The 62,867-nt window shown below is 40.7% G+C and overlaps 1 protein-coding gene across 1 annotated transcript; it reads right to left on the bottom strand.

Moving 5' to 3' along the window:
• Positions 1-2,183: 2,183 nt before the first annotated feature.
• LOC145410139 (uncharacterized) lies at positions 2,184-45,057 on the bottom strand. Its single transcript, XM_080280337.1, has 5 exons — positions 44,951-45,057; positions 4,334-4,687; positions 3,738-3,871; positions 2,841-3,136; positions 2,184-2,277 (listed from the first exon to the last, which is right to left on the bottom strand). The coding sequence occupies exons 1-5, from the start codon at positions 45,009-45,011 to the stop codon at positions 2,184-2,186; spliced, it is 939 nt and encodes a 312-aa protein (XP_080136463.1). The 5' UTR covers positions 45,012-45,057.
• Between the last annotated feature and the right edge of the window lie 17,810 nt (positions 45,058-62,867).

Genomic DNA, 62,867 nt, shown 5'->3' with positions numbered 1-62,867 from the left:
TTTAATAACTAACTTATAATAACTATTGTAACTGGCCCACAATGACAAGTTGATATATTGGGTGGAAAAGGAATACAAACCTTAAGTTCTGTTTCCTGCTTTCTCGTTCACCCATTTCCAAGCATTAATAATATCTCAGTCACACTTCCGAGTAACTGAACCCGAACCCAGCAAGTGACAGGTCATGACGTTACCAAAACCACGTGGGTAGTGTCCGCGTCAAAAATTTATAGTTTATCTCACTGTCTATTTCATACATAACCCACGTCCATCACTTTCCTCCCTGATACATCTTATCAAAAGAGAATCAGGTGTGGCCAGAACAGCTTAGGAGTACTTTGCCTTTCAGTTTAGGAGTATTAGCCAGCAGGGAAAAGTTGAAAGCAGAAGAGTGAAATATTAGATGAGCTTTCTTTCCTGAGTGCAAGGTGGAAAAATAGAAATTTTATAATATAAATTTTATAATAGAAGGAAATTGGACAAGTGTTCTCCCTGTTGTATGTCTCTCATCATGGTGTTGGTTGCTTTAAACTTGTGATTTGTAAAACTAAGGTACACGGACGTCCCGGTAATGGCAAAGATCAATTGTCCACACGAGACATACGAGTTAGGGTAACAATGATTGCAGCCGCTCAGCATGTGACTGAAGCATCACAATGGAAAAAGTCAGCTCAATCTTTACTTATGTTTTAGGGTTTCTCATCCAGAAGCATTCTTAACGTATCGCAAGATAGACTTGGATTCGGTTCCTGGGAGATATATATATATATATATATATATATATATATATATATATATATATATATATATATATATATATATATATATATATATATATATATATATATATAAAGAGCGAAGTCAATATTTCAGCTATTTCAGGTCGGGTGCGGGTAAGGGGATGAGTCTGTTATGATGTGGCAGGGGTAAACCAGCTCTACTGTCGGGCTCTGCTGCGGATGTCACTGATTGCATTGCGCAGTTGACCCTTGTGCGGTGTGGCGCTGTGAGGATCTGTCCGTTCTCCCCTTTGGGGATAAGATGCGAATGAATGTGTTTGAATGGATGAGTAAATGGGGAGTGTGTCGTCCTGTCTCGGCTACCTCCCTTTCCTTGGGGGAAGCAGCCTAGGTATATATATATAAAGAGCGAAGTCAGTAGGTGAAATACTTTGCTCAGACCTATTTAAAAAAGCTACATTCTGTCACCGTGTATGTGTGGACAAGTCAAAAGTACGTGAATTAAGTATCTCTAAAAACCTATGTAAAAAGAATGAGGAATTATTCATAACATTTGTAATGGAAAATATACATCTTATTTACATTTTATTTACATTTATATATATTATCAGTGCAGATGATTATATTGTCGGGAAGGAGGGCACAACATGGAAATATGATTACATGAAACATCATTTCAGCACGGAAACATCGTTTGTATTATGCTCTTCACATTGTTATATTCCTAAAAGGGGAGACATCACACAATAAATAAATTACAAGCAATTTCTATTAGCCTCCTAGGTACTACGTCATCTTTATCTTACTCTTTAGACGATTTTATTTAGAGTAAGGGGAGACCTCTCTTTGTGAAGAGGTTACCTCTATTGCCCAGTAATGAACAGAGTGTGTATAATCCAGAATCAAAGAAAGGAAAGAACAGAGGTAGGAGAACTGTCAACAAAATGCCCCGTGAAATGAACCACAAAGCCAGTCAGTGCATGGATGGTTGGCTTCTGCAGGGAACTCTGATGACAGTTCTGGTTTTGTCTTTTCCTCCTATTTCTTGATCCCATCTACGCCATTTACAATAGTGTGAAATAAATGAATGAATAAATGAATGAATGAATGAATGAATGATGATGATGATGATGATGGTGATTGATGATGATGGTGATTGATGATGATGATGATGATGATGATAAGTAAAGGAAGGTCAAAGTCATTTTATCTTTTTACTCGGTGTAAATATAGGCTAGCCTGCACTCACTCTAATTAGTGCCTTGAACTTCAAGTAAGTGCGGGCCTGGAAAGTGGCCAGAAGGTCCTACCCAGCTACTTTAAACAACTTCAGTTGGTGCTTCAATTACCCGCAAAGATGGTGGGCAATTTCATGAATTTTGATTTGCGTGGCTAGAGTACATACATGTCCTTGCATATCTTGATATCGACCAGCCATATAAGTCACTGAAGTTCAGGCGCCTCAGTGGGGAAGTTGTTCAATCTCTGTTCACTCTCCGGTCCTTTGTTCTGCTGAGTGTAGTGCCAGGTATACGATCTGACTCTCGAACATATAATCAGTTAGCTGTTATGAACATGGTTTATTTTTGTAAAACACTGAACGCAAGGGTGAGTGCGAATCAATTTTCTAGAGGCCAATGAACTCGTGAAACAGCTTTTTTAGTGAGCAGTGAGGGGGGCTAGTGGAGAAGGTGCAGCAGAAACCAACCCACTACCATCCCTCTGGTCAGTACCCAGGAGGTTAAGTCCACACAACCTGCCGAACAAGAAAAAAACAATGAACTTTTGCACACGGCTAAGAATGTTCAGTTAAAATCCTCCACATGATGACGTGGATGCCACCACTAATCTCCCTTGTTGATCCTTCACCTAACAATGTGACTCAGAGCCAAGAACAGTGGCCTGATGTTTCAGCCAATAAATTCTTTATATTTTGTGGCTCTGAACTCATAAAGGGAGATTTTAATCCATTTGATTATTCTTCCTTATTTCATCAAGATCTCGCTAGGGCAATTGATCCTTTATATTGTGAACAAGTGGAGATGTTCAGCATTTGCTGAAACAGAAAACTAAAACTGTTTCAACCATAGGAGATCTAACGATTGTGACATAGCTTCGAGACAATGTAAATGAACTTCTGACAGCAGCTGTGCCCAACCTGTTGCATGCGACGCGTGTCCGCCCATGACCGAGGCGTGGTGCGGGACGTCACTGTGGACGGCGGCCACGCTGCTTTCCCAGTATCGGTCCAGGATGGTGGCGGTGCATTTGATGATGGCGGGACCTCGCCGCAGCAGCCGCGGCCGCAGAGGGAACACCAGACCCAACACAGCCGTCTCCAGCCCACTATTACCCTCCTCCAGGGGCGGGTACCACCGCAGCCACGATGGGTCAGCCTACGTTGTGGAGGGGGTTAGGTCACAACATATTCATGATAAAGCACTAGTTTATTACTCTGAGTACCATCATGGGTTTATTCAGGGAACAGATTAATGAAGACGGATATACAATGGATAAAAAAATGTACAGAGCTTAAGCTCTGTGAATTTACTTCTGCAAGCGATATTGTTAGCTAGTTTATTGATAGAGCATTCATCCCCAAGGATCCTGTAGTTGTAGTTAGTTACTGATGAAAGAAAAGAAATAACACTACAGACTCTGCAGACTATCAGATCAACAGTTCAGTACCCGAGGTCTGCCTCCCGAAGCATGTGTTATGGCTGCGTGTAGGCTGACTGGGATGTTGTTGAGAGAAAAGTCGAGTGCCGTAAAGCTGAATTTAGCCTCCAGAATATCGTTGAAAAAGAAGGCTAATGCTGAATAAGTGAGTGAATCCTAACAGGGATAATGCTTGCACAGTAAGAGAGCTGAGTGTGTAAAACCGGGATATCGCTGATACAGAAGACAAGTGTTGACTGTGCTGTAGATTTGAGTGCGTACTAACCGAGATATCGCTGGCACAGAAGGTTAGTGTTGTAAAACCGGGTGCATACTAACCGGGATATCGTTGATGTAAAAGGTTAGTGTTGCGGGCGGCTGTGATCGCGGTGAGGAGCAGTTGACGCTGACATCCTCTTGAAGCTGGTACCTGGCCTGCACACCAGTCAGCACAGGACGCTCGTCGGGGAGATCTGGCGGGATGGGGGTGGTTGGAAGAGTAACGTCGTTTTAGTCTGTCTTAATTTATGGTATGGTAATTAGTCATGATGTCAGCAGTCAGAGTATATTAACAGTCACGGAATCAGCACTCACCAAGAATACGTAGCCATGGTGTCAGCACTCACCCACAACACTCAGTCATGGTGTCAACACTCACCCACAACGCTCAGTCATGGTGTCAGCACTCACCCACAACACTCAGTCATGGTGTCAACACTCACCCACAACACTCAGTCATGGTGTCAGCACTCACCCACAACACTCAGTCATGGTGTCAGCACTCACCCACAATACTCACTCAAGGTGTCAGCATTCATTCACAACACTTAGTCATGGTGGCAACACACCCACAACACTCAATCACAGTGGCAGCACTCAGTCATGATGATAACATACACTCATCCACAACACTCATTCACAGCGTCAGCACTCACCCACGACCGTCATAGTGGCCACGGCTGACTCAGTGTGGAAGGACGGTGCCTCTGCTGATACCTCGCAGCGGAAGACGCCGGTGGCCCCAAGGGTGACGTCAAGGATCCTGACGCGGCCGCGGCGGGAGGCGGCCACGTCCACCACCAGGGGGCGGCCCCGCACCGGGAACGTCTTCACCGAGGGAGTCTCAGCCGGCGTCCACCGGTAGAACTCCTCCAGACCCAAGTACCACTTGAGGGCGTACACGCGCTCCCGCTGCTGCTCCACGAAGTCGCACTCCAGCCATCCTGCCTCACCCACCACCACAGGGGAGGGAACCACAATGTTGCTGATGAGGAGGCCTCTAACATCATCTGTTGTAGGAAACAATTTCGTAATCATCAATATCAACAGCATTTCTATCATCCTCATCCTTATCATAATCATCATCAACACCCGCCACAGAAGACGGCACCACATGTTGCAGATAATGAGGCCACACGCACCGGCTGTGACATGAGAGTATCAACATCTGATAATAAGTATGCCTTTGCCAAGTTAATTTCGTGCTCCTCTGTGAAAGTTCAGTGACCCAGCACATAAACAATCCCTGCAGTGTTCACATAAGTTATATTATCCCAACTTTAAAAGCTTAAATGATTTTCTTAATCCCTGAGGCTGGGAACGCCATTTAAATCTATTCTTGCTGTCATTAGGTGAATATACTCAGCTTTGGAGAGTTTCCCAAGCAGTCAAAACGTTAATTACAGCTATATAATACCCATCCATTTTGAAAGTTGTCTCCCAGACTATATATAGCTGTCCGTAATTACCCAAAAGGAAAAAAGTCAGAGTAGACAAGATATAAATACATGAACTGAATACACACACACACACACACACACACACACACACACACACACACACACACACACACATAATATATATTGTATACATACAGTATATATATATATATATATAATATATATAGATAGATAGATAGATAGATATTTAATGGCTGGCTAATCTATCAGTTTCTTTAACTCACTGGAGCCCAGTGTCCACAGTATTGGACAGAACTGGGAATTTTCAAACCTTAATAAAGTAGAGAACCCCCGGGTAGGGACCTATGAGCTTCGCGACTATGAGCCGATAGGCGGAGGGCTGTACGCTTAGGACCCTCCCGGAACAGTGCCTCGCCCAGCGGCTCTGGGATCCAATGGGATACATATATATATATATATATATATATATATATATATATATATATATATATATATATATATATATAATTGACTATACTACAGTATTTCTTCCATGTTATGAACAGGAGAAGCGCTGGGTGTAAAACTCAGAAGCTTCCACCCCGCTGTGTACCTAGCCTGTTTGCACGCAGGCTTGTTATCACAGAACTTGTGGAGGCTGGGGAAGGAGCCTGGCAAAAAAAAAATGCACACACACACACACACACACACACACACACACACACACACACACACACACACACACACACACACACACACACAAAGCATAAAGAATGATATCTGCCAGAGACTAAGTTAATAAAGGCTGTATATTACCTCTCCAATTAGGAAAATCTCTCTAACCGAATCAAATCGTTTGTTCACACACACACACACACACACACACACACACACACACACACACACACACACACACACACACACACACACACACACACACACACACACACACACACACACACACACACACACACACACACACACACACACACACACACACACACACACACACACACACACACACACACACACACACACACACACACACACACACACACACACACACACAAGGAAAAATAAACGAGATTCCAATTCAAGATATGATGAGGAAAAGGTGCCTGGGTGTCTTGTATTAATTAAACGAGAGAAAGGAAGGAAAAGAAAGCTGGAAGCTGTATAAGAGAGATAAACTATTTGTTAGTGAAAATCATCTGACCAAAGCAAGAACGAAATCTGGAAGAGGTTGTATTCGGAGGGTTTAATGAATTTGGTCAAGAAATCGTCTGACGGCATGAAGAAGATGACGAGGTAAAAGACAGCATTATTTCAGCTGAATGGATTAAACCGCCTGCCGAAGAATGTAACAAATATATAAGTAACTAAACGTATACAATAAGTAAATAAATAAATAAATAAGCAAATACAACATAAATGGTAACAGGAAAATGTCGCACCATTGGTTTGAGATATATATTTTTTTCAAGTCACAGTAACGACCTCATTGTGTCTTGATCTACAAATTCTGATACCCCCCATATGGAAATTGTGCTTAGTGGGAAGAAACAACAGCTTAGGCCCGACTTATACCTTCTCCAGATACGAGATTCAAGATTCTCCGAAATTGTTCCATCATTATCATTTTTTTTTTTTTTCGCACCTACGGATAAGGGTGAGGCGGAATTCAGAAAACAGTGAAGCAGCAAGTATGAAAACAGAACTATCAGTGGCATTCAAGACACCGAAAACTTGACCCCACCTTACAGGCCTGACCGTTTGCACATATATTTTTTGTTGTTATGATACTATTATTATTATTATTATTATTATTATTATTATTATTATTATTATTATTATTACATAATTATCATTATCATTATAATTATTGATCACCACTTATTACCATGGGTAGAAATTTTTGTTTCCCTTATTATTATTATTATTATTATTATTGTTATTATTATTAATATTCCGACACCTTTTGTCTCCGACTTCCATACCTGTTGACGCTACACAGCACCGTGACCATATTACACTGACCCGGTTTCGGTGGTTTTGACCTTTTCAAGGTCACAGGGCCAGAAATGTCCAAAAATCAGAGTTTTAAACCTCAGTTTACCCCAAATCTGTTATAGATACATGAACATGGAAGGTAATCCAGTGACAAAATTATTTTCCAAACATTTGTATGGATACGGTCATTCATGCCTGATATTGGGCTATTTCAGACACTCCACTTTTCAGCAGTTTTCAATTGCAGTTTCATACAGGAAAAACCAACGCACTTATGAGGCACTTCTTGGCCCTAGAATTTTTGTATGGTGCTGGACCACGTCTACAGTATATGTCTACAGTATATGCTTTTGGGTGGCAGTTTGACCAACGGTTTGAGTTATTACAAAAAACGTAACTTCAGCAATATTCTCATAAGTGATGATCAGTAACTGGCCCTGACAGCTACAGTCTTCTAGTTTATTATTATTATTTATATCATTATTATAATTATTTTTATTATTATTATGATGAGAAACGAGATATCGTTGTTAGAACCTCGTCCTATATCATTACGTGAGATTCAGCCTCTGTGTGTGTGTGTGTGTGTGTGTGTGTGTGTGTGTGTGTGTGTGTGTGTGTGTGTGTGTGTGTGTGTGTGTGTGTGTGTGTGTGTGTGTGTGTGTGTGTGTGTGTGTGTGTTACTCCTCCTTTGATGGACTGGAAAGAAACTTCCCGGGTGAGCTCATCTGGTTAATGGGATGGTGGTCTTCCACCGTTTATACTTTTCCGGCCATGATATTTTGGTGGGTCAGCCCCCCACCAAATTAAAAATAAACAAAAGTAGTGAAAGGAGGACACATAAGGCTTAGATATCTTAGTACATGTCGTACAATCAACTCTCATCCGTAATGCGGTATTTGGGAAGAGTGACTCTCTATGTGATTCTTGGAGGAGGGGGAGGGTCAGCTCAAACAATCAGAAATAGGGGGAAGTAAGCACATAGATCTTAATGAAATCGGCATATGTATAGCAGGAATGGGTATGCGGTTTCCATGCTTTATACAGGAAGGAGCTAAATGTTTGCTTTATTATTGTTATTGTTATAATAATAATAATAATAATAATAATAATAATAATAATAACAACAACAACAACAATAATAATAATAATAACAATAATAATAATAATAATAATAATAATAGTAACAATAATAACAATAATAATAATAATAATAATAATAATGATAATAACAATAATAATAATAATAATAATAATAATAATAATAATAATGATAATAATAATATTAATTATTATTATTATTTATTATTATTATTATTATTATTATTATTGTATATCTCACATATGCACTGTACAATCAAAGACAAATGTCGTGCAGCTGTTTTGTCAGAAGATTAAGTGAAACACGTGAATCATTATGAGAGCTCTACCAGTTACATATTCGTAGTTGCCCATGTGAGTCCTCAAGCTTCATATCTGCTGCTGATGGGATGCAGGTGTGAATGAACCAAGGAAATTCCGAAGCCTTAACATCGACTCACGAAAATTGCTGGGTCATAGGGACGAAAAGTGAACCATGTACGGTAAGGTGTTGTTAGTCTGCTGTTATCTATTATTACATCTTGCCACAAAACGTCGGATGAAGACCTAGTATATATCGTGCTCTGGGGAGGGAAAGCAACATCCAACTACTTGGGAGATGAGAGAGGGCAAGAGCTACCTTCGTTTAGAGGAAGGGAAAGACAAACAAATGGTGCATACATTTGGCGTAAGCGGAACCGTAGAAGTGTGGATTAGGCACAACGGTAAACGGTTAACATTCAGGTCGCCTCGTGTTAACACAGGAAATATCACAACGATGGAAGGCAGCACCTGCAACCAGTGTATAAGCCATAAGAGACGAATTGAACCGAGAATGAACTAACGAACAGCTGCGCATAAGCTTTTGTCTTCTGGGTTATGTGTTCAAGCATCAGCCTATGGGAATACTTTCGCCACTTATAACTAAACATCCGATTATCATTAAACTCTTGCCGTGAATATATCCTCATATGTAAAAGAGTCTGGACAATTTTGTTTCTTAACACTATCAGATAATGACATTCACAGCTCATGATTATCAACTTGAGCTACGAAGAAGTTAAATGCATAAAGGACGACTAATTTTAAGACAGTTCTTTAGCTGATTGAATTGCAGTGTTGCTGACATGACAGTAAAAGGAGAGAGAGAGAGATGAGAAATGGTTCACATATATCAGTTAAAAGCAGCACTCGGAAAAGCACAATATACGAGTATAGAAATGTTTCGCTTCGTTACATGTGTTCCACAAATTCGTCAGCTGGAGCAAATGGCATCTCCTGTCAGTGCTACCAATCGTCCGCATGTCACAAAACAGACAGCACCAAACCTTGAGCCTTTCAGCAGATATTTTCTCCAAAGTCCACGACACTAGCCTACTTTTGCCTTTGTTCATATATCAGTAGTGGTATCGTGTAGCCACCATCTTCCACTCACTTGATGTAGAGCTGCCTACATCTATAGGTGACTCTACTTTGAGTGACAAGCCTTATGGTTTCCTGTAACCCATGAGACCATTTACAGGGCTGGGTAGTAACCATACATCCAAATAACAGGGTGATGTGGATCTTACTTACTATGGCGTCCTTGTTAACTGGGAGGAGAAACGAAAATGTGGTGCCCATCCAGAGACCAAACCTCTAAACTCTTCCTCGCCCCTCGCTGTGGCGGTGCTCTGTCCACCGCAGGGGTTCATCGCTTCACTGTAAGGGGCAGCCCTGCGGGGGCAATAATTGTTTGTCTGCATTTGATGGGTCTTCTCTGCCAGACAGACTGGGATTACTCTGCTACTACATAGGTTTGTCAGTCTATCCGGTTATCAAAAAAAAAAAAAAAAAAAAAAAAAGGGTTACGCAGCACTTATGATGTCTTCTCAATCAAGGTAAAGAGAAGAGTATACTGAGAGGTAAGTACAGCACCCCCGAGCCGCGCAGATTCTGTGACGTCAAAGTTAATAAGAGAGAGAGAGAGAGAGAGAGAGAGAGAGAGAGAGAGGTGGGGGTGGTGGAAGAAAACGGGAGCTTGACAGAAAACCATCTGTATGTATGGTATGCTTTTGTATTATGAATGTTCATACAAGTCGCTACTCAACACACTCACACAGGAATGGAACTTACTTGTTAAACTCGGTAGTTGAAGAGTAGGCACTGCTCCTTTCTTGAATTTCCTTTGTCCAGGAGGCACTGGTAAACCAAGCAATTCATACTTAAGGTTGCGTTCAAAGGCAGTACTCTCAAAATGACCGCTGCATACAAAACCAGATGACCGATTTTTCTTTGTGTCACATAATTCAATCCATTTTTTTCTAAGTTCTTCATCTTTCGGCAGTGCATGAAAATGTATTCTATTGTCACCTTTCACATGAATGGATTTGCATCCACGAACTATACAAATTGTTGGCATGTTCACAAAATTATCTGTATTGCCATAGCCACCCCTAAAAACAGAAAACGGAGTACCTATTCACTGGCAGGTGTGTGTGTGACTGGCGTGTGTTGAGCAGGATGAGCTGCAGTCTGTATTAACTATGACGTCATGCGCAGACCGAGACGTATTTTAGCTCCCCCTCACCCCCCCATGAAACTACCTTTCATTCTTTTTACCTTGTTCTCAATAAACCCGTTTTCCTGGACTCGGCCAGTGAGCAATATACACATTTTGAAGAGGCTATAAAAAACATCCGAGCACAGGGTTCCAGGAATAATTAGACGTCAGAGTGATTTTTACCTGGAGCTTAAATACGGGGAATCTGCGACCACTCAAGTTCAGCTTTAATTGATCCACGATGACAGACTGAAATTATGATACATCATATTAAAATATTAATTGAGATGCTCTCTCTCTCTCTCTCTCTGCCACGTGTAATCCTAGTGGTTGTTTCCGATATACCAATAAGCCGTTGTGTTGTCCGACTTTTTCTCTTCCCTTGCATTTTACTCCTATTATCCCAGTGTTTATGAAGTTTCGTTAGAGAGAAGGCCTAAATCATCGTTACGGTCAGGAATTATTCATTTTTCTTTCAACTAAAAATTTTTCCAGGAGAAGCCGATTGCACGAAACTATTATTCATGCAATCACTAACGTACCCAATGATCTAGCGTAGGAAAATCAACTGGTAATAAAGAGATTAATAAAGGAAATATCTAACCTTTTTGGTACACAAGGTCTCTCACAAACTAAATAACATCGTCTAAAGATAGCAAGAATAAAACAAAAGCAACGTCTCTTTGATGATGTGGTTAAGCATTTCAACCTGAGGGCGTCATTGTTTCCAGTCTCTCCCGGCGATAGCGCTCGAGTTAGGGAAGAACTCTTGTACTGAATGGGTTAGTAGAAGCCATACCTAATTCCTTTGGCTTGACAAGTCTCCCAAGACCTAAGTATACTCGTCTGGAGATATAAGCATGAATGTTATAATAGTAATAAGAGTAATAATAATAATAATAATAATAATAATAGTTATAATAATAATAATAATAATAATAATAATAAAAGATGTCTTCGTAATAAAAGTATCCTTCTTCCATTCTTCCCACCCTCCAGAGAAAGATCTCTCGTACAGTGGAAGGGTGAGGAATAAACTCATTTCATTCCTTCAGCACAATGACGTCTCTCTCTCTCTCTCTCTCTCTCTCTCTCTCTCTCTCTCTCTCTCTCTCTTCAATTTATTGGATACTTCTCCTATGAAGCTGTTACAGAAGACTCCAAAGGTCGCATTCTCGTTAGTTTTCAAGGTTTTCTAGCAACACATACTTAGTGATTTATTTCGTCTTAAACACACCAGTATTACAAGGTATGTTTTTTGTCTTTGTATTGTCTGAAAAAACACTTTGAATTCAATTACTTTATTTTTGCCGTCTCCAGGTGTAATCAGAATAGGGGAGAATTTTCAAACTAGGGAGGTTATTTTATCGCCATCTTTTACCCTTCTACAACCCCAGGTTTTTCTAGAGCTAAATAAATTATCTGAGGGTAGCAGAAGCAAGTAAATATAACACGTTATAGGACTGAAGAGACTAACTCGCTATATGCTGAGGTTATCTGGTGAAAAGAAGGTGCTGCAAACCCCCCTGCCTAACAATACTGTGGTTCCAAATTTTTTTTTTTTTTTTTTTTTTTTTTTTTTTTATGTGTCCGACTCTAAATGCACAACTACTACTGTTTTAACACGACGCATAAGATTTGGGGTGGATTATATTATTCACTTTTCTGGTGGTAGGTGGTGGCGACCATTATCCATTCACTTGATGTAGTGGTGCCTACTTCATCCTTATCATTCTGTGTCAGCCCTCCTCTCTTCCCACTTTTCCCTTTCCCTCCTGTCATTTATTTATTACTCTGCTTTCCACTTCAGGTGACTCGGCACTGAATGACAAGTCTAATGGTTTTCTGTTACCCACAAAACCATTTTTAACCATGGGTGGTAACCATATAGCCAGATCACTGGATGATATGGAGCCTGCTATGGTGACCCAGTTAACTGGGTAGAGAGACTACTATACTATACTACTATATACCTAGGCTGCTTCCCCCAAGGAGAGGGAGGTACCCGAGACAGGACGACACACTCCTCATTTACTCATCCATTCAAACACATTCATTCGCATCTTAGCCCCAAAGGGGAGAACGGACAGATCCTCACCGCACCACACCGCACAAGGGTCAACTGCTCAATGCAATCAGTGACATCCGCAGCAGGGCCCGACAGCAGAACTGGTTTACCCCTGCCACATCATAACAGACCCAACCCCTTACCCGCACAAATATGATATCCACTAGGGAACCAAGCCTCCACAATTTTCCCGGGCCTCGCTGTGGCAAGGCGCTGTCAACCGCAGAGGGACATCAGATCACTGCACAGGACGGCCCTGCAGGTGTAGTTGCTTGCCTGTGGTTGATGGGGCTGCTCAGCCAGACAGACTGGGGTTAATCAACAACAACGTCAATAACTCAGTTCATTGGGTAATAACGTACAACGTTTTTCCACTGATGGTTAATGTATCTTTTACTGCAGTTATCAGTTGAATCTTTGAGGCAGGATATAATTTTGAATACTTGTACAAAAGTGCATTTTTCTACTGTTTCTGCTCTTTTTGAGTCTTCTGGAAATATAAAAAAAAAAAATGGTAACCTTTGCTAAAGTTTGACATGGTACTCGAGAAGAATGTCACGATACATGTTTCAGTTTTTCTTAGGCCTAGTCCAAAACTAGTCCCCTCCATCGTGAGATACATGAAATTAGCTGCAAAAGGGCGAAATTTTGGATTAAATGTGAACGAACTATAGGGGAGTAGGCTGGTTATCATACCAGTAAGCCCTCTACTTCGATGATGACTTTTGTCTCATATGCTTGCTGTCACCGGAGAATTTTAGTCTCTCACTGAAGGAAGCAGAAGCGATGTCCATTAACTTCTATAGCATGATGACGAATTATCTGTTTCAGTAACCATCTAACCAAACCATGCGTGCCCCCTACGTGTCAACAAGTGGGTTGGTGAAGGGTTAGTGCCCCTCCCTGTAAAACAAATAACTCAGAGTCAAATGGCCACCCCTTACGGGATTATGGCGTCTGGCAATAGATAGATAGATAGATTATAATTAGTTTAGGGAAGACGCCTCGTAATGATGGGGTTAAGTGCTCTGAGCTACGGTACCCCACCCTCACTCGCCTACATCTCTGAAGGGGTAAATATGGAGTTGGCAGTTTATTTCGTTGCTAAATTGCACTGCTGTTCTGTTCTTGTCCCTTTAATTTATTGCTTCTACACACGGACGATTTTAATTAAGAATATATGAGACATCGTAGTGTGGGGATTAGAAACAAATTACTTTATTCCTTCCACATCCCTAAGGTGAATCTGGTGGTAGCATGAAAAAAAAAAAAAAATCATGATGGTAAACATATTAAGCCTAGTGGTTCATGTCTTGTGTGGATGTCTGGAAATATGGCGAAGAAAGATTCACTCAACCATGGTCTTGCTTCCTAAAAAAAAAAGAAAAGAAAAAAAAATCAACATTGTTCACTTCTGCTTCTCTTCACTCGACGTCTTTCCCTGTTATCAGCATTCTCAGGCAGCGGCAGACACGGAGAGAGAAGAGAGAAGAGAGAGAGAGAGAGAGAGAGAGAGAGAGAGAGAGAGAGAGAGAGAGAGAGAGAGAGAGAGAGAGAGAGAGAGAGGAGCGCAGCATTTTTCTATCAATAACTTCGACATCTCTGGTTCAAAAGCCGGTGATTCGCCTTTCAATTTCTTGAAAGGAAATTCTGCAAGAGTGGATGTGAGGCGAATCCAGCTAAGAATTTAACCCCTTCAACACGGTTACTTTTAATTCCTTCACCTGCTAGACAGTTTTACTTGCTTTACGGAGAGAACTCGTAGAAAAGAAAACAGAAGTAGTATCGATATATAAAGGTAAAAAATTGGAAGTCATCTCGATAAAAATGAGCTCTACCTTGACTCCTACAGTACGATGTTGATTTTTTTCCTTACACTGATAAATGGTACTTGCCTTTTGGGAGAAGTGTTCTGTCAATGTTTTCTATATTATTGCACTGCTGCATCTGTATGAGGGAGTCTGCATGCCCGTCTGTCTTTCACTAATGATTTCCGGACGCGAGATGGCTCACTGCTGTAGACTTTAGCGAAGCCACACCTCACCGGACCACACCACACCACACCACACCACGCCACAAATCATGCATTTCTCTCACGCCATATCATGTAAAATTGCACTTCCATACAACTCCACACCAAGGGCATTAGCTGATGGGCCCTGAAACTTCTGCATCTAGTACTTTTTACTTGCTTATATTACTCTTGCTATTCCCAAACGATATTATTAAAGTAAAGAGAGGGAATGGGTTAAAGTCACTCTCCATAAATAAACTGGAAATATATTAAGGAGATTTTTACTGATTAATTTTTTTTTTTCATCTACCTGATTAATTTATACAGGTACGTACGAGGCATCTTGATGTGATGGAGATGGAAACATTCTTCAGTGGGCACTTTCCATCAACCTTTTCAGTATGATGACGTCCTTTTTGTATTATCGTTGCTACCATCAGATGCATAGATTCAGTTTAGAGGTAACTTCTCATAATGATTAAGCAGTCAATAAAAATGTGTTTAAGCAGTTTCCATCGGCGTCTTCAGGACAATAGCATTTTATTCAGTTGCATTTCTACTACTCTACGACTTTTTTATCCCTACCTTTGTAAGCCCACGCTGGGATAGAGTTGGAGACAAATTTCAGTATACACACGTTTCATTATTATTATTATTACAGTATTATTATTTTTCATGATGTCCTTTATATTCTATACTTGTTACCATCAGAAGCCTTTGCTTAGCACAGGAAAAAACCTGACTTAGTAATGGGGTTAGAAACACCTTCCAGGAACCCTTTCAGTGCAATGGCGTCATTTATTTTGCTTGATGTCCCACTATGATTTTACTTAGCTGACAGGGAGGGGTTAACCTCTTCCCGACGATGCCGTCTTTTGGTTCTAATTCGTACTACCTACAAACGAATGTATTCAGCTTAGGACAAATTTTTCTAACTGGATAGCTACATACGGAATTCATTAACTCCTTTCATACGCCAGACTTTTCCCAAGTTGAATCAAACTGCATGGACGTAGCAAAAGTAACGCAGTATTGAAATCCTTGGGTTGAATAGGTTACGGAAGAGAAAAGGGCGATTGTCATTTAACTGGGGCTCTCAGTGATACAGTCGGAGTCCCCTGCCTTCTCTTATCTCTCGAACTGGACTGACTCGTCCCATTATTTTCTTACTTTTAAGATCCTTTGTATTTTTCTTCTGTCCAGAGGCTTCTCTGGCAACCGTCGTCTTTCTTAACTCCTGTCTGCATGATTATTGTCTTCTTATTCTATTGTCTTTCACATTGCTTTTTTTTTTTTTTTTTTTTTTTTCCCACACATTCCCCCCCCCCTTTTTTTTTTCGTGCTTCTTCGTCAGACTTCTTCCCTGGCAAAATCCCTCTCTCATTAAGGGCTGAAGGTACTCAGTTAGCCGACTGCTATGAATGATTAAGAAGTGCAGCTGTCTGCTGCTTTGTATTCTTTAATAATGATTCCCGGAAAAGTAGTTTAACAATTCATCAGAATACTATCAGAAGACTATTGAAGAAGGAAATAAAATCTTGTTTTCAATCTGTATTTATATATATATATATATATATATATATATATATATATATATATATATATATATATATATATATTGTTACATAGCCTATGATTTCATCATCCTTTGTGTAATTTTTAACGCACAGTGTGCTGCATGTTTGATCACGAGCGTGTTCTGCCTCAGTCCCCCCCTTCTACCGTTATAGTAGAGTAAGTCGTTCTCTCTGTTATACTTTGCGGGATTTTCATCTCTTTGTCCCCGTGGCTTCATTTGCGCGTCCTTCTTACAAGTTGTATCAGGCTCTGCTGGCCCCTATATAATGAGCTCAATCTCTGCATCATTGCCACTTAGATCTGCTCCTCATTTTGTTCACATCTCTGTCCTCCCCTGTACAGATATTATTATTGTGAGTGCTCAAGAAATCTCCAAACATCTAGCAGCTGTGTGTAATTTGAGTATAACTGTTGCATTTTGTTCTTGTACTGTATAGCATAAGTTTAATTTGTAGGCCTAATGAAGTTTTTGTAATTTGTGTAGGGTTCTTTGTCAGACATTTTTGATAATAGTTTGTATCTGTAATAATTTATCTGGCATTCACTGAGTATTATCTGGTATCTCATTTTATCAGGGCTGACTTAGATAAATTTACTCTTGCTAATTTCGTGTTAATAGAGGCTATTGCAGTTAACCATATATTTAACCTGTTTATTTGCCATTACATTATCCTTATGAGTCCTGAATGTTTTGTTGTTAGTTTAAGCATTAAACTTTAACTTGTAATTTTACCTAACTCTTTTGTTTTGAACCTGGAACTTTACGGGACAGTAGTGACTCTTCGTATTCTCACTTAAAGTGTACATTATCTTTCTCTGTTCCGTAACATAAATTTGGCGACCTCATATCAGGATATTCAGGATATTATCATAAGGATATTGTTTGATATTTTGTGACTGTGATATATTCATGATGGCTACTATTTCTACACTTGATGAAGCCAAAGATTTTTTGTCAAATGTGCAAACAGTGTGTGATATAGAAAACAGAACAAAGAATGAACTTAAGCTTGTTGCTCAACAATTGGGAATTGCTGTTCGCTCTCATCATTCTAAAGATCAAATTGTTGACATGATTAATGAAAGCTTGTTTAATGTAACTCCTCCAAATGAGCAAACGCAGATTGAATTAGCTAAGTTACAGCTAGCCCTGCAGGAGGCCCGTGCTAGGGAGGCTGAGGCACAAGTTGAAATTGCTAGGATTCAGGCAGACCATGAGTATCGCATGAAACAAGGTGGAACTGGATCATCTAGTTCTGATGATTTTGATGTGGCTAAAAATGTTAAACTTGTCCCTCCTTTTAATGAATTTGATTTAACAAAGTATTTTCAGTTGTTTGAGAGGGTAGCTACAGGTTTTAATTGGCCTAAGGAGTATTGGACAGTACTCCTTCAAACTGTTCTCACCGGTAAAGCTCAAGTAACTTATGCATCTTTGCCTCAGGATCAGTCTGATAATTATGATGTAGTTATGAGCTTGATTCTTAAGGCCTATGAGCTTGTTCCTGAAGCTTATAGAGTAAAATTTAGGACAACTTACAAGCAAGATAAGCAATCCCATGTTGAGTATGCAAAAATCAAAGAAGATTTGTTAGAGCAGTGGTTAAATTCTAAGAATGTGGATTCTGATTTTGGTAAATTTAAGCAGATGATTTTGCTGGAGGACTTCAAAAGGTGTATTAGTAAAGATGTAAGCCTATATCTTGATGAGAAAAGAATAGATAATTTGTCTGATGCTGCAGTTTTAGCTGATGAATATGTTCTCACTCACAAGAGATATTCTAAAGAAAAAGGGAAAGCTGAGAGTAAGTACGTTGCCTCTACTCAGAGTACAGGTAACAGGAAAGAGAACAAAGATGATGTTTCTCAGGAAGTAAATACCAGCTTCACCTCTAGATTTCAGAAAAGTAAATGTACTTATTGTAGTAAGCTTGGTCATACTACGGAGAGATGTTTCAGGAGACAGCGTGATGTGAACAAAAAGGAGTCTTTAAATATTCAGTCAATTGGTCTAGTGTCCACTTGAGAGTTCCCAGAATTCTTTAACTGAGTTAGCTGAACCTGCTTTGAGGGGTAACTTAAATTCTCATGATGGAGCTCCTCTTTGAGCAGTAACGTGGGTGACACTCTCAAGAGTTCATGTGCTAATTTCCTGTCTGATGGTTTTGTCAGTCCTCTGGACAGTAATGACAGGAAATCAGTTAAAATATATCGTGATACAGGTGCTTGCCAATCCCTTATGCTGACCAGTGTTCTAGGCTCTAATGTTAATTCCTCTGATGAAACTGTAATCTTACAAGGTGTAGGGAATAATTACTTTCTCTGTCCCTCTGTGCAGAGTGAATTTAGAGTCTGGTTTTGTTAATGGTTCCGTTATGGTTGGGTTGGTTGAGACACTCCCAATGTCAGGTGTAACTTTCTTACTTGGAAATGATATTGGTGGAAGTCAAGTGTGTCCAGCTCCTCAGTTGTCTAGTGAGCCAGTGGCTGTGTCCCAGGATTGTGATGTCCCTGATGTGTTCCCTGCATGTGCTGTCACTAGGGCTAAGTCTAAAGTTACTGGTGATTTAGAGGATAATGATGATGATGATGTTATCCTAGCTGACACTTTTCTTGCTAATTTGGACCACTCACCAGATGAGGCAGTACCCCGTAGTGTTGATAATTTGTCTCGTCAAGAGTTGGTTGAGTTGCAGGTTGCTGACCCTGAGTTGAAAGGTCTAGCTAACTCTGCTTACAGTGAAGAAGAGTCAGCCGGTGCTTCTACTTGTTATTATGTAAAGTCAGGAGTACTTATGAGGAAGTGGAGACCCCAACAGCATCAGCCGACTGTGAATGGGAGGTTGTACATCAAGTTGTCATCCCTCGTGTTTGTAGGCAGGATATCATTCGAGTGGCTCATGATTCCAGTTTGGCAGGACACCTTGGAGTGAGGAAGACTGTGGCACGCATTTTGAAACACTTCTACTGGCCAGGTATCTTCAGGGATGTTTCCTGGTATTGTAAGTCTTGTCACACCTGTCAAGTTGTGGGGAAGTGTAATCAGACCGAAAAGGTTGCACCTCTAGTTCCCATTCCTCCTTTTGAGGCGCCTTTCACCCGTGTGTTGGTGGATATTGTGGGCCCTCTTCCTAAGACTTCTTCAGGATTTTCTTATGTGTTGACCCTGATTGATATGGCTACTCGTTATCCTGAAGCCATTCCACTTAGAAATATCTCAGCAAAGAACGTGGTTAAGGAAATGCTAGGGTTCTTCACAAAGTTTGGTCTGCCCAAGGAGGTACAGTCAGACCGGGGAAGTAATTTCATGTCGAATGTTTTCAAGCAGTCTCTGAAAGAGTTGGGCATCACCCAGATCACGTCTTCAGCTTACCATCCCCAGACCCAAGGAGCGTTGGAGAGATATCATCAAACACTCAAATCGATGCTCAAGAAATACTGTTTGGAACATCAGAAAGACTGGGATAAAGGTCTTCCATTCGTTGTGTTTGCCGCAAGAGAATCTCCAAATGAATCACTGGGCTTCTCACCTTTTGAACTACTGTTTGGCCATGAAGTAAGAGGACCCCATAAGTTACTCAAGGAATGCTGGCTGTCGGAGGAAGATGACGTCAACCTGCTGGAGTATGTGATGAAGTTCAAAGAACGGCTGTCCACTGCTTTACAGCTGGCGAGAGAGAATTTAGGAGCTGCTCAGGAGAAGATGAAGACTTGGTATGATAAGAAGTCCAGGTTACGCCACTTTCAGCCAGGAGATCAGGTTTTGATTCTGCTACCAGTTCATGGGCAACCTCTTCAAGCCAAGTTTAGTGGTCCTTATTTCGTGGAGAAGAAACTCAGTGATGTCAACTATGTCATCGCCACACCAGATCGTAGAAAGAGCAAGCAACTATGTCACATCAACATGCTAAAGTTATATCACAGGCGGGACGAAAATAATCCAGTCTGCACTGTAGCTGTTCCACCTGAGTCTGCAAGTGAAGCTCTCCCATGCAGTATGAGCCTGAGTGATAGTTTGGGGAAGAATCCTGATATCATGAATGATCTCCAGACTAAGCTTTCTCATCTACCTCCCAAGGAAAGGCAGGAGTTTTCGGCATTACTGCAGGAGTACCCGCAAGTGTTCCGTGCCACTCCAGGAAGAACCACTGTGTTGATGCATGATGTCGATGTTGGAGACGCAAAGCCAATTAAATTGCCTCCTTACCTTGTGAACCCAGTGAAAGTTCCTCTCATCCAGAAGGAGCTTGGCTACCTGTTGGACCACAAGATGATTGAGCCCTGTCAGAGCGAGTGGAGTTCTCCTGTCACTCTAGTCCCTAAGCCAGGTGGGTCACAGAGGCTTTGCATTGACTACAGACGTGTTAATCAGATAACCAAAACAGACACTTACCCTCTCCCTCGTGTGGAAGATTGCATAGACAAGATCGGAAAGGCTAGGTACATAAGTAAGTTTGATTTGTTAAAGGGATACTGGCAAGTACCTATGACTGAACGTGCTAGGGAGATCTCATGTTTTGTAACATTAGGAAAGACATTTGCATGTTCTGTAATGCCATGTACAGATTGTTTTAGAGTAATAAGAAATTTCCTTTGTAAATTTCTTTTTTCTTTGTGGGGAGGTGTTACATAGCCTATGATTTCATCATCCTTTGTGTAATTTTTAACGCACAGTGTGCTGCATGTTTGATCACGAGCGTGTTCTGCCTCAGTCCCCCCCTTCTACCGTTATAGTAGAGTAAATCGTTCTCTCTGTTATACTTTGCGGGATTTTCATCTCTTTGTCCCCGTGGCTTCATTTGCGTGTCCTTCTTACAAGTTGTATCAGGCTCTGCTGGCCCCTATATAATGAGCTCAATCTCTGCATCATTGCCACTTAGATCTGCTCCTCATTTTGTTCACATCTCTGTCCTCCCCTGTACAGATATTATTATTGTGAGTGCTCAAGAAATCTCCAAACATCTAGCAGCTGTGTGTAATTTGAGTATAACTGTTGCATTTTGTTCTTGTACTGTATAGCATAAGTTTAATTTGTAGGCCTAATGAAGTTTTTGTAATTTGTGTAGGGTTCTTTGTCAGACATTTTTGATAATAGTTTGTATCTGTAATAATTTATCTGGCATTCACTGAGTATTATCTGGTATCTCATTTTATCAGGGCTGACTTAGATAAATTTACTCTTGCTAATTTCGTGTTAATAGAGGCTATTGCAGTTAACCATATATTTAACCTGTTTATTTGCCATTACATTATCCTTATGAGTCCTGAATGTTTTGTTGTTAGTTTAAGCATTAAACTTTAACTTGTAATTTTACCTAACTCTTTTGTTTTGAACCTGGAACTTTACGGGACAGTAGTGACTCTTCGTATTCTCACTTAAAGTGTACATTATCTTTCTCTGTTCCGTAACAATATATATATATATATATATATATATATATATATATATATAGAGAGAGAGAGAGAGAGAGAGAGAGAGAGAGAGAGAGAGAGACGCAGTTTCCTTCATAAAAATTACATACCTTGCAAGAAATAAGAAATACTGTATATAAAATAGTAAAAAAAATCCTCAAAAAATCAACATACAATGCCAAACATCAGGTAATTGCCAGAGGGTGCCGCAGTCATTTCGCGTGATTTCTTTAAAGCATTTTTAAAATTCCGAGTTTTTCCTGGTCTGTACCTCCATGAAGCCCTTTAGCTGTAATACTCATCATTTCGCTCTCTATTTTTATCACCGTACCCTTCAGCTCTTTCTTCATTTCCATAATTTGTTATTTCCTCCTGATTTTTGTTCCTCGATTTTCTTTTTAACGCTCCTTGCAGTACCGGTTTTCACAAGTTTTTTTTTTTTCAAATTTTCGCTTTCTCACTTTTCTTCTTCTTTGACTCCCTTTTTCTTTCAAAGCCTCCTTCCTCTCACTTCCATCCTAGGTATACTTCTTCCCTGTTTCAAGTCTTACCCTCAATAGCTTTCTTCTTTATTTTCGTTTTTATCTTTTCTGACCTTTTTTTTTTTTGCCGCCGCGGCCTTCTTCGATTTAATCCTTTCCATGACATCGTTGCCTTCGTTTAGCTCTTATCTTCATTTTTTTTCTTCACATTCGCTTATTGTAATTTATTTTGTTTTTATCGTGTTTTTTTTACCTCTCTTCTTACAATTTTCTTTTCACTTTCTAAACTAGCACTTTCATTTTTTTTCTCTTTACCCCCACCACTAGCCTCTTTCTTTCAACCCCTCACCTTTCACTCACTCTGACCTGCATGTTTTTCTTTACGTCACTTCCTCAGTATTTTTCTTTCTTTGCTTCTCCACTCTCTCTCTCTCTCTCTCTCTCTCTCTCTCTCTCTCTCTCTCTCGTCACTGTCCTCATCTCACCACTCTCTCGCTTTCCTCTCATAAACTTTGTCCCTTCTCAAATTGATTACCCCATCCAAACCACACACCTCACCTCTCTCTCTCTCTCTCTCTCTCTCTCTCTCACACACACACACACACACACACACACACACACACACACACACACACACACACACACACACACACACACACACACTTGCACGCACGCACGCACGCACGCGCGCTTCTCACCCCCTGCACATCTCCACTCCATCTTTGCAAAGCCACGAGCACTTCCCACCCTCTCCTCCTGAGTACAAACCAGTTCAGAGGGATCAAAAATTGTCACAAGCCATGCCCTCTCCAAGATGCCTGTTTTACTGGAGTCAGTAATAGATATGCTATACTGGGTCGACTTAGTTACGGAATACCAAGCAGAAGAAAGTAACAGTGAGGGTTAACTACAGGAAATGCAAACGTTCAAAATAGGAAAGTTCGTGGTTTGAAATCTAGAGACCTCCTTCCCAAAAGACAAACGAAGCAAGAGATGTGTTCTTGTTCATCCTGAAGCTAGACTAGACGAAATCCCTGGACTTGTTAGCGATATGGAGGCGAAACGAAAATTCTTGTATTATAACCAGTGCAGGTCGAAATTATGATTGTACAAGAAGAACAGAGTCAGAACAAATACCTAGGACAGAAGATCTCACTGCACAGGACGCTAAAAGTGAAAGAGGTTTTGTGAGTGGTGTCCTTCCCTGGCATAATGCAGGTCTTTTAGAACTATCTCGTGCAGCTGGTATCGACGACAAAGTAAAATGTATGGGTAAGAATGAGAATATCACTTATGCAGAAACTTGGGAAGCATTGTGAGAATGTTGTGTGCAGACTTTATATAAACTAGAAGGGGCATACACAGAATACAACACCCACTTCTACCAACCATCTGGCCTAAGGTCCGAATGTTTGTCATCACCCTGTGATTTGACCTTCGACAGATTACTATCAGAATCGAATTCATTCTTGCCTAACCGTTAACCCTTCCTCCAAGTTTGGTTTAAATAAAAAACAAAATTGAACTAATTTTGCCCATTGACCCTGACAATTGACATTCCATTGAGACCTACACCTTTGAAGTAGTTTTCTCAAAACCGAATCTCTTTATCCTTGTTTTAACCCGAACATTTCCACAAAGTTTAGTTTAGTTTTAGCGGTAAGGAACTGTCCCTTCTCCCTTTGGGGGTTAAGATGCGAATGAATGTGTTTGAGCGGATAAGTAAACTGGGAGTGTGTCGTCCTGTCTCAGCTACCTCCCTTTCCTTGGGGGAAGCAGCCTAGGTATATAGACAGATAGATTAGTTTACATCAAATAAAATCTGTTCAAGATGACCTTGCCATGTGACCTTGATCTTAACCAATGTTCTAAAAAACAACAGGTCAACCTTTTGGGTGAAAGTAAACTAATGCACCAAGTTTGGTCCAAATCTGATCAAAATTGTTTTAGTTATTTAGCTTACACACTGGCACAGGGTTACCTTGTCCTAGAACCTTGACCTTTAACTTATTGTTCACAAAATTTTAATCCCATTGTTCTTGCCTGACCCTTAACCATTTCACTAACTTGGTTCATATGAGATAAGAACTGTTTGAGTTGAACATGCCTTGTAACCTTGGCCTCTGACCTTTCCCTGTGATGACTTTTGACTGATCTGTCTTAAAACAGAATCTTATTATTCTTGTCTTATCCATAACTATTCCACAATGTTTGTTCTAAACTAAATAAAAAACTTTGTAGGCCGACTTGCCCTGTGACTTTGACCTGTTGTTAAAAAGAAATAAAAGTGGGTTTACTCCTTGACTGAACCTCACCCATTCCATCATGTTTGTTTGATATCAGTCTAAAACTTCTTGAGCCATTTTGTTGACAATCACACACATGGATAGAATTTTGACCTTGCCCTTCGACCTTGACCTTAGACTGTTCTCAAAATTAAATCACTTCATTCTTGCCATACCTTAAACCCTTCCCCCAGGAGTGGCCAAACTTGGATCAAAACTGTTTAGGCTGATTTTGCTACATCACTGTTTGACCTAGCCCTGTGACCTTGACCTTTGACCTATCATGCTAAAAAAAAAAAGAAGTTTCTACAGTAACCGTCCCTCCACTCTTCCACCAAGTTTCGTCAAGACGGATAAAATTTTTTGCGTTAGTTAGCTAGCATACAGAGAGACTGAGAGAGAGAGAGACTCTCTCTCTCTCTCTCTCTCTCCAACAGCCAGAAGCCCTCAAACAGGAGTCGCAGGAGATGGTTTTATCTTCTTAAAGTAACTCCACATCAAGTTCTCAGAAAGTAATATTAGACGGCTTGGAAGATGGGGATGGAAGAGATGATGGAAGGGAAGTAGGGAGGATGGGAAGGGAGAAGTTGGAAAGGAAGACGACGAGGACAGAAGACAGGAAGGAGAGAAAAGGGAAGAGAAAGTAGTTAGGGGAGGGATGGAAAGGAAAATGGAATGGATAATGAGGATTGGAGAGATACAGGTGGGGAGAGGAGTGGATGCTGAGGACTCATGGGAAAGGAAAAAGAACTAGAGATGAAATGGAGGGAAGAAGAAGGAGTCTGGCAGGAAGAGACGAAAAGAAGTTTCTGAGGAAGTTGAAGAGAGGAGAAAAGAAGAGGCAGGAAGAGAACCTTAGAAGTATGAAAGGGGAACGAATAGCTGGTGTGGGAGAGGAGGAAAAAGAAGGAAGCTCGGGAGGGAAGGGAAGGGAAGTTGAGGAGAGGGGAGAGGAGGGATAGAACAGGGTAGGGAAGGTGAGGAGGAAGAGTAAAAAGGATGAGTTGGAGAGAAAGAGTAGGGAAGGAAATATGGAGATGATTTCGTGGATGGGGCAAAAGAAAGAGAGTAGCTTAGAGAGAAGTAGGAAGTGGAGAAAAACGTAATGCATTGATAATCAGAGAAGAGGAGTTGATAAGGAGGAGGAATGAAGAGAACGAAGCTCAGGAGAAATATAAAGGAAGAGAAAAAAGTAAGGAGATAAGACGACAGGAAAGAAGTTGTGGAGGAAGATGATGAGATGGGATATGAAAGAGTATAACAGATGAGAAAAGCTAAGAGGGAAGTAGTAAGGAATTAGGGAAGAGAAAGGAGGAAAAGGAGATGGATGGAAAGAGGAGAAAAGATGTGGGGGGAAAACGAATGAAAAAAAGTGGCGGGAAGAAAAGAAAAAAAAAACAGTGAAGGAAAAGGACAAAGGAAAAAGAGAATGGGGATTGTAAAAGGGAAGAGAAACTGGAGAGAAGAGGAAGGATAAAAAATAATGGACAACTACGAGATGTGAAAGTCTGTACGAGAGGAACTTAGGAGGTAATTACAGAAAGAAGTAACACGAAAGAGGAAATTAGAGAGGACGGAAAGACGGAAGCTGGAAAATATCGACACTAAGGGGCTGGAAAAACACGATGCTGAGGAAAGAGACGAGAAACAAAAGCAATAGATGAAGGGACTTGGGGAAAAAAATGTAGGATAGTTTCGAAGGACAATCAGAAAGAGTTGAGAGAAAGAGGGCAAATAATGAAAAAAATAATAATAAAAAGAAACGAACAGGAAAAAAGGATTAGGGACGACAAGGAAAGTTGAGATATTTTGGACATAAAAGAAGGGATGAGGATGAAAGAGTTGAGGAAATTACAGCAATATCAGAAGTAACGTGCACAGAGAGAGAGAGAGAGAGAGAAGGAGAGAGAGAGGGGGTGGGGGCTGTACTTGCATGCGTAGGCGCTGGAGGGATGTAGCTTTGTGTGTGAGATGGTAAGGGGTGTGGCTCTGTGTGTGAGGGAGACGGGTGTGGGCGTGTGTGAGAGGGAGGGGGTGTGGCTATGTGTGAGAGAGAGAGTTGTGTGCCTTTGTGTGAGAGGATGCGGGGGTGCAGCTGTGAGTGAGGGGGACAGAGGTGTGAGTGTGTGTAAAAGGGAGAGGGGTGTCAGTATGTGTGAGAGGGTGAGGGGTGTAGGTGTGTTGGTGCTCGTGTGACAGTGGGAGGGGTATGAATGTGTGTGAAAGGGAGAAGGTTGTGGGTGTGGGTGTGCGTGTGGAAGGGTGACTGTGTGTGAGAGGAGGAGGAGGGATGTTGTTGTGCATGAGGAGTGAGAGAGGTTGAGTGTGTGAGGGGTTAGTGAAGGGTGAGAGATGATGAGATTGTGTCAGGGAATAGTGAAGAGTGAGAGAAGGAATGAGACTGTATGAGGGGTTAGTGAGGAGTGAGAGAGGATGAGATTGCGTGAGGGGTTAGTGAAGAGTGAGAGATGATGAAATTGTGTGAGGGAATAATTAAGAGTGAGAGAAGGAATGAGATTGTGTGAGGTGTTAGTGAGGAGTAAGAGATAGAGATTGTGTGGGGGTTGGATATCAAAGTTATGAGTGAATGCCGGGAAATATATATATATATATATATATATATATATATATATATATATATATATATATATATACATCATCCAATCCTATGTTGCCCCGAGGAGCGTGGGAGCCCGGGGCTAGGCAAGTTGGTCTTGACATTTAAGACCAGCCTCACTCATCCCTGAGTGGCATTACGTGAGCAATAAACCCCGACCACCCCTTGGATATAAACCTTCACCCACTCAGTCCGATTGGAGCGCCGCAATTACCCACTAAACCTCCAGGAGCCATAATATATACTGTATATAATATATATATATATATATATATATATATATATATATATATATATATATATATATATATATATATATATATATATATATATATATATATATACAAAATTGTGTGTGTGTGTGTGTGAGTCGATGTTTTTCTTCCTTTCAACTGATGCTCCTCTAAAGGCAAAATTTCTAATAGCCTTAAAATATTACTGTGACTTAGAGTAATATGTGTGTTTCTTACGTGTCTATTTTCCATCCTGTTTTTCGATCTCACCCACTCCATGTTTATAGCTACAGAGACGGTAAGCGCAATGTGGATAATGATAATAATGACAGTGATAATGATGGTGATGATAATGATGATGATGGTGGTGATGATGATGATGATGATGATGATGTTTTTGCACATTCTGCCGTTATTCAGTGACACTTCTAGCCCTGTTTACTAAGGTCAGAGTCAGCAGGTCCTCATTTACACCTTGCTGCTCACGAGAATTCTGCCAGAGTGAGAATGTCGAACCATTCTGTGCGTCCCCAGCCTCATGAGGTAATAATCTCACACGCTTGCTGCAAATGAGAGAGAGAGAGAGAGAGAGAGAGAGAGAGGTGGGGGAGTTGAACTTGGTGCAGCATTGTCCCTCGAATGCTGTGACGTCTTCGTTAGCTTATTACTGTTGCTATCGATGATTTTATGCAAATTAGGTAAGCCACTTGGTAATGAAGGGATTAATGAAGGTTCTTTCTTACCCATCCAGTTCGATAAGTCTCTCCTAAGGTAAGCCGTATAGCCTGTAAATAGCAAGAATAAGACCAAGCTGACGTCCTCGTGATCTTGGGGTTAACATTTTCACCAGTACATTTCTGCTATCTCTACATGCTTCATTCAGCTCCGGAGAGTATTATTGAAAGGTGTGAGGTCGATATAGCCTTCGTCAACAGCTTCAACTAGAGCAGGATCTCCTAAGCTCAGTAAATCATTCTGACATTACCTGGAACAATGAAAATTACGTTTTCGGGCTGAAGGGGTTGAATCTCCTTGTACTTAATCACTTCAAGGAGATGGGTCGCCCGAGAGCTGAATAAAATAATTTTGCAATGGCTTGAACAGAATAAGAAAGACATCACGGTTTAGAAAAAGTTAATATATTGTTTTTTCAATTTTTTTTTTTTCTATGCCTCTACTACGAGGTCTTATTAAAGGTGAATATAATTACCTGGCGGTAGCAAGAAACTAAACTCTAAAAAAAAAAAAAAAATGCGCATATTATCAAGCTAAAACAAGAAGAGCCTGCCTTCATAGACCTGCGGCGAAACTACTGCAGCTAATTTTTAAAAGTTTCTGTCTTTGAAACTCATGGACTATGTGAAATTGTTTTGTTAAAATGTCTCCTTACGGCCAAAACTGAAAACTGCTAACTAATCAGCTGGTGCATCAGCTGATCCAACAGTTGACATGTCATATCAACTCAGATTTCAAGCTGAACAACTCTGTATTTTCATAAGGAAGTCACTAAACTGCCTCTTTAAAGCCGCAAGTGAGAATCGCCTAATAGTCAGCTGATGCGTCAAATGACGCAACAGCTGCCGAAGCAACAAGTGACATGTTAGATCAGCTCAAAATTTCAAGCTGAGGAACTTTATATTTCATAAGAGAAATCACTCATAGCTTTCCAAAAGCAGATATTCGAAGCTTTCTTGAAGGAGGAAAAAAAAAAAAAAAAAAAAGTGTACCAATTATAAACCGGCTGTCTTCGCCGCAGGTAACAAAGTTGGTCTGACTGAAGAGGGTCCTAGTCGAGTCAGAGCTATTGAATCTTGATAATAAACGCGTTCTTCAGGATGTGAGTAAATTCTACCATTTGAACAATTTTTCCTGCACTTTGAAATGAAAGCGCAAAATTTCAAATGACAGAACGCCTACGAGCATTAAAGAATTATTCCAGTTCTGATATAACCCTTCTTCCGACTGCAACAACCTGAATAACACTAATAAATGTATACATAGCATTGCATGAGAGTGCTGTGAAAATATCATCGCTGAAAGTGTCAAATACTCGTATTATTTATCCAGATCGGCTATGGTCCTTTTACTTTATCTGGAACCAGATTCTCATTCATTTGTAGCTTATTCTATTTAGGTCAGTGGCAAAAAAACGAGAACAATACGGCTCTATTTCCTTTCCATAGCACTTTTTCGCGACTAGCATCATAGTATAGTGTTAATATGTTGCTACACTTCAGCATTCAAGATGGAGAGCTGACAGTTTTCAGTCAAATTAGAGTAAATCGTCTATAACATTTCTTAACTCTTTCATTCCGACGAAATCCTCTTCGTTTTGTTCTTGCTACATCCAGAATGTTTCTATTTTAAGGGATCCATCTTACAGAAGGGGTTAGAAACAGTCTTATTAAACCCATGAGTACGATGACGTCTTCTTGATCTGATTCCTCTTGTATCCAGATTTTTTTTTTTTTTTTTCAACCAAGGGAAGATTACTCGTAGTGAAGGGAGGTTAATACTCTCAGGCTCCTGTGATTGACTCGTATACGAATGAAGTCGGCTGGCGTTATCAGGATTAGAATATATGAGTTCTCTCCATCTTGAGACGGTGTGGCATCACTATTTATACTCCAAGTTTCCGTTGATTCACTCTTAGCTGAATAAAACTGCTTGTCCTTACCTAGAAAATATTAGAGAAAGGTCAACATGAGACGGTAAATGAACTCTTTTCTCCTCCTGCGACTGTCACAGTTTGGAGAGAAATGTAATATTAACCCCTTCAGTTCAAGTATCTCACTTTTATCATATTCTTACTGCCTTCAAACTATTTTACTGAGCTTTGACTTGATTCTTCGAACTGGAGGGGTTAGATATAGTCCTCTTTAATGTCTTTCTTAGGCTGATTATTATCATCTGTACGTAGCAAATACATGATATAAAAAACATCATTGTAATAAAATTGCACTGGAACAACAAATTCTCAATTTACACTACTACAAATACTCTATCTGTCTGTCTACTGTCTGATACAGTGTTCTGAAAGAGCTGGCCCAGACAAGAAGAACTCAAGGAATTTCTGTTCATACTCAATAACGACCCCCGTTCCTACGACACATCATCCTTCTTGACATAATGTGTATCTCGGGCCCAATTCTCTACAGCTTGGAAGACTATCTGGTGCCACTTCCTTAGCATTGTGTTTTGCCTATTGTTACCGTTTTGTACAGGTGCGAACAAAAGTATCAGAGACCCTGCCTTAGCGCTAACGCACACGACTAGGGTTCGTATTCTCGTCAGGAAAGGAGGCTTCCTAGTGCCTCTTCTTTAGCGATTTATTTTCCAAACTACTTTTTTTTTTTTTAAATAACACAACAGAGGAAGGAAAAACAAATGAATAAAACAAATAATCCATACACCAGATTACTGGTGTCCTCTGTTCATAAAATATCTGTAACAGACTTGAACAGTTGTGGGTTAATATTTGGAGGGAAACAACTCTGTGGAAGCGAGTTCCAGAGAGATGCAGTTCGGGGAATGAAAGAATGTTGATAGGCAGAAGTCCTGCAATATGGCTGAGTGACATTCCAGTCATGAGCGCTACCAGATGCCCGTGTAGCACGAGGGAAGGCATGAAGAGGTGGCACCATGGACGCAACTTCGTCTGAGCATTTGCCATAAAAATATCCGTAAAATAATGCAAGGGAGGCAACATTCCTTCTTACTTGTAGGGGAGGTAGTTTATTTGTAATGGCAGGGTTGTTAATAATTCTAACAGCTTTGTTCTGAATTTTCTCTAGTTGTTTTAATGCAACCTCTCCACGTCCATTCCACAAGGGTGAGCAATATTCTAGCTGAGAGTGCACATGACTCTTATAAAGTACAGCTAACTGCTCAACAGCGAAGAAGTTACGGACTCTGTACGATAATCCAAGTTTTTTTGAGGCGGTTTTAGCAAGTGATCTAACATGAGGGGTCCAGCTGAGGGCATTGTTAAGTGAAACGCCGAGAATTTCAATACTTTTGGAGATGGGAATATTAGTAGTACTGAAGGTAATATACGAATCTGGCAATATCTGTATATTAGTAAATTGTATATATTTAGTTTTACTAGCATTAAATGATACAAGGTTGTTTTGTCCCAATTCACTGATCGTAGATAGGTCTTGATTTATGGAGATGGCCGTACTGAGTAGAAAGGTAGAGATATTAGACTTTGTAAATGGGTGTCTGAGCGTGAATGAACTATGTAGTGTTGAGTCATCTGCGTATGAATGGATGGGATTGTGGGTGACAGATAAGAGATCATTAATATGAACCAGGAATAGGGTTGGCACCAGAACTGATCCCTGCGGCACGCCGGTGTTAATTGAGTGAAAATTGGAATAAACATCATCTACTTTAACTCTTATATTCCTGTCACTAAGATATGAAGAAATCAAAGGAACAAAAGACGTTAGTCCATAGCAAGGGAGTTTGGACAGCAGGGAACGGTGCCATACTCTGTCAAAAGCTTTAGGAATATCAACGGCTACTGCATGAGTTTCTCCATGTAGGTCAATTGATTGATGGATAGTATTAATATCCTCTTTTTTGTCTTTTATAATATAAAATTATCTCCTTAATGTCGACATATTTTTCATGAATATCAAAACAAGATTATAATAACAGGGCAGATACTGGAATAAATCGGTAAGGAAGAGGTGTTAGTAAGCTTCCTAATCGCATGAGAATACCGTCCTGGGTCATTTCTGGCTGACGAGGTACAGAGGGGAAAGTGTGGGAATAGCATCAGGCAGGGGTACGTGAGGGGAAGGTGCGGCCACTTTCCCACCCACCCCAGCGTAACTCATCAGCTAGAAATGACCCAGTCCTTGTACGCCCAGACTTAATCCGAGTCTGTGTTTCTTTGGTCCTCACCTGTACGTTATTGTAATTTAATCTTTCCTCTACGGACATAGATAACATAGACATCATATAAGTACATTTTAACGAATCAGACATAGAAATAAACTGATATAGAGAAGGGGTGTAAGAGAGCCTTCCTAATCGATTAGAATATACACTCTTATTTCTCTGAGTGTAGTTGTTCCCTAGGCAGTCTGGCCAAGCAGCCCCGTCTCTGGTGTTCTAAATATTGCTAAGAGGCTTCGTGACGTATTCATGCCCAAGGCCACGTGTTGAGCAGAACTTATCTATTTCCAATTGAAATCAGCAAAATAAGAATTATATGTAGTCACCAAAATCCGCAGTCACCATCATCAATGTCATCATCATTATCCTTGCCCAGTTTCTCACTGTTTACACTCAGGTTACTATACTCCCTCTCATATATTAGTTAGAGTAGGCCTACTTGAGTTAATCAGAGCAGGAAAGGGTTTAAAGCTGATGATATTAAAACTCTCCAATTCTTTCGACTTAATTTCAGCTGAATAACATCGTTGATTCAGGTAAGGAGATGCTGAGTAGAATACTGGAGTTATCCCGACCAGAAGAGGGTTAAAAATTTTGTGGGTTAAAAAAAAAAATCAAGAAGTGAAAAATATTGAAGCAGGAGAACCTTTCTTCGAAATGCCCATTGGAATATGTTATATAGCCGTGAATTTGTCACTTAGACCTTCGGCATTGTCTGCGTCATTCCACACAATGAATTTTTTTACTCCAGTGAGAGTCTTTGTTTCATTCTTGATACAAATCATTTCATTTCGTTTAGAACCTTTACGTTGGAAGGGTTAGATACAGCCTCCATCAGTAAAAACTAACTTTTCTAAGTTCTCTACTTTTGTCAATAGCCAGACACCCTAATCCCGTAAGGAATGGCCGCTTGTCTTTGGGTTGGTTGTTTTATGGGGAGGGGCGCTGTCCCTCTGCCAACCCACTTGTTGACACGTAAGGAACATGTATGGGTTGGTTACATGGTTACGATCCAGTGCTGTAAATGGTTTCCTGGCCTACAAGAAACCATTAGACTTGTCACTCAATGTAAAGCCACCTGAAAACGAAAGAAGAGTAATAAAAAGTGACAGGAAAGATGGGAGAAATAGGAAGAGAGTAGGGCAAACTCAGAAAAGAATGATAAAGGTGAAGGGTGAAGTAGGTAACACCACATCATGTGAGTGATTGATGGTCGCCACTAAGCTGACCTATATAATAATAATCACCTACGACTGAATTATTACTTTTTCATTATTACTAACGCTTAGCAATTATATCAGCCGAGTTAGGAGAGGCAGTTCGTAGTAATTATCTTCATGTACCCATTAATGGATGAAATATTTCTCAGCTGAAATATCTTAGTATTACCTCGATCAACCCTTCCAGTTCGATGATATCTTCTGGAGTGTATTATTGATGTCTTAGGATGATTTTAGTAATCTTGGGAAAGCTTCGGGGAAATAATGAAGGTTACCTGTATGTGTGACCACTCCAAATCGAGAAGCCTCTCTTTTCCTGAATCGTGTGGAGATAGCAAAAAATAAATAAATAAATAAATAAATAAATGTTCTTTGGGTGAAGTGCTTAATTCTCTCAGGCTTATATTATACATTCTTTTATTCATAAAATAGTCAGCCGTAAACAGAAATAGAGTACTAAAATTGTCCCGACCATGACAGGGTTAATGGTGGCAGTATTAACATTCCCTTCCTCCCATGACTAACCCTAAGCTGAATACAATCACCTGGTGTTAGCTGGAATGAAATATTCGAGCTGCCCTGACCACGAAAAGGGCAAAATATCCAGGTGTGTTTACAGCAGCGAAAGGGTTAACACTACTCGTACAAAAGGCTTACATCTGTGTATTCTGAACAATGGAAACAATAGTCAATTAGAGGGTTTCACGGCCACCTAACAAAATCATGGAAAATCAGTTGGACAGGACGAAACAAAAGAAAACAATGGCTCTTTGAACTTGGCTGTCCTCTTCCTTACCAGAAAACAATGGCCCTAAAAATCAATTACCGTTTTTATTTGTTTTCTCTGCGTTACACGAAATAGGGGAAAATGGGGTAATGGAGTGAATATGGGATGGTGGCATAGAGCGGGCGGAGGAAGCAATGAATTATTTATTAATGTATCCACCTTTGAATATAAACTATGCGGTCCGTTTACTGAGGATCAAATGTTTTTTCAGCTCACCAGCAAGAAACTGCACACACATCCTCACATGTCACTGTTTGGGCACTCATACCGATTCGACTATTCTGAAACATGTTATTTCTGTTACATTCAGATTTTGTGTGATGATATGAGTGGAGATGTTTTTACCACACATTAGTGAATATTACTGAGGAATGAAGGAGAATGCTTCAACTCTCTGGCAGCTGTGAATAAATATGAGCTGAGTAAAGTGATCCATAGTAATCTAGAATAAAAAAAACAAAGCTCAGTATTGCCAACCAAAGCATTCATGATGATCGCTTTAACATTTTTACTGCTCTAGGTTTCACTCTAGTATTGGGAAATTGCCTAACGTCACCCGAAATAAAAATGCAAAGTAGGCAATTCGCAGCTAAAGGGTTAATGAAATTCACTCCCTCAAACTTTTCCCTGCCTCAGCCGGGATAGATTTTGAGATTTTTACGAAGTGTTTTTTTTTTTTTTTTTTTTTTTTTTTTTAACAACATGGAATATCTCCTTGTCTATTACCAAATGTCACATATAGTTTCTAATGAAATATGGATATTAACTCATTCTAGTTTTATATTGGCAACAGTACAATGATAGTGAGCGAAATTCGTTTGGGGCTGTGAAGTAACAAGTGCACTTACTCTATTATTATCAGAGAAATAAATCGCACACAACAGCATAAAATCCTAATTAATAGAGTTAATGCTCATATGTTGATAAATATTGTACAGACCTTGCATATCAGTTCCTGCATTTCTATAGGTCCGTACTGTTTCCATTGCAGGACTGGATCTTCTCGAGGGGAGAGTAATAGCTAGAATTAATTCTTCCTTTTGCTGGCGAAATACGAATTGGGAATGGGTGTCTGTATGAAGTGGTTCTTACGAAGATGGAAGTTCTATATTTGCTATGTTTATGATGATTTTGTATATGTCATTGGAAAAACCGACAGGGAGCGGCCTTTGCAAGCGCATGAAAGGACATACTACCAGCACTTACTCTCTCGGAATAGGTTTGAACCCTAGACTCAGGACACACGCATCATATGATGAGTACATTACCACCGAACCACTGCAACTCCAGCTATACAGACTACATACATTCCTACTCTGTGACTTATAAGCAACGACACTCATCTAGACTAACGAATTCTATATCAACCTTCATAATATATTTCCTGTCTGGTTCCTGTGCCTCTCACCCTTCCCAGCCCCTGCCACTTACCCTGTAGCTAAGCCATCTGCCCTCTCTTTACCCACTCCCCCACCTCATAAACCCGTATTGCGTTTGCACCCCATCCCACCCGCCTGCGCTTCAACCCCTGTATTCCCCTTGCCCTTCATACACCCTTCCCACTCCTACCCGTCAGGAAATGTATCACTCATCCCTTACACCCTCAACAACTGCTCAGCATCTCTCTCACACGTCCCTTACACTAACCCTTTTCACTCTTGCTTTGATCCAGTGGCAATTACCCTCCATATACGGCACTCCTTGTTCCACCCCACTACCTACTACGTCACCCCTCACGTACCCTATCACCCACTAAATCACCCCTCATTCCAATTCACTGTTCACTACAACCCCCTTCACATTCATCAATCTGCCAGCTTCAACACAGCCTGAAGCCTCACACTCATATTTTATCCTTCACACTACCCCATCTCTCTCACCCATACCTCACCTCTCACACTTCCCCACTCCTCACAAGCTTTTGTCACTCATATCTACTCTATATCCATCCCCCTACTCTACCTAACACTTCACACTGTCTTGCAATTCACACTGTCTTACACATCACTGGCCCTTTCACACACTGTTACTGATTCCTCAAGCTACGCCATCCTTCACAGAATTTCACTTCTCACACCCATCCTACTGACTCTTACCCCAACCTCCTCGTCCAGCCATACCTCACCCTTCAAACAAGCTCTCACCTCCCACCCCCTTTATGTTCTTACTCCAGGTCTGTCTGTCTCTGTCTGTCTGTCCTGTCTGTCTGTCTGTCTGCCTCCCCCTCCCACACATTTTTCCTCCAGTCTCCTCACAAACCAGTGCAATAGACATTACTCACGCCACACAAACTCAATATCACTCACTTCATATATACATCCTTCACCTCTCACGCCCATACTTCACCCTTCGCCCATCTTACTCTCACCTCACATTTTGCGCTCACACCTCAGCTCACATTCCTGTCTTACCCCTCACGCAAACTCGCACTCATCCTTCACACTCGCCCTTCACTCTCACAAATCCCTCATCCTTCTCATCCCTACTTCACCCCTCACATTCATAGCTCATCCCTCATGTCAGGCCTTCCTACTTATACCCTAATTCTCTTCTCTTCAAATTCATACCTCACTCCGCACTGTGTATTACCCTTTCTCACCCTACACACAACCTCATTCAACCTCACCTTTCATCCATACTTCATCCCTCAAATATTAAATGTCCCACACCACCGATCACTCTTTACACATTCCTAACCCCTTACATCCACATCTCATTCGTCACATAATCTCACCCCCACTCACACTTCACCTTTCATCTCTCAATGCAGCATTCACTCATCACACTAATATCCAAATCCTACTCAATCTCATTCTCTCACTCCTCACTAACCCTCTCACAATCTCATCCCCTCTCACTCCTCACTAACCGTCACACAATCTCATCCTCTCTCTCTCTCTCTCTCTCTCTCTCTCTCTCTCTCTCTCTCTCTCTCTCCTCACAAACCCCTCACACACAATCTCATCCTCTTTTACGCCTCACTAACCCCTCACACAATCTCATCCTCACTGACACCTCACACTGCCTCACCCGTTATATAATCTTACCCTCCTTCACCCCTTACCCCCATACCTCATCCCTCACTCAATCACACTCTTCACAGTCTCACCCTCACTCATTTCTCCCTCACTCTTCACCCTTCTAATCCTGCCTCCCTCACACACACAGTTTATCCCTTCCATTCACATCCCACCCCTCACACAACCCCACCCTCACACTGTCTCTCATCCTTACTCCCCTCTCATTCTCAACACCCTCAAACATCATCTCTCCCCTCACATCATATCTCGTCCTTTACACACCCCCTCACCCGCAATCCTTACCCCTCACACAATTTTGTTGTCACTCACCCCCTACATAATCTCTCTCCATATACCCAACCTCACACATCACCTCGCCATGCACATCATGTTACATCGCTTACACACACCCATATCCCTCACACCCTGTTACATCCCTTACACTTCCACTCATAGTGTCACTCCAGTCTCACACACCACCTCCCCACCCACACCCTGTTACATGCCTTACATACCGCCTCACATCCTACCTCACCCTCACGCAATCTCACCCTCACTCAACCGTCACACAACCTCACTCAACTCTCCCCTCACCCCTCAGCCTGATCCCTCACGTCTCTGCGTTATTATTCATTACTGCCTCTCACCCCTCATTCACTTTCCTGAAATGTTCTCTCACGCTTCCCTTTCTCAGTCCCCCTTATTTCTCTTTTCCTCTCTCTCAGTTTCATTATATTTTCCACCCACTGATTCTTGCATCCCCTCTTATATCAGTCGATTCTTTCTTTCTCTCTTTACATCAGCTGATTCTTACATCCTCCCGTATACTTACTGATTCTTACGCCCGCTGACTCTTGCACGTAATTTTACACTACATGATTCTTACACACAACTGCTCTTACACGCAGTGATTCTTATACTCACTCATACACCCACTGATTCTCACACTTGTTGATTTATACACGGTGATTCATACACTTATCGACTCAGCTACGCACTGACTCTTACACACACACACACACACACACACACACACACACACACACACACACACACACACACACACACACACACACACACACGAACTCTTACAGTCATCGATGCTTCCACTCACTGACTCTTACTTTTACACCGACTGATTTTTTTACACTTACTGGCTCGTACACCCACTGACTCTTACACTTAAAACCTCTGAGTCATACTCCTACACCCACTGACTTTTACACCCACTGACGCATACACCCTCTGATTTACACTGATGCCCACTGATTCTTACACTAGTTGACTCGTACACATTACACCCATTAAGTGTTACACATACTGACTCATACACCCAGTGACTTTTACACCCAGTGACTCTTACACCCACTGACTCTTACATACACTGACTCTTACACTTCCACTTCTACCTCCTCCTTCAACCACTGATTCTAACACTCATCGATTCTTACACCCAGTGATTCTTACACACTCATTATACAAACTGACTTTACACCTACACCCACAGACTTATTTTTCATACACAATGATCCCTACACCCACTGCTCTTACAGCATATCCATGCCCCTAAAACCATGCCCCCCAGTTTCAACTCTCATACATATTAGAGAGAAAACTTACCAGTAACGATAAGGCGAGGGGGTGGTGGGGGGTGCTGGGGGAGCGAGGGAGGGGGAGGGGATAAGCGTCGGGGGGAGACTGAGGAAGAGAGGAGGGGAGAGAATTTGGGGGACGAGGATGGGAGAGGTTAGGGACAAAGTTGGTAGGGGGTTGGGGGAATAAAAGTGACTGTGGAGGGGGAGGAGGGAGAAGTATATACAATGGAGAGAAGGCTAAGGAGAAAACAGTTTTAGAGAGACTTTACTTCACACACACACACACACACACACACACACACACACACACACACACACACAATGAAAGAGGAGACGAAATGAATGTATATATTCGTGTTTTAACTTTGCAGTGTCTTGAGAGGTTAAAGTGAAAGAATCTCGCCTACAAAAATTGCCTGTATTGTTAAGCTTAGTAATGGTTTCAGGAACAGATTTAGCTTCGGCCTCATTTTGTTTTGCTTTAAGTTGACTATGCAGATTCTATAATTTGTCTTTTTCCCATAATTATCTAATTGCAGTAATATTTATGCCCTCATCTCGCAGGCCAAGGGAGATCATTATGTTTTTTTTTTTTCCCCCTCGGGGAGCGCGCGAGCGTGTATTATGTACGTATGTGTGTATGTGCGTATGTATTTATGTGTGTGTGTGTGTGTGTGTGTGTGTGTGTGTGTGTGTGTGTGTGTGTGTGTGTGTGTGTGTGTGTGTGTGTGTGAGCAAAACAATTCAGTTTTTAATTGATTTTAAGCAAACGTGGAAAAAGTGTGGGATGATAGCGCATATAAAAACCTATTGTGTGTTAGAACAATAGTTCAAAGGTCTACAGGGCGAGGTCAAACATTGACCTAGCAAAATGAACTTACTTTTTTTTTTTTTTTTTACCCAGTTTCAACCAAACTTTGAGAAATAATTGAAGGTAACGGAATAATGAAGTGAATCAGATTTGGGAATATTCAAAGGTTAAGGTCGAAGGGCAAGGTCAAATTTCAACCCGTGTGTGTTTAACAAAATACCGTAACTCAATAGCTTTGCATCGGATTTTAGTCAGACTTAGTGGAATGGTCCAGGATCGACCACGTAGTACAACTCTTGCCTTTTAGAACAATAGGTCAAAGGTCAAGGTCAAAGATGAGTCAACTTAAAGTATTAACCCGATTTACATCAAATTTTGGATAATGGTTAAATATCAGGGAAAGACAAAAAGAATTCATTTTTGGTGAAAATCAGTCACGGGCAGGGCTGGATTTAGGCCTAAGCTAAACAAGCTACAGCTCTGGGCCTCACAATCTGAAGGGGCCTCTCAAAATCTGATTTTTTTTCTCTTTCGTTTGTTACAGTCTTATTATAACTTATATTTAAGTAATGATTTAACTGAATTAACCCACTCTGCACGGATTTGCTATGCATATTGGCGACATTCTTGTCAAATTCAGTTACTACACACCCTTATTCTTTGTTAACAATTGCCATACAGAGCCATTACAGCTTCCCAGAGCTAAGGGCCTCACCATATGTAAATCCGACCCTGATCACACTGCAAGAGCAAGTTCGAACCGTGTGTCTGTGAGTGAATAAAATAACTAGGCTAAAGAAGTTTTGATGTGATTTGGATTAAACTTTGTGGATGAATTGAGGATCATCCAAGAATGTGACCTTTCATTCTTGAGAGGTCTGCTGAATGTTATTATATCATGAAGGCTAAAGTTTATGGATGATTACAGGTTGAAGTAAAAAAAAAAAAAAAAAGATCGATTTTGAGAATAATCGGTCGAAAGAGAAGGTCACAGGGAAAGCTCAAAGTTCAGGGTCCCTGGATAAAACCAACTCAAACAATTGGGATCTAATTTGAAAAAAAGAAAGTTGGTTAACAGTTAGGTAAGAATTATGTAGTTTATTCAGTTTTGAGAGAAATATGTAGATGGTCGCTCTTACAGGGGAAAATCAACTACTCATCCAGTGTATCAGTTGGTGGACGCTGTTATTTCACTTTAAGCGTTCCTTCTTGTTTTTTCTTTTTTTCCCATGAGTGAGGGCAGTGTTTTTTTCGTAACTGAAGTGACTGTATCCTCGCAATGGACGCCATGTCAGTTTCTGGGTCGATGTCTTCCAAAATTACTTGCTAGTGTTTATAGTGCCCTCCCTCCATCACAGTTCATTATTGTTGCTTCATTGCCTGTGTTTAAGAACGACTATTTTTTACCTGATTATTCCTTCTTCTTCTTCTTTTTTTTTTTTCGTTCTAAGCTTAGTGCTCGTTAGCATGTATGAATTTCTCAGTCCCTCTCTCTCTCTCTTTCTTTCTCTCTCCCCATCCATACTTATACTTAAAATAGATAGATCAATAGGTAGTTTGACAGATAGACTGATAGATAAAGGTTGGATAGATAGGTAGTAGGTGAGTAGACAAATATGTATTCCTCTACCTAGACACCCTTAGCTACATTTTTACCAGTGACAGTAACATTTCCATTTACGTATCATTCTCGCATTTTCGTTCAAAGAGGAGGGGGTCTGAAACAAGTAACATTTTAATATATAGATGAAAAAAAAAACGAAATACGATTATATATATGGTAATAATGTATAATGGTCGTGTATATGTATGCAGAAAGTTGAATATGTAAAGTCTTGGGTTAGGTACGTTTCATGGAGGGTCAAAAAAAACAAGAATATTGCAAAGGTTCAGCTATTCTAAAATATTCATGGAGTGAGAGTGACATGAAATAAATTTTTGTTCATGACGAGAGAGAGAGAGAGAGAGAGAGAGAGAGAGAGAGAGAGAGAGAGAGAGAGAGAGAGAGAGAGAAGTTGCATTTGATCGAGGACTAATCTAAATATGGTCCGCATCGTTTTGCTAAAGACCCTTCATTAAAACAACGTCTTTTCTCTGTTATTCCCGCCATCTTCAGACGATTATATTAAACGTATAAGAGTCTTTTGAAAACGAAGGGATTAGATTTAACTTTCATTAACCCCGCACCTTTCATATGACATCATACACCGTTGTTTTGTGTCCAGGAATCACGCACTTTGTCATATGTGGGGATGGTGTACAGTCGGAATTGTAAGTCCTGTCGCCCCTCATGCTTTTCACTCCATGGACTTTGAAAATCAGTGTGGTGAATCCGCAGCAACTGACACTGAGGACTTTATTCAGCCACAGATCAGTGTATTCAGTGTTAGTTGATGCGGATTCACCATTTTTTTTTCTTTTTTTTAACGGGGGGAAAACAAGAGAGGCGAGAGAATTTTTGACACTGACTATCTTTTTTTTTTTTTTTTTGCATGACCTAATAATGTTTTTATATATCATGAGCATTTTTGTGACTGCCAGAATCATGCATTGTTTTATTTATGCCTGGATCATGGACTGCCTTCTTGTATGTCTGAATCATTCATACTCTGTGTGTGTGCGTGTGTGTGTGTGTGTGTGTGTGTGTGTGTGTGTGTGTGTGTCGGAATTATGAACTGTTTTTTGTGCGTGTGTGTTTCGGAATCATGGAGTTGTGTGTGTGTGTGTGTGTGTGTGTGTGTGTGTGTGTGTGTGTGTGTGTGTGATCACACTCTATACTCTTATTATTATGAACGCTGTAATTATGTCTATTTTTATTTTGCACTGTACAATTTTTTATATGTGTCTGAATCTTTTTAACGGGATTTTCCAGCTACAGCGAAGTTTTCCCTCAGTCTTTACAATTATATAATACACTTTTCGTGCAAGGGTACCCCTTCTCACACACACACTTCTATAAATCTAAAACAGTAACGCCGACATCATTAACACAGCTTGATCAATATACATAACCATTTCTGTCACTTGTTAGTAGTTTAACCTTCTGTGAGTCAGTCAGCTGAATAAAATCGTCTGCCGGTAACTGGAATAGGATACTTGAGTTGTTCGGACACTGAAAGGTGATTAGTGACAGTATTGACATTTTCGGCCTTGTATGGTTCGTTTAGCTCTATAGGCTTAATTGGTCTATTGTTAGGTGGAATATCATACAAGAGTTGTCCTGACCATGAAAGAGTTATTGATGACAGTAATTACTCTCAGACTCCATTGATTCACCTTTAATTGAACGAAATCGTCTGGTGTTAACTGAAATGGAATACTAGAGTTGTCCCCACCACGAGAGGGCTATTAGTGACAGTATTAACTATTAGGCTCGTATGCTTCGCTCTCCACTAGAAGTAATCGTCTGGTGTTAACTGAAGAGGGTTAATTCTCTACCACACTGCCAGACGCCTCATGCTCATCCTTTGTGTATGGAACAGTAAACGCTGCCACGCCTCTATCAATGTTCTTTCCCAACATTCCACGTCACCTTAAACTTACTCGTCTAAATATAATGGAGAGTTGCTTCTATCTGTCTTTCTGTCTATCTATACCAAGAAACTTTAATCCTGTGGGGGTGGCCACGAACAAATAACCACTCCGTCGCCAATTTCTTCGCGTATCTGCATCCCACACCACTCTCTCTGATATCCCTGAAATCCGTCCCTCTACTTAAATGTCGGTCTTCTCGTCTCTCTATCCCATTCCATCTTACTCATTTACATTCTCCTAGTCAATCTTTTGCTCTCCATTCGCTCCAGGTGGCCAGACCAGCTCAGGATACTCCTTTCAACATTCTGCAGCTCATCCACATCAACACGGAACTCACCTGTACATCCACAGTTGTCCCACTGTCTCTCCAGGTAACTCCACCTGCACTTTAGATCATTCATTTATACTGTTTTCTTCTCATCCACGTAACTCCACATGCTCTTCTTAGATCATTCATTTACAGATTCATCTCAGTGCATAGTTGGTATTATTACGTGTAACTCTAGACATTCAGGTTAGTTCAGGGAGTTCGGTTGCACTGGAAGGATACACACCGTTGATTCTATGTAGGAGTTATTTGACGAGAATTGCCGAGTACCGTATCAAGAACCAGAGAGTTATTAACACTTGGAGGTCGGGAATCGACTCTTTAGCTGATAAAATATCATCTTCCTAATGCTAGATGAAAGTAATTATCACATATCACGTCTGTAATTGGATTGTGGAGACTTTCACTCCTCGGTCAAAAGATGTCTATTATATTTATTACATTCTGGCAACCGCAAGATGATTATATTCAGCTTGGGAGAGACCTTTCAAGCTAAATGGGATTAGAAACAAATCCACCAACACATTCAGTCAAATGGAGTTTTGCCAAATATATTCTGACTATCCAAGAGGATACTTTTCAGTGTAGGAGATACCACTCTACCCTAGACACATTAAACGATGGGAGACTATTCTTGTACAAAAGAAAATCGTCTGCCAGTTGTCGGAATTAATAATACCCGTCTAAATGTGTTCAAGCCTTCTCTCAAATCTTGGCTGTTCGGCAGCGTCAGGAACATTCAGGAAGCAAGTCTAATCTTATAGTCTTATAATTAAAAATGAGTCAGCGAAGGTGTTGGCTAGCCCCTAATTCATGATGGCCAGGTTTAAATACCTGCGATTACAAGACATGTTATACTGCGCTGCCCATCGTAAAACCTAATCATAGTTTTTTAGTAATGATGTAAAAAAACTTGGGGGCCCGGGGGGCTAGGTTCTCTGCTGGGCCCCCCCGCAAAGAACCTAACCCCCATAATTCTCAAAACTTATCTAATATCTCAGCCGGGATTGTCGGGATGATAACTATATATATTTTTAAATATTAATAAAAAAGCTTATAAATTTTTAAGGCTTTTGGGGCCCCCCCTCAGGTACGCCACTGCGGGTTTGCCTTCACCCTTGCTATCTCAGGTCTAATAATATGACGCCTAGTGGTTCTGTGGGCTAAGGTGCTCCAACCTGACGTGGCCCATAATGGATGGTTGTAGTTTGCTGGTTACATAACGTCACCCATGTAAAAAAGACTGATCACTCTCGCCTTGAAAGTCTGGAATGAGTGGCCTAGCTCCGGGTCCCTGTTCTCCTAATAGGTCAGTAAAGGATGAATTGATAGACAAGAGAGACTCTTACCATATCTGTGAGTGAGGACGAGCAGTGCCAGCGTAATCCTAGCCACACACATTCCATTCATGGTTTAGAGGAGCCAGGTCACAGGTGTGTTGGTCTGGGCAGCTGCTGTTCCATTAGACACTTTTCGTAGTTGCAGTCATCTCGTTCACCCGCAGTAAACCCTTTCTCTACGATGACGCGTTGCTGTAGTCTGTGTAGGTGCTGTTCCTCTTAAGCGCTTGTCGGAGATGCAGACATTTCACACACATTTATCCCCTTCAGTACGATGTGGACTATTCAGAGACTGTTCCTTTTATATAGCTTTCGGAGTCATAATTCTCTCGGACATCCCCTGTTAACACTGTCTCTAAGATGTCTCTCTGGTGTAGTCTGTGTAGGTCCTGTTCTCGTTAGACTCTTTTGAGGTTCATGGTTATCTCGTTCGCCATTATGTACTGTGAAGTTTTAATTATATTATTCTTACTGCGCCTGATGATTTTATTAAACTTAAAGAAGACCCTTTGTAGTGAAGGGCTTGGAAACTATCTCCATTTTTTCTCATTGAGATTCTTTTTTTCTTTTTCTTTTTTTTTTTTTTTTTTTTACTTCTCTTCCGTCAGGCGCTTTTACTCAGCACAGGGAAGACCTCTTGTGCTAAAGGTGCTGGGTCATGATTCTTACGTCACCACAGTAACAGTCTCATTTAAGCTGAGACTAAATATTCTGATGAAGTTACCTAATGAAAAAATAAATAATGCTCAGACAAATGTTCCTAGCACAGCAGGGCAGGACAGACAAACACTTAATGAGGACTTAGTAAATGTTGTTAGTTAAGGTGAACTTCGTAAAGCACTAAACAGAGATCCCAACACACCACAGACAAGGAGGACTGATCGAGCCATGCGCATCTAAAGTTGCTAATGAGGTTAACTACGTTGTTGAGATTAGCTAACGTGAACCATAAAAAAGTTCCCAACACAACACAGAATGGAGGACGGACCGAGCCACACAACCTTCCCTCACCACGTCGCGTCGGTCACTAAATGGACTTGGGATCTGTGGTGGTGGCTCCCTTGGCGGTTGTGCGTCTGTGCCTGCCAGTCTCTTTGTCTCTTTCTCTCTATAGTGCCATTCTGGGGGAGACGGAGAATAGGAGGTCTGAGTCACAACAACGTAGCTCCTACACAAAGATAATTTTTTCTTCTTCTTGCTCTCTCCAGACGACCTTACTCATTCGCTGAAACTCTCTCTCACTGTTTGACAAGTCTCTCCTGAGCCAAATAAAGTCGTCTGGAGATAGCTAGAGTGAAATATAAGAAGGTCCTTTGGTTCAAGGGGTTATGGGGATACCTTAAAGTTCAGTGTCATTGTTCTGGCGCCTTGTGTGAATCTGTTAAGCAAAGACGACATTGGAGTGAGATAAAAGCAGATTTAATCAGGTTATACGCGGGGTAGCAGAAAAATAGTACTGACTGTAAATTAGATCCATGCCAATTTATCATCATTTGAAAAACTTTAATTTTTTTGTAAATATTCAGAATCTAGTTATATAAAAACTGAGTCGGTTAAAAAGAATGAGAACAAAAGCTACATTGCCTTTGGCTTAAAAACGTCCGACGTCAGGGAAAGGAGAGATATAGACAGACAGACAGACAGACAGACAGATAGATAGACACAGATAGTTGGATGGATAGGCAGATTGAAAGCTATACAGAGAGAGAGAGAGAGAGAGAGAGAGAGAGAGAGAGGGGTGGAGTGAGGGAATGGGGAGGCAGAAAAAGAGGGACAGTGGGGGGGGGAAAGGAAGAGGGAGAGGTTGCCATGGAGACACACGTGCTGAGGGACGCCAAGATCTCCGTGATTCCCGTTTCCCTGGGTTCACCGTAGCCTAGAGAAAGACTACTAATTGACTGTCCTCCTTTAACCTTCGTATAGTCGATAGGTATGATTTTGAAGCTTTATTTTTCTCACGGGGTTATAGTATTCAGAATGAAGTTGACCTTTTTCAGTTTGATGATATGCTTTACTGGTTTATTCTCGCTACAGTCAGACGATATTAATTAACTTAAGAGAGACTTTTCCTAATGGAGAAGTTAAGTTCAGCCATCATTAACTTCTTATCAATTAAAGGCCATTCTTACCTCGAGCAATATCAACTGGTAATAGCCTGATTATTATGCAAAAATACTGCCTCCTTGTACAGTGGATTAAAATTGGCCTGGCACCATTTCTATCACCTGACCTCATCTGTCCTTCTCCAAAATATTTTAAAAAGTTGCAAGAAAAGGATAATCGATAATAATGTTGATTCTTTGGACTACCGCCGTATTTCTTAGCTGGATAACGTTATTTGTTGTTATCCTTCTAAAATACACATGTGATGGAAAGGGTTAATCGATACTATTTTTAACTCACTACCTGCTCCCATCTCGCTCACCTGAACTAACTCATCCCGTGTTAACCAAAATTTAATACGTAGATGGATGAACAAAGTCTCATACGCTAATGTGGACACAAACATAATCTTCACAAAGTTCTTCTGCAGCGAACAGTACATTCTAAGTCCTCTGTTTCATATCTCAACTTTCATGAAAAAATCCGAACAAAGGAATACTGTAGTACTACATAAAGAAATTCCAACCGGTAAGATGTTGGTAGGTCGTCTAAACCCATGACAAGAGTACCATAAGAGGATAGATGTGAACAGAGGAAGTTGTAACAGTTATGGTTGAAATAAATTAGGTAATACTGTTAAGGTAATGATGGTTGTACTTAAAACAGTGGCAATATACCGTATGGAATGGTAATACTGAGTGATAGAAAATGAAGAATGATTGGTGCTCTCTCTCTCTCTCTCTCAAACGCCTCCTGACAGTTTTCATTTACCCCACGATCAGTCTGTCACGTCCAAAATGAAATTGCGTTGCCATTTGACAGGGAACCACTAGTGTATTAACTCCGATGGACTGCGCTCTATCGGAAAACTTTTTGAAATTTTTGCGCTTAATCAGTGGATGGCATTTTATTCCTATGACTTTGTTGTATTCATGGTTTTGTGTGTGTGTGTGTGTGTGTGTGTGTGTGTGTGTGTACCAATAGCAATCTTTTCAGTTGATAATCGTGAAATACTAGAGGTAACACCAGACGAAGTAAACATTTCTCTTAAAAATATGAAAAGAGTGAAGGCTCCGGAAGAAGATGGAATAGTAGCAGATTTACCGTTGGATGCAGTAGCAGAAGTACAAGACAGGCTAGTCCACTTATTTACTCTATATATAAAAATGAAGAAGATTCCCCAAACATGGTATAATGCAATTGTTATGTTACTTTACAAAAAAGGCGACTCAAAAGATCTTAGTAACTATCGACCCATCAGCCTATTATCAGTCACTTACAAACTCATCATTAAAGCCTTACGAACAGAACAACAACAAACATGGAAGAAAACTAACCTCGTGAACAGGCAGGATTCCGAAGCGGGTATTCGACTACTGATCATCTATATACAGTGAATCAGCTAATTGAGAAAAACTACGGAATATAATAAACCATTGTGTTTAGGGTTTGTTGATTACTTAAGGGATTTTGACTCGGTGGAGCACAAAGCAATTATAAATTTATTGCGAGAATAAGGAGTGAATGAGAACATTGTAAAACTGCTCAAAAACATATATAAAGAGGGAACTGCTACAGTTAAATTACACAAGGACTCGGAAAAAATTTAGATTGAGAAGGGCGTGCGTCAGGGAGATGCAATTTCACCAAATTATTTACAGCATGCCTAGAAAGTATTTTCAGAAAGCTAGACTGGGAAAACAAACGAGTGAACATAGATGGAGAAAAGCTAAACCATTTACGATTTGCAGATGACATTGTCCTAATCTCAGAAATAGCAGAGACTTTGCAAGAAATGTTAAATGACCTGATCAGAGAAAGTCTCAAAGTAGGGCTAAAGATGAACCGGAGTAAAACTAAAATAATGTTTAATCCTCAAATACCAAAGAGCGTCATAAGAATAAGTGGAGAAATTCTTGAAGAAGTCGAGCAATACAATTACTTGGGGCAAATACGAAAACTAACGAAAGACCATGAGAGCGAAATAGAAAGAAGAATTACAATTTAATGGAAAGCTTTTGGTAAACATAGAGACATCTGTAACTTACCAATATGTATGAAACGAAAAGCATATAACGATTTTTTTTTAATATAAATAACAGAACGGAGGAAGGAAAAACAAATGAGTAAAAAAACAAAAAATAATAATCCATACACCCGATTACTGGTGTCCTCTGTTCATAAAATATCTGTAACAGTTAGACTTGGACAGCTGTGGGTTGAAATTTGGAGGGAAAGAACTCTGGGGAAGCGAGTTCCAGAGAGATGCAGTTCGGGGAATGAAAGAATTCTGATAGGCAGAAGTCCTACAATATGGCTGAGTGACATTCCAGTCATGAGTGCTACCAGATGTTCGTGTAGCACGAGGGAAGGCATGGAGAGGTGGCACCATGGACGCAACTTCGTCTGAGCATTTGCCATGAAAATACCATTTTGGAGAGTTCGATCTTTTAGTGAACTGTTGACTTGATATGAATAAATCCATACCAGCTAGTATTAAGTCGCAAATGTGGGACTGGGTAGAACTGGGATCACTAGAGAAAAAAGACTGCCATGGAACATCAGCAAGATAATTTCTAAATCCATCCCAGTCTGCCCTATCAAAGTGCCATCGGGTCACCCTGACAGGTTCAGAACGGGGAGGCGTGGGGGTGTTAACTAATGAGGCTTTGATGAGATTGTGGTCAGAGGACCCAAATGGTGACAGTACCTCTATCCTGTATTGATCTGGATTATTTGTAAGAATAAATCCAAGAGATGGGCATTATGGTCAGGATTATCAGGTATTCTGGTTGGTTGCTTTACCAGCTGGGTGAGATTAAACGATTCCGCAAACAGCTCGCACTCTTGACCAGCGTCGTCAAGTCCGGGCAGAATGCAATAACCATTCAACATTGTGTATGTTAAAATCACCCAAAATGGTAATTTCGCTGCCAAGGGCCTAATTCCAGCTATGACGTAAGATTGCGAGACCTGGAAACTAACAAAATCGATGGAAAATAAACTAATTCGTTCTCAGGGAGCAATGGAAATTTCAGTGTTGGCAATATCCTTAAGAGACAGGAAAAGCTCTACTTGGGTGAGAGAGCAGACTAAAGTCAAAGACATTATAGAAGTTATACAAGAACAGAAATAGTGGTAAGCAGGCCATGTAGCAAGAATAATGGAATCGATGGAGCAAGAGGCTGACTGACAGGATACCAAGAGATTGTAAGCGTAGCAGAAAAAGGCTAGGCAGGGGGTGGAGAGATGAGATAGGAAAAATGGCAGAGAGTGGCTCAGTCAAGGAATTTGTGGAAAAGGTTGGGGGAGACCTTAGTTCAGCAATGGACTTGTAATGGTTGATGGTGATAATAATATATCTAATTATCTATCTATCTATCTATCTATCTATCTATCTATCTATCTATATATATATATATAAATATATATATATATATATATATATTTTTATTTATATATTTATTTATTTATATATATATATATTTATATATATATATATATTCCATTGGAGCCCAGTGTCCGGAATACTGGACAGAACTGGGATTTTTCGAGTCTTCATGAAGTAGGGAACCCCTGGTACGGACCTTTGAGCTTCGCGACTATGAGCCGATAGGCGGAGGGCGGTACGCTTAGTACACGCCCAGTGCCATGCCCCGCCCAGCACCCCTGGGATCCAATGGGTTATATATATATATATATATATATATATATATATATATATATATATATATATATATATATATATATATATATATATATATATATATATATATATATAATGTGCTTGTGTGTGTGTGTGTGTGTGTGAAAGAGAGAGAGAGAGAGAGAGAGAGAGAGAGAGCGAGAGAGAGAGGGAGAGAGAGAGAGAGCAAACCCTTCCAAGTAGTCATTTTTTCCCTAAGTTCTGTTTGGTTTGTGGAAGGACTTGTGTGTAGGCCTGTAACTAGTTCAGGGGAGGCCTACAGTCAGTTTCCTAATTGCATGCATAATTAATCTGTGTCCTGAATAACGCCCATATTTCTTTCATTCTGCACTAAGTCAATAGGGAATTGTTTAAAATGCCTTCCTCTCGTTTCGTTTATTCATTCTCTCATTTATGTACTCGTTCCCTGGTTCGTTCGTTTGTTGGTTTGTTCATTCGTTTTTTCGTCCGCGTCTGCATCGATTCGTTTGCTTGGTCCTTCATTTGTTCATTGTGACTATCGTTAATTTATTCGCTCATTCATATGGTCATTAATTCATTCGTTCATTTATTTGTTGACTAATTCATTCGATCATTCTTACATTCATTAATTCATTCGTTTATTTTTTTGCGGTTACTGATTCATTCTTTCATTAATATGTTCACTGTTTCATTCGTTTCTATATATCGTTACTGATTTGTTCATGCATACCTCCACTAATTCATTTGTTTATCAGGTTATTTGTTTGCTGGTTCATTCACTCATTCATTGGTTCATTCGCCTGTTCTCTCTACACTTCCTCCCCACAGACTCCTCTCCCTGTAGCGTGCTTTCAATTCCTCCTCCACTCTCCTTTCTATCCCCTTTACTCCTCAGTCCCTTGTTCCTCCTTCGCTACGCCTCTTGTCTTTCACCTTTCTCTCTCTATATCCCTTCTCCCTTCCCACTCCTCCCCTTGCTCCTTCCCTCTATCCATCTTCCCCATCCACTCCCCCCTCTCCCATCCCTACCCCTCCTCCCTACCCACTCTCCCTTTCTCTCCACTCTCTACACCTCTCTTATTGTTTCTCTTGATCCCAATTTTCTTTCTCCACATACCCCTCTCTTCCTCATGCTCTCTTCTTCCTGACTCCTCTCATTTGCTTTCACTCCCTACCCTCTTCCCTTTACCCCTCCTACTCACCCACACCCCCCCTCTCCCTTCTGTAACCCTTCTCCCACCTTCTCTCCGCACCTCCTCCGTTGTCTCTAGCCCTCCTTTCGACTCACCCTCCCTGTCTCTCCACCATCTCCCCACCCTCTCCACTGCACCGCTCTTCTTAGTTCCAGCCACTCCTACCTCCCCCTTCTGCCCTATCTCTACCGATCCTCCTCGCTCACTTCCCCTCCTGCTTACTTTTTACATCTCCCCACATCCTATCTCTCCTCCTCACTCCCTCCTCTACTGTCTTTGCACCTCATTCACACCCATTCCTCTACTCCATTCCCCCATCCACAGCTCCATGCTTTCCTCTTTCTGCCTCTTCTCCCTTCTGCCCTAACCTCCACTCACTTCCCTTCCTCCCCACCCACTACCCTCTCCTTTCTTTTCTCTGTTCTTCATATCCAGTCCCTCCCTTCTTCCTCCTTGACTCCTCTTTTTTACTACTCAGTCTCAGTGCATCTTTTCTCCACCCCCTTTACTCCTCTCCTCCCCAGTCCCTCACATCCCTATTTCTCCATTAGTTTCTCTCACTCTCTCATGACCTCTCTCTACCTTCCTCCTCCCGACCAACCAGCCAGCCCCACTCCCCCCCTCAGCATCTAATCCAGGAGCGAGTCACACAACCCCGCGATCCATCACACTCCCGTCCCGGCCAATAATGGTAGGAGGCCAACATTTCTATTTCAGTGTCCAGGGTTCGCCTCGGGTTTGCCACTGGGAGTTGTTTTTCTCCTGTCTGGCCTTAACTGCTTGGGAAAACTAGTGTGCTAATTACTGGTCGACTATTTGCTTCGACGGTACACCTACAGCACACAACGGTACTGTCGTGGTTTGCACAAAATGAAGGATGATGTAACCTAAAATTGTGCTTAGCCCCTTCAGTACGGTGACGTGGTTTTGTATTTTTTTTTTTTAAATCGGCAGTTGGGATAACTCTTGTAGTGAGGCAATACACAAAACCTCTCCAGGTCAAAGTTTTCTCCAAATCTTAATAAAATGGTACAGATATGGAGAGAATGACTTTACAAACTAGTAATCATATTGAGGGGGTTAATGTACGGATGCAACAGCTTCGCAGCGGCTTGGAACCTCTTCATCGATCAAGTCGGGACAACTGTGGCATCATGTCAGTAGACGCAATATAAGTATGAGATTATACTGTACGTTTTCTAATAGTCCACTGCATTTTAGCTGGACAGTCAACAACCGATGCTGTCAAGTCACTAGCTATACAATATTATTCTCTTACCGTTATAATTACTCGGAGAAATCATTGAAAAGTTTGTTAATTAATCACTTAACTGGAAGAATTGTTCCGGTGTTGTATGAACAAAGAGTATACCGAATCCGTCAATAGATATAATGCCCACAAAGGGGAACATTTCAATATCGAAGGTTAAGCTATGGACTGGGTGGTCTGTCTGGGATTATCATTCTCATGTCTGGTCTCACTTACTGGGGATAATCAATGAGAACTGTATTAATGACTAATGGATGGTAGTTGCCAAATTACGAACCCCACGTATTTGCAGGAAATAATTATTGTTAAGGCCAGTTTACATAATCAGCTGATATGGTGCTGGAGTACTGGAATGGATAATGCGTGGAAAATGATAGTGTGGACGTAATGAACTGAAGCCCCATCCCTGCTGTTGATCCACTGTTTATAGCGTGTTTCGTCACAATAGGTCGAAACTGATGAGTAGCTTGCTTATACACTACGGATGCCCACCGACAGTGCAGAAGGGCCTTTAGGATAATGTTACGAGGAGTTATCCCTTATTTCATACAGTACGTTTTCTTTTGTGTATCATGAATGTAATGAATATTATGTTTATCATTGTATAATGTGATTGTATATTGTGTTGGAGTTTATCTTTGGAGAATGTAGAAATGAATTAATATTTGTGAAGTTGTTAAGGGTTAACATGTAAGGTTATGTTGTTGTATTGTGATCCCGTTAGTGAGAGATATGTTATGTATGCACGAGGAGAGAGTGCGTGGCTTCTCTCTCTCTTGGTGGCTGACGGCGTGTGAGGAGCTGATCTGGGTTTCTGCTCGGGTGGGCGTGTTGGAGGAGACACGTGGTGATTTTGGGAGAGCAGCGTGGTCACACAGTGTGAGGTGTTATATAAGGGAAGTGGTGAGATAATTATGTGAATATATTGATGAGTATTACTTGTGGGAGGAGAATATACAGGTGATGGAGAGAGAGCGTGGTGTGGGTGGCCACAAGAACTATGGTGCACGTGGTGGTGTACTTGTGATAGTGGAGATTATTATTGTGTGAACCATTGTGGAGCATTTGTGTGGTTAATATTATAGAGTAACATGTGAGGGAGAATGGTTAATTATTTTGAGATTATGGTTATTATTGAGTGTCATTTGGTGTTGAGATCATTGTGGGGATATAGCATAAGTGATCTAAGCATATTCTTTATTTTGAGTATCAGAGTGTTTATTTGTAAATATATGTAAATAGTGTAGTAGACTATTTCATTATCATTGATGGTGTGATGGATGATACAGTATTTGTGGTGGAGATATTTCATGTTGCTATCCAGCTGGCCCGGGAATGAGGAGTTGCAGGCCGAACGAATTTCTTGCTGTACCTAACTATTGCAGCGTGCTTGAGGAGTGAGGACAGCTGGGGACGTAACAGAAAATTGGGGGCCCGTCCGGGATCTCTTTGTGATTGTGTGCCACTTGTCCATGAGCCCAGTGTGTGTGACCAGGAGAATCTGCCTTCCTTGCCAGCCCTCCCCTCTGGACCACTGTGTTGTGGTGAGCCTTGAAATTATTTGTAATCATGGCAGAGAGTAATGTGCAAAACTTTGTGAGCAGTAGGGATGTACATTTTCTATACCAGTGCACAAGAGAAGAGCTGAGGGAGTTAGCATGCATTTATGGCATTGAGTTAAAAACTAATCTTAAGGAGGATATGCAGAGAGAACTGATAAAGGGTTTGATGGAATCTGGCATTTTGGGTAGAGAGCAGAGTGAGTGTGAAGAAGAAAGTATGGAAAAGGATGAAAAGTATGCAGAAAGAAACAAAGAAATGACTGGTAGTGAGATGATGGAATGGAAAGTGAAGTTAATGGAGATGGAGATAATGTTACAGAGGGAAAAGAATCAAGAGGCTTTGATGAAAGAGGCTTTGATGAAAACAGAAGTTGAGAAGGAGAGAATCAAGGCTCAGGTGGAGATAAAAAGGTTGGAAGTAGAAAAAGGGGAATACAGAGGATATTCAGCAGATATAAAGATGAAACTTATGCCAGAATTTGTAGAGGAAGAGGCTGAGGATTTCTTTATACAATTTGAGAAAATTGCTGAATTGAGAAGTTGGCCAAAGGAAGAGTGGGCTTTGTTGGTGCAAGCTAGATTAAAGGGCAAGGCAAGAGAGGCTTATGCTGGTTTGGGTATTGATGAGTGCAGTGATTATGATGTTGTTAAAGAGGCAATTTTACAGACCGTGAAGGTGGATCCAGAAATTTATAGACAGCGTTTCAGAGACGTTGGAAAGACACATAGTAACACCTATTTGGAAGTTGCCAGAGAGATTGTGCTGAAGTGTGGTAAATGGTTGAAATCTGAGGATGTGACAAGCAAGGAAGATGTGATACAGTTATTGATGTTAGAACATTTTAGAAATACTTTAAAACCAGCACTGAGGTATGAAATAATGAAACTAGACATTAGAAATGTGATTGAGGCTGGACGTAAAGCGGATCAGCTTGCTGTTGCGTATGAGATGAGCAAAGGTGCTGGTAAGGGTAAATTTAACCAGAGCTGGGTTAACAAGTCCACCAACTCTTGGGGTGGTAAACAAGGTACAGCTAACCAAAACAGTTTCAAGAACTCAAATAATTTTCTGAAATCTAATGTTGGACATGTTCAAAGTCAGGCTGTAGAGTCACCTTTGTTTAGGAGTGATAAGGTCATTAATGCTTCACATCAAAATAAGTCAGGAATCAAATGTTATAAGTGTGGTGATTTTGGACACTCAAGTATAAAGTTGTAAGAAAAATCAGGTGCAACCCAAGTGTCTGCATTGTGGTAAAGTAGGTCACAGGAAGTATCAATGTTATAGTTTGAAGAATTCCAAGGAAGCTGGATTGACTGTAACTGGGAAGGAACATGTAGAACAATTGTTAGCAAATGTATGTACAGGATCCAAGGTGTTACCTGCGGTAGAGTTTAAGCCATTTATCACCAAAGGTCGGATGAAGGTGGGTGAGGGACAAGGAAAGGAGATTGTGATACTGAGAGACACAGGAGCTAACCTGAGTCTTGTACGTAAAGGTATTGCAGAGTGGAGTGATGAGTCCTTTACTGGTGAAAATGTTGTTGTTAGGGGTCTGAGTTCTTCAGAGCTTGAAGTACCAGTACATTGTATGCGGCTTGAGAGTGGATTTGTCAAAGGAAATGTGAAAGTTGGAGTAAGTGAAGGATTGCCTGTGTCAGGAGTGGACATGCTATTAGGGAATGATTTGGCAGGCAATAAAGTTGTCCCTGAGCCTGAAATTGTGGAGAATCCTGAGGTTGACCAGGAAAGTGAAACCGTAAACCCAGAAGTATGTGAGGATGGTGAGAGACTTGAGGAGAGTATGATTTATCCAGCATGTGTAATGACAAGGGCTAGTGCTAAAAGAGCGGAGGAAGATGAGGAGTGTGAGTTAGACCTAAGCTCATCCTGGCTTTGTGAACCTGGAGATGAAGCAGAGCAGGTGAAAGGGAAGGAAGTAGAGACTTTGCCAGACTTTGTTGTGAAAAAGGACTTAATTGATGCACAAAGGAATGATGAAAGTCTGAAGGCGTTGTGGAGTGAGGCTGAGAGAGGAATTCTTGATGGAGATGTGGGATATTATGTGCAAGACCAAATTTTAATGAGGAAATGGAGACCTGCTGATAGCCCAGTATCTGATCATTGGATGATGAAGACCCAAATTGTTGTCCCTAAGAAGTACAGAAGTAAGATTTTGGAATTGGCTCATGAAGATAGTTGGTCAGGACATTTTGGTGTAAGAAAGACTTTGAGTAGAGTGACAGCACATTTTTATTGGCCAGGTGTAAAGATGAGTGTAACTAAGCATTGTAAGACTTGTCATACATGTCAGGTTGTTGGTAAACCTAACCAGAATATTGTAAAGGCACCATTGCACCCTATTCCTGTTGTAGATGAACCATTCAGCAGGATATGTATTGATGTTGTAGGTCCTCTACCTCGTTCTAAGCGAGGCAATCAATATTTGCTAACTATTATGTGTATGTCAACAAGGTTTCCAGAGGCAATACCTTTGAGAAGTATCCATGCCAAAGTGATTGTGAGGGAGTTGGTGAAATTTTTCTCATGGGTTGGACTCCCGAGAGTAATTCAGTCAGATCAGGGCAGTAATTTCACTTCAAGGTTGTTTGGTCAGGTGTTGAAAGAGTTGAGGATTAAGCAGCAGTTATCGAGTGCCTACCACCCGCAGTCGCAGGGATGTGTGGAAAGGTTTCACCAAACTCTAAAGAAGACTTTAAAAATATACTGTACTGAAATGGATAAGGATTGGGATGAGGCAGTGCCACTAGCTTTGTTTGCCATAAGAGATGCTGTACAGGAGTCCACTGGCTTCAGTCCATTTGAACTTGTTTATGGACATGAGGTCAGGGGACCTCTGCGTATGTTGAAGGAGAAGTGGTTGGGAAATCATGATGTGCCAAATATGCTGGATTATGTTACTATGTTTAAGGAGAGATTGTTGAGAGCTAGAGAGATTGCATGTGAGAATTTAAAGGAGTCACAGACTAATATGAAAACCTGGTATGATAAGAAGGCACGAGATAGAAGTTTTCAGCCTGGTGATAAGGTGCTGGTGTTGTTTCCATTGCAGGATAATCCTTTGAAAGCAAAATATTGTGGGCCTTGGGCCATTAAGGAGAAAGTCAGTGATGTAAATTACATAGTCAGAACCCCAGGGAGACGGAAGGGAACTCAATTGTGTCATGTAAATATGATCAAGCCATACTATGGTAGGGAAGAAGTATTGGATGTAAATGATGAAGTAAATTGTGGTAATGTTGTGAAGATGGAGAAGAGTGATGGTGAAGATGATGACTTGATGAATTGTGAAGGTCAGAGTTTGGAAAATTCAGTCATATTAAATAATTTGGATGAGAAGTTGAAGCATTTAGATAAGGATAAGAAAGGAGAGGTAAAAAGAATTGTTAACAAGTTTAGATCTTTGTTTCCTGATGCTCCTAGAAGAACCCATGTTATTGTGCATGATGTGGAAGTAGAGGATGTAAGGCCAATTAAGCAACATGCATACAGAGTGACTCCACAAAAGAGAGAAATTATGAGGAAGGAAGTAGAGTACATGTTGAAAAATGATTTAATTGAGCCAAGTAATAGTCCATGGAGTTCACCCTGTGTACTTGTACCTAAGGCTGGAGGAATAGTTACAGATTTTGTACTGACTTTAGAAAAGTGAATACTGTAACTAAGACTGACTCATACCCCTATTCCCAGGATTGATGACTGTATTGATCAGTTAGGAAATGCTAAGTATGTGACAAAGTTAGATTTGCTTAAGGGTTTCTGGCAAGTTGGATTAACTGAAAGGGCTAAGGAATTGTCAGCATTTGTTACCATGGATGGGTTGTATCAGTATAAAGTTTTGCCATTTGGAATGAAGAACAGTAGCAGTTGTTTTCAGAGATTGGTTAATGCAGTGTTGAGTGGAGTGAAGTGTTGTACTGTATACATTGATGATATAGTACTGTATTCTGATACATGGGAGGAGCATTTGAAGTTGTTGGATGAAGTATTTAGAAAGTTAGATGATGCAAATCTCACAGTGAATTTGGCAAAGAGTGATTTTGTGAAGGCTTATGTGGACTATTTAGGATTCAAAGTGGGACAAGGACAAGTGAGGCCATTGGATGCTAAGGTGAGAGATATTCTGAACTTTCCTTCTCCAACAAATAGGAAAGAATTGTTGAGGTTTTTGGGAATGAGTGGGTATTACAGAAGATTTTGTAAGAACTTTTCAGCCGTTGCATTGCCATTGACCAGGTTGTTGTCAAAGAAGGTGAAATTTATGTGGAGTGAGCACTGTGTGGAGGCTTTTAAGAAAATTAAGGATATGCTAGTAAATGCACCCATATTGGTCACTCCTGATTATGATAAGCCATTTAAATTGTATGTGGATGCCAGTGGTGAGGGAATTGGAGGAGTATTAATGCAGGAAGTGGAGCAGGTTGATCATCCTATTGGGTATTTTTCTAAGAAGTTGTTACCATATCAGATGAATTACAGTACTGTGGAGAAGGAGGCTTTGGCATTGATTATGTGTTTGAATCATTTTGAAGTGTATGTGAAGGGTACCTTGAGGCCCGTGCAAATTTTCACTGATCATAATCCTCTTGTATTTGTAAATAGGATGAAGAACTCTAACCAGAGGTTAATGAGATGGTGTCTGCTGTTGCAAGAATATAATTTGGTTGTGACTCATGTAAAGGGAAGAGAGAATGTGATAGCAGACGCTCTCTCTCGCGTTCCTGAGAGATGTGAATCCTCTTAAAGGGAGAATTCACATCTTTACTGGAAGGGGGGTGTTACGAGGAGTTATCCCTTATTTCATACAGTACGTTTTCTTTTGTGTATCATGAATGTAATGAATATTATGTTTATCATTGTATAATGTGATTGTATATTGTGTTGGAGTTTATCTTTGGAGAATGTAGAAATGAATTAATATTTGTGAAGTTGTTAAGGGTTAACATGTAAGGTTATGTTGTTGTATTGTGATCCCGTTAGTGAGAGATATGTTATGTATGCACGAGGAGAGAGTGCGTGGCTTCTCTCTCTCTTGGTGGCTGACGGCGTGTGAGGAGCTGATCTGGGTTTCTGCTCGGGTGGGCGTGTTGGAGGAGACACGTGGTGATTTTGGGAGAGCAGCGTGGTCACACAGTGTGAGGTGTTATATAAGGGAAGTGGTGAGATAATTATGTGAATATATTGATGAGTATTACTTGTGGGAGGAGAATATACAGGTGATGGAGAGAGAGCGTGGTGTGGGTGGCCACAAGAACTATGGTGCACGTGGTGGTGTACTTGTGATAGTGGAGATTATTATTGTGTGAACCATTGTGGAGCATTTGTGTGGTTAATATTATAGAGTAACATGTGAGGGAGAATGGTTAATTATTTTGAGATTATGGTTATTATTGAGTGTCATTTGGTGTTGAGATCATTGTGGGGATATAGCATAAGTGATCTAAGCATATTCTTTATTTTGAGTATCAGAGTGTTTATTTGTAAATATATGTAAATAGTGTAGTAGACTATTTCATTATCATTGATGGTGTGATGGATGATACAGTATTTGTGGTGGAGATATTTCATGTTGCTATCCAGCTGGCCCGGGAATGAGGAGTTGCAGGCCGAACGAATTTCTTGCTGTACCTAACTATTGCAGCGTGCTTGAGGAGTGAGGACAGCTGGGGACGTAACAATAATGATGATGATGATAATGATGATTTCCTCGATGGTGGAGCATATGCGAAGTTATTTGTCGAAGGAAACTGTAGAGTGCTATAAAGAGATTCTATCATAGTACAGCACCAACAATGAACCAAAGTAAAACTAATGTTTAATCGGAATACTCCAAGGAGTGTCATCAAAATAAGTCAAGAAATTCTTGAAGAAGTTGGGCAGTACAGTTACTTGAGGCATATACCAAAACTAACGAAAGACCACGAAAACGAAAAGTTTTAGCAAATTTTTGAACTTAAAAACATTGTAGTAATGAAGGGATTAGTGAAGGCTTTGACTGCCCTGCTCCCGTTCGAAAAGCCTCTTTTGACCTGAATATAATCGTTTGGAGATAATAGCAGGAAGGAGCAATAAGGGTGCACAACACCCACACCTTGCAATCAGTCTGTGACCGAACTTTTGACCTAGCTGTGTGACCTTGACCTTTGACTGATTGTTCTCAAACTTGAAATACCATTAACCCCTCCACTAAGTTTGGTCCATACTGGATCGAAAGTGTTTAAGTTGATTTTGTCCTGTGACGTTGACACTTTTTTTTTTTTTTTTTCGTAAAGCAGAATATTCAATCTTTGGCCGATCCCAAATCTTTCCATCAAATTTAACTCGAAACGAATAACACTTTTTGAATTGTAAGCCGACCGTTCGACACTGTTCTATGACCTTAAATTTTGACCACTTGTTCTCAAAATTGATTTGCTTCACCGTTTCCTCACTCCCTACCATATTTCGTGTAAACTGGATCAAAACTGCAAGAGTTAACATACTCCCGACCTATTATCTCTGATCTTCGAGCAATATCTACCGTGCGTGGCGACTGAAACCTCTCTTCTGAAAAAATCAAGGTGATCAGTTTACCATTTTAGAGCTAGATGGGTTTAAGAAAAAAATAAAAAGAAACATTCGGAGAAAGCAGGATTTATATCGATTGTGTTTTAGCGTGCTCACGTTATGTTCCACTGTGTTTGGAGCTATTTTAGGCATAGGAAGGCATGAAGATTAAAGCTACGTGCTTAAAAATATTCAATACCTCTATGTTTGGGAGTTATGAAAGATTATATATGTTGAGCTTTATGGACGAGTCGGAGCAATCCCTAAATAGAGTGTCTAATGACACTGGTAGTCTGTATAAGATTCACTGCACAACCAGACTCTGTCTTTAGAGGGGTGTTATAACTGTATTAAGACCCTTCCCTATGCTGTCCAAATGCAAACCAGGAAAGTGTTCTGAAGTAGGAGTAGTGCATGTAAAACTAGAGATATTGTTGTGATCATGACTGTGTGGCGGAGTCTGTAACATATTGTATGTCAAAGGTATTAATTGACAAGAGGCAAACATTAGATAGTATATGAAAGTATTTGTTGCCAGTCCCCACGTTAAATGTTCACTTTGGTTTGGGTCTTAAGACCAGACTAGGGACACGCAGACCGGAAGATGAACATACCATCACACAGATATCGAAGTTTAAGCCAAGATTTTAACACAGGTCAATTAAGCTGGTGTCTTTTAAAGAATATAGGGATGAACCGATTAAAACACCATCCGGAACTGGTCATATTCACAATCACATAAAAACAAAAAGAGGTGCCAAGGCACAGCAAACCCGTCCCCGGCAGTCATTTTAGTGCTGACGTATAAACACAACTGGATATCTAGTCAAAGGTGTCACATATCAAATTTGGAGTAAATCGGGTGAAAATTGACGATTTTATGCCCATATGAAATTTTAGGCCCGACCCACCTGACATTAATCCGCCTACCGCTGACTGGGGGATGACCCCCCCTGATGTAATGAGGCATGTTATAGGGTGCAAAATTGAAAGATGCACCTTTAGGTTTTGATTTCATGGCGATATGACGAAGTTGAAAGGATAATAGCGAAAAAAAAAAAAAACCCGTCCCCGTTTTTTTTTCTGCATTTTCTGGGCCTACAGCCTGGGCCTTGGCCAAATTTGGCCCAAAATCTAATCAGGTAATCAGAAAGTCAAAATCGCACCAGTAGGTTTTCGCGTAAAGCTGTTAACAGACTGACAGACAGTCAAACAAACAAACTAAAAGACAGACCGAGTGAAAACAATAACCGTCCCTGAGCCCCTCCGGGGCGGGGATGGGTAAATGTAACTTAGGCACTTTGTTGAGTCTATGTTATCTCTGTGAACTATTGGTTACACAAACGCTTCGCAGCCCTATCGGACCGTACAGCTCTTGTTCAAATGAGACCTGTTGCTGGACCACACTTCGCGGCCCTATCGGACTGACCAGCTGTAAATCCAATGGAAACATTTAGCGGTCAAAGCACCCCTTTTATAAAATTTCACTTGACATGAAACTGAAATGGGTATAGCTGTTACCCAGTTGCATACACTTTGACATGTTTCATCGAAATCCTTTTC

Source organism: Coenobita brevimanus, chromosome 84, assembly GCF_032717465.1.
Source record: "Coenobita brevimanus isolate Jiangsu-jjx chromosome 84, ASM3271746v2, whole genome shotgun sequence".
In the NCBI taxonomy this organism is placed as follows: Eukaryota; Metazoa; Arthropoda; class Malacostraca; order Decapoda; family Coenobitidae; genus Coenobita; species Coenobita brevimanus.
The sequence above is the reverse complement of the archived record's forward strand: the minus strand, read 5'-3'. Positions and strand labels throughout refer to the sequence as shown.

Excerpts from the sequence above, each read along its gene's own strand:
- LOC145410139 (XM_080280337.1), bottom strand. The coding sequence starts at position 45,011 with ATGAATGGAATGTGTGTGGCTAGGATTACGCTGGCACTGCTCGTCCTC. Across the intron at positions 3,137-3,737 it reads TTTACATCAACGATATCCCG|GCTGACCCATCGTGGCTGCG; the intron begins GTTAGTATGCAC and ends TCCACAACGTAG. Across the intron at positions 2,278-2,840 it reads CTCGAAGCTATGTCACAATC|ATCGTATACCTGGCACTACA; the intron begins GTTAGATCTCCT and ends TTCGAGAGTCAG.